Below are 72,089 nucleotides of genomic sequence, written 5' to 3'. Positions count from 1 at the left end.
AAGACGGATTTTAGCCCGCATTAGAGTATTTGGTCAAAACATATTGAGATTGACCTTAACTGGTCCAGGTGGATGATGTTTTTCAAATTTAGTGAATTTCACTGCGTCTAGTCCTATGAGGCAATTTTGCCTTTAATTTGGTTTCTTTCCCTTGAAGATAAACCTACCACCTTCACTGGAGTTCTAAAGTGGGGGATGAACATCGGTCTCATTATGAAGAAGGCAGTCGAGTCCATCATTACCTCTTCCATCAGGTGTGGTACTCTGCTGGATCAGTTAAAGATCAGAACAGACTGCAGCGGATTATCTGTTCTGCGGAGAAGGTGATTGGCTGCCCTCTTCCATATCTGCAGGACATCGTCACCAGGCCATCGAGTCGTGCAGGCAGGATCGTAGCTAACCCCTCTAACCGGACGGACCAGAAAATCCCGGTTCAAGAACTCTGATGTCCAGATCATGAATATATTTTTATTCATTTATATGTATTATTATGTTGCCACCACTAAACATTCCAGTGTTACCGGCAATAAACGTTTTCGATTCTGATTCCGAGGATTTTTACAGGGCTTGAGATATTGGCATCAATATTGAGCGAGAGCAGGGTTTGAACATGTGAGGGCTGGTTATTTCGATCACTGTAAAACGTCTGTAGCCACATATTTGTTACTTTGTTACTAATAAAGATACGGGAGGCATTTAAGACATGCTGGATGGGAACTTAAATGCACATTTTAATGTCAAAATGTGACTAAAATCTTAAACTATAAACTATGAATTTGTTAGCTTTAATAAGATGGACAGCTGATTTGAAATCTGGAGATCAGGACACGAGTGATAAACTACCAAAACCAGCAGGAAGATTATCAAGGAGGTTCATGCATGTGATAAATGACAGCAGTCATACTATTAAGGATGACCAAATAGGTTCAGACGGAGGCAATGACTGATGGGAAATGACCAACGAAGAAGTAGCTAAGGTTATCTTGACACAGGAGGACACAATGCACAACAAGCAAATATTATATTTGTTAACAACATCCGGAAAAAGGTATAAATCAGTGATCTCAGCCTTTTTTTGGCCAACAGAAGCAAATTCTTGTTGATAAAACTAGTCTACCTCAGGGGTCATTCAACAGTTTTTTCTGCATGTCTGATTCACATTTGATTTATTTTTTGTTTCATTTATTAAACAGCTAACATTGTAGAAAGAGAACCTTGCTTGGCCCAGACTCAAATACATACCCGAAATTGAGGGCCAAAAATATAATCTCACAGGCCACAAATGGCTCCAGACGGCAAGTTTGAGACCACTGGTCTTAAGCAATTGTCTAAGGCAGGGGTGCCCTACCAGTCGATTGCTGTTAACTGGTATATAGTAGAATTATTCACAGTATCGTGAGTATGGCAGTAACGATTAATTTACTTATTTTTTGAGTGGAGTGAGGCATCTCACCTCATTACAATCTCTGCTGAGAGTCCCGGATGCAAAATAGCGTCTCTGACCTCGATTGAGTTGCATCAGGTCCTCCATCCCCTGCTTCGGCATTCGCCTGCCAGCTCAGCTGGACCACTTGCCTCGTTGTTTCAGACACCAGGACTGTGTCTGGCAGCTTGTGGTAACCTCAATGTTCTCTGGGAACTTGAGCTGGGTCAACCTTTAGCTGCCATTCCCGGGCTTTTGCCAGCAGCCCCCCTGCTCGAGTCCTGCATGGCTGTGCCTTCTCCCCAGCTCTAACAAAGGCAATGGATTGCCTTTTTGGTTGTTGGTGTTTTCTGGTGGAGATCCCTGTGCCTAAGACCTCTGCAATGACCCGCACTTGGTCATGGCGCCAGCGGTAACGACCGTCTCCAAGTGCCTGCGGGCAGCAGCTCAAGATGTGCTCCAGCTTTCAGGCAGAGAGAGCACAGTGGAGTCTCGGCTAAGACCCAGCGGAAGAAATTGGAGGGGCTTGGGAGTACATCATACACACCGACTGTATTTGGAACTTGATCCGGTGTTGCTCGGATCGCCATAGATCTGTCCATGAGATCTTCTGGTCAAAGTCACAATGAAGCAAACATTTACATTAACGGTTGTTTTTGTGTTAAAAAATAGAATATTTATATGCAATCATTCCTGGTAATGCTGCAAATAGATTAATAAAAACCATAAAGGGCATTCAGCTTCAAAGAGTTTTAGCTTCAGTGTGTACTTTATGTCTTTATCATGTACTACACATGATATAAGTACTCTAAAAGCAAGGTTTTGAGTCTTATATCCAGGTAGAGCTGGTAGTTTTTTAATCCCTCTTTGTTCTTTCTTTACCCATTTTCCATTCTTATTTACATACAAGCACAGGCAAACACACAACTCAACGTATTTACTCACACAAAGCTTTCAAACTCAATAAAACTCAAAATGAAAAAAATTGTGCTTCTCATTTCTTTTCTTTATTACCCAACCCAAAACCTTTGTTAGACGGAATAGTTGTGGCATCCACTCACGGAAATCTGAATACAACTCTTAAATAATCTTTTCAAGATGAATCTAGACATGTGTCTACCATAAGAATCCCTGAAGAGAACAACAAAATGCCCTCATTCAAACCTAGCTAGAGCAAATTGTATATGTCTGGCAGAAAAAGAGAAGCTTCTTGAGAGGAGCTGGGATTAATTTATTGTTCTTCAACTTCTTTAATTGTTTAAATTTAGAGACAGAATCTTACCAACTCGAACATTTGTTATATATGAAGAGGGCAGTTGTACCACACTAGACACAGACTAACAGTACTTTTTAACTGATGCAAATGCACCAACAATGGATCTTCACAAACATTGCTTCATGTAGTGTCAAAGTTATATTCACGGAAGTAAATAACAAAGTTAAAGGACAGTGGACGAAATATATATATATATACATAATATTTGATGAAAACAAATGGATTTAGTGAGGACAGGGCCTTCGGGTCAACTTGACCCTGAGATAACACAAGGGTTACACACTTTTCGATTCTATTAAGTGACTTTAAATAATAGAAAGTCAACAGTGACTTCTTTTGCTTCAAGTTGTGAGAGTTTAGCACACAAACAATAAAAACCATCAGAACGACATCAAGAAACCATTGATAAGCACTTGAGTAGAATTATACATTGATGAGGCTTTGCTTCCCATCCCCCATCACTCTCCACTATTTGTCTTTGCGTTGTCCTCCGGCTTCATCCCTCTCCCAACCCCTCCAAGAATCTCTCGACTCTCGGAACGGCTGAACAATCTGACCTAAACTCTGGTCTCCCTTTGATGTGAGCAATCTGACCCCTTTGTACCAGATGCCCAACACCGCCAGCATTATCCCCTCTCAGAGCCAGGGCAGCCCCAGCAAGGACTGGTCATTAACCCTGCACAACCTCGGCCTCCCCTCCTCTGCTTAAACACATGATGTATTACAACTCCCACCCTGCAATTCACCCAAACATGCTTGTGTGGGTGAGCAACGATGATGCAATACACTCTTTAAACAGGTCATCTTTTCAAAGGGAGGAGCTGGAACCTTTGGCCACTGCTTCAGTTATCATGGTCACTGGTTGAAAGTCTGGCGATAAGTCAAAGGGAAAACAAATGACTGTGCAATGAATTGAAAGCCTGGATGATGGATGAAACCTCACATTGGCGCAGCGGTGGTTTATTTGGATTATGAGCGTATATCTTTGCAAAACCTGAAGAGATAGTTTGGGGTGAGAAATCACAGTTGGCTGTAATGTCAAAACAAAAGAGGATTTTCTTATGGTGAGGTGGAAAAAGCATGCCAAGCTCTGGGGCAGCCATTTGGTCTGAATGAGTAAAAGATCACATGAGGAAAGCAAATGATCATCTACCTTTAGCACTATATCTGGTGAAGATCAAAAGAGCAGATACGTTCAGACATTCCGTTAAACAGATAGGCAGACAACAAACACATTTTTCTTTTAAGGAAAGTAGTTTTGCTTGAAGAATGCTGAAGTCGCTATCTCTACATATTGCTCACTGGTGATGAGACAATGGAATGTAAGATTGTCCAATAGACTAAGACAGCCAAACCTATCTTGGATTGATTATTAATTCATTGTGACTAAAGACATAAACAAAACTTTGCTATTTAAGCCATTAAGCCATTCATTAAAATCTGATTTCCAAAACAGGCGATCTTTAAGAGTAAATAAGAGTTAAGACAAAATGCAGCATCATTCCTTTATCATTCCTTCTTTCTTTTTTTTACCGTTTAATCCTTTATTGGGGGGGCTGGAGCTTATCCCAGATTCTACGGACGAGAGGTGGGGGACACCCTGGAGAGGATGACTGTCTGTCGAAGGGTACACAAAGACAGACACACAGCCATTCACACACACTCACACACCTACAGACAATTTCCCCAAGCTCTGTAATTTTTGGACTGTGGAAGGAAACTGTAGCGCATGGAGTTAACCCACGCAACACAGGGAGAACATACAAACTCCACACAGAAAGGTCACAGCCTGGAGGCCAACTGGCAACCTTTTTGCTGTGAGGCGATAGTGCTTACTACTGCACCACCGTGCGCCCTCATTCCTTTATGATCATTGAAAATAAACACAGTGATATGATAAAGAAAGCTTGATTTTATCACACAGAACACAAAACATACCACCTTTTTACAGTGAAAATATAGTGATGCGTTAGAGGGATTTCGGCAAAACCATTTATAGTTCTGGATGTTGATGTTCCTGGAATTGATCTGCTTTTGTTGCGGTTATCTCTAAAATGTGGAGTTAAGCTACAAGGTATTTTACGCCTTACTCCTCTGTTTAGAATAAAACACCTAAATAAAACTGTTGTGAAAATAGTCATTAGCAATTGTTCCCTCACAGAACGACTAAATGTCTTTCAACAAGATGATACTGTGGTCTTCAGGTGGTTTCATATCATTTGATGATTTTTCACTTGAAGAGTTTAAAGGAACTAAAGTGGAAACACAAGTAATGATGAGTAATGGCTTCAGTCAACCTTACATTTTAAACCCAAACAAATCACAGCGCTAGTGCCAGGCATGACAACGGAGACGAAAGCAAGAACAAGAGCATTCCTCCGTCAGAGGAAGAAAAAAAGAGGGAGGGGATTACTTTATTAAGATGTACTGAAAAACAAATCACCAAAGATGGATGACGGTCTCACAAAAAAGAGAATTTCAAAGAAGCAAATCAATCCCGTGCAGGAGTCGCACACATGTGCCTGAATAATAATAAACTGTCGCAACTTTTATTTCAAACAGGGATTCCTTTCCATAGTTGTTGGACCAATGTCAATGATGCTATGAAGAAATTAAATATTGTGATCAATTTAGTCAACATCAGAGCCACCTACAAATAGGGAAATCATAATCATGAAAGTTGATTTTGCTTGTTTTCAGAAAAATAATTTGAGGACTGTGGTCAGATGGCATAGAGCTCTGTCAGAAACCAAGCCACCATCAGATAACACATTTTCTGGGTCATGTAAAGACAGCCAGCATATCAACAGAAACATGCGTCAATGTGTGTTTTTGCCTCCACTGCTGGTTGACACATACCTTAAGACTGGAGTGCTGAAATGGGAGTGAGGATAATTGTGACTCCCCCCGTCATAGTCTTTCAGCACCACTTCTGGCCAGAGCTACAGAGAAAGAATGGATCTGAGGGACATGGATAGCGGGTTGCTTTGAAGGCCAGAACTACAGTCTTTTACAGACTCTTTGAGTAGACACAAAGGCATTTTCATGAATAAAAGAAGACCTGATTAAAAAATGTTTTAACCACAAAGAGTAATTAATCCCAATCATTTTTCAAGCAATGATATCTAGTTTATGATCAATTGACAACATTTGTTTACGTGAACACTGCAGCCATTGAACTATTCAACTTTAAACTGAAAAAAAAGAATCTAAACTTATATAAATAGTACATTTTAATCAATTTCATTTTCATTTTCATCATTTTATCAAACCAGTAAAAAACCTATTTATAATAAACTGTTAAATATGTGTGTCTAGAACTAAGAGTGTGTGCGCAAAGAAAGGGTGCGTGAAAATGTGTTTAAAGACATTGTGCGTACATGTTTAATGCTCAGATCCACGTCGACACTCACTTGTCATGTTGAGATGTGCACATCAGAGACAAATGTACGATCAAATCATAAGCGAGATGATAAATGCAACACTATATCATCTTGTGAGTTTAGTGGTGAAAGGATGACGCGTGTATTTTGTAACCTCATTTTATCAAACATTCTCAATGTCTAGAAATAAGATTCAGGGCTTATACTATGTTCCCTCTCATGGAAATAACTTCACACCATCTATCTTTTTGTCTTCCAATTCACTTCTTAAGATAACATGTCTTTGAGTGACAGATAAAGGTTAAATGGTCATGACCAGCGTACAAAAGAAAGACATAGCTGAAATAACTTTTGCTCTCGACTGCAGATGAAATTAATATAGTTGACATTACATAATGAAGTAGAATGGTCTTCTTAGCCATAGGGTCGAATCATTTATCTTACCCTGTGCTTTCTCTTAGATTACAAGACGGTGGGGTCATACAATAGCAGAGTGTAATTTGTCATTTAATCTCTGTTATAAAGATGTTGTCACTGTATCAACATTTACATCTTGAACAGGGGTTCCCCAGCTCCTAGTGTCTGTGGTCATTTTAGACCTCAACGATATTCAGAGCCATGATCATCTGTGGCTTCTTTTTAATCTCTAAAAAACATATTTGCAGGCCGGTCATTATGCAATGTTGTCTTTTCACTTGATTTGTTTAAAAGGTTTTTCATTTTCTTTCAGTTATACTTTTATGACATCTGTAAATCTGTTAGTGTGTGTGTGTGCGTGCATGCTGGGGTGTGCTTGTGTCTGTGTCCTGTTTAACTGTATCATGCATATTTTGTGAACACTTTGTGACTGATATGGAATGTTCACTGAATTATTGAAGAGGTTATGTGCTGGACCACCTAAAAGGTTTGAAAATCCACTAAGAGGGGTCACTACATTTATTTTGTAATGTACAAACATTTTAATCTTCATAAATTAATTAATACAGTTTTTGTACTGACCATTGAAGATTGCGATTTATCTTCAATAAAGATCAATTTAACATGTATTAATGATGGGTGGTATGCGATGCTCCAAGTTGTACATAGTGCAATCTGCAATATCTGCAATATTCTTAGACGCACATGGTAAAAAAAAATCCACAGTGTATGAGGGAACACTGAATATATATTAAGACTGTTGTCATACAAAGGTTTGCCTGGATTATTTTTCAAATAAAGAACAATGTAAATAAAATCTCCCCGGCTTCCAGAAATACATATGCAGTGGTGGAGGTCGATCATCTGGACCCAGAGAAACACAAGGGGTACCTCAAACACATTTGAAATAATACGAGTATTACAAACTACTTTGGTTCAAAGTAATGTTTAACATAATTGTCGCTGGATTTGTAAATATACTTAAAATTCAAATTTTGGTGAATTTATTTTTCTTTTGTGAATGTGTTTTTCAGCTCATTTGGCTGTTCTGGTTATGTGTGATGTCACCCGGTAAAGTGGCAAGCGCGATGAACAAATAATATAGAATGAAACATCGGCGGACTTAAATGTCTTTAACTTCTTATATCCTTACAGTTGCAGCGAAGGCATCTTTCACAACATTCACGAGCAACGAGTGAATCATCTTGATAAACAAATCAAACGATCATTTTTACGTCAAATGAATATTTCATAATCATGATTCCAGATGTCAGATCTAGCATTCTCCATTTCAAGAACATTCAAACAGTGATGTTACTACTCAGTTCATATTGTAAAGGTGTGGGACCAAACACCTACGAGGCACTTTGTCGAAGTTGAGTGATTTTGTAAGCTGTATATAATTGTGAGCGTCGGATTGAAAATGATTGCAGAACAGCTTTTTTTTAGAGGTGTAAATTAGTTTATTAAACTTCTGCTTCCAGTCCAAATCGAGCTGAATCATGAGAGGTGCGGCTTAAAAAAGGGATTTAACATTATTATTTGATATACGTTGTATTTACCACTCCACCCGCACACATAACTACCACCCAGACATAGCAGTCAACATCTTGACGCATTTATCATCATCTCTGGAGATTTTAATCATGCCAACATGGACTCTACACTGCCTACTTTCCACCAGGCGGTTGATTGTCCCACCAGGAATAACGACAATTGATCTTCTTTATACCAACTTGAAGGATGCAAGTCCGCCCAATGCCTCCGCCAACTCCCCGACCACAGCACATGCCACACAGGGCGGGTAGAGGACCGCAGCCACCGCTGCAGCAGACACCCACCCCAAGACAGGCCCCCCACCACAGACCAGGTGAAGCCATCGGGGCCGGAAGGTCATCCAGAACACCCGGCCAGCCCCAGCCCCACCCCTAACGGTTCACCCGCCAACCTCGTCAGCGGGATCAGCAACCCCCCAGCCCCAGCACCGCCCCCAGCGCAACCCCCCATCTACCACCCCAACCACCCCCGCCAGCACCAGCCCCCACGCACCACCAAAGACCCCCCGGAAGCGGGCCACCCCCCCGCCGGCACACGGGGCCATCGCGGCACCAGCGGTCACCACCACCAGGCCCAAGGCACCCACAGGCCCCACCCGCCGGGCCCCTTACACCCGAATCGGCCAAGCCAGAACAGCCCCGGCGAGAAAAGAAGGATATACAGAGCTCGGTGTCTAAAACTAAAACTAAAACTCCTCCAGCATTCTCAGCCTATAGCAGCTAAGATAAACAGTTTTGTTAGTTATGACAGCTGGAGATAAACAGTCAAGTTAATTATAGGCTTTATCGAAAAGTAAGGTTTTAAGATTATTTTTAAACATAGAGAGGGTGTCTGCCCTCCGGACTGAAGCCGGTAGTTTGTTCCACAGCATAGGGGCTTGAAAACTGAAGGCCCTGGCTCCGAATCTACATTTAGAGATTTGTGGTATAACTAGAAGATCAGAGTTTAGGGATCGTAAGGTCCTTGAGGGTTGGTAAGTTTGGATTAAATCTTTAATGTATGTTGGTGCTAGACCATGTAAGGCTTTATAGGTTAGGAGAAGGATTTTAAATTGTATTCTAAATTCTACAGGAAGCCAATGTAGGGAAGACAGTACAGGGGAAATGTGTTCGCGCCTCTTAGTCTTAGTCAGGACACGAGCTGCAGAGTTCTGAATGAGCTGAAGAGTTCTGAGAGACTTTTTAGAACAGCCTGACAGAAGAGAGTTACAATAGTCCAGCCTGGAGGTAACAAAAGCATGGTTGAGCTTCTCAGCAGCATCTAAAGGAAGGAAGTGCCTAATTTTTGAAATGTTACGAAGGTGGAAGTAAGCAGTCCGTGAGATTTGTTTTATGTGTCAGTTAAATGATAAGTCCTCGTCAAAGCATACACCCAGATTCTTTACAGTGGTGCTAGTAGCAGGAGCAAGTCCATTTTGTAAAGCTAGATCATTAGTTAATGATTGTCTGAGATGTTGCGGACCAACTAGTAAAACCTCAGTCTTTTCCGAGTTCAGTAGGAGGAAGTTTTTGGTCATCCATGACTTGATATCTGTGATACAGGACTGTAATTGTGTTAGCTGATTTCTTTCATCTGGCTTCATGGACAAGTAAAGTTGGGTGTCATCAGCATAACAGTGAAAATGTATAGAGTGTCTTCTAATCAAGTCCCCTAGTGGGAGCATATAGATTGTGAATAGTATTGGACCAAGAACAGAACGTTGTGGGACACCATAGCTGACCTTAGTGTGTGTCGATGAGAGGTGGTTGACATGTACATAGTGCGTTCTATCCGTCAGGTAAGATTTAAACCAGTTAAGAGCAGTTCCACGAATGCCTAAATGGTTTTCTAGCTTCTGTAGAAGGATTTGGTGGTCGACAGTGTCAAATGCAGCACTGAGATCTAGAAGAACAAGAACTGAAACATGGCCCTGATCAGAGGCCATCAGTAGGTCGTTACTTACTTTTACAAGGGTGGTCTCTGTGCTGTGGTGTTCCCTAAAACCAGACTGAAACACCTCAAATTGATCATTGTCCTGGAGATAATCACAGAGCTGACATCGTTACCACTTTCTCCAGAAGTTTTGAAATGAATACTAGATTAGAGATAGGCCTGTAGTTAGTGAGGACCTCTGGATCGAGAGTGGGTTTTTTGAGCAGAGGTTTAATTACTGCAACTTTAAAAATCTGAGGCACATAGCCGGATGTTATTGACAAGTTAATAATGTCAAGTATGAAAGTGCTAAGTAAGGGGAGCAGTTCTTTAAGTAGCCATGTGGGAATAGGATCGAGAAGACATGTTGTGGACTTTGAGGAGGAAACAACCTGGGACAGCTGTCGAGGACTCACTGGTAGAAAGGAGTCAAAGTATGTATCAGTCATAGTGTCTGTGACCGGTGAGGCTGCACTGGTTGTATTAGACGAATCTAGGAGGTCTTGAATCTTTCCTCTAATAGTTACAATTTTTTCATTAAAAAAGTTCATAAAGTCATTGCTACTAAGATGAGGAGGGATGGACTGCTCAATGGACTGATGGCTCCGTGTCAGCCTGGCAACAGTACTGAATAAGAACTTGGGGTTATTCTTATTTGCTTCTATAAGTGATGAGTAGTAGCTGGCTCTGGCTTTCCGAAGAGATGCCTTGTATATTTTTAACTTATCCTGCCAGTCCTGGTAGAATTCATTATGTTTTGATGAACGCCATTTCTTCTCTAGTCGTCTAGAATCCTGTTTTAATTTACGTGTTTCCTGAGTATACCAGGGAGCAAGACTACTTCTGTTAACAGTCTTTTTAGTTAGTGGTGCGATTAAGTCAAGCGTATTGTGCAACGAGTCTGTAAAACTGCCCACAAAGTTATCAATGTCTGGGTGACTATGGGTAGAGTTTCTTGACACACTGAGGCTAGGCGTTTTACTGAGCACAGAGGGAATTATTTCCATAAACTTGGTAACGACACTTTCAGACAGACATCTTTTGAGAGTGCTCCTGCTCTGTAGACTTGGCTCATTTAAAATTAAGTCAAAGGTTATTAATTGATGGTCGGAAAGAACTGAATTCTGAGGAGAGACAATAACATTTTTAATTTCAAGTCTGTATGCTAGGACAAGGTCTAATGTGTGCTTAAAGCAGTGAGTCGGTTCATGTACATACTGAGAGAAACCAAATGACTCCAGGATAGAGTTAAACCTGTTAGCTAAGCTATCATGGACCATATCAACATGGATGTTAAAGTCACCAACAGTAATCACTTTATCTGATTTAAGCACCAGGCTGGTCAAGAACTCAGGGAACTCAGACAAGAATTCAGAATAAGGTCCAGGGGGACGATAGACTCCAACAAAGAGAAGTGACTGACCTGATCTCAAGGTTGTATTAGATACGCTAAGTATAATACTTTCAAAAGAGTTGAAATCACATTGTGGTCTAGTAAAGGTTGACAGACATGAGTTGATGATGGCTGCCACTCCACCTCCTCGACCAGAGCGTCGAGGGGCGTTAAAGTTAGTGTGGCTGGGTGGTGTTGATTCATTTAAAGATACGTAATCATCTATAGACAGCCAAGTTTCGGTTAAGAATAATAAGTCAATGGTTTTATCTGATATAAGTTCATTAATTAGTGCAGCTTTTGAGGACAGGGATCGGATATTCAACAATCCACACTTAATTCTCCTGTCCTCTACAATGGTAGTATTAATTTGATTTAGATTTATTTGAATTAGATTTTCTTTAATAGCTCTTCTACTGACATTTTTACTTGGTTTTATTAAGCGGGTCAGATTGACCCTCTCTATGTGGTTAGAGGTGGGTGGCTGTTGTGGGAGAAGGGCAGAAGAGTGTGGAAGACTGCAGTTCTGCCTTCTGATCTGTGCTCTGAGTCACGTTACACTAAAACTGTCAACACTGCTAGACAAGAGAGATGCTCCTTCCAACGTGGGATGGATGCAGTCTCTCCTAAGCAGACCAGGTTTTCCCCAGAAGGTTTTCCAGTTGTTAACAAAGCCAACCCCGTTTGCGGGGCACCACTCCGACAACCAGCGATTAAATGATGAATAGCGAGTAAACATATCATCATTGGCCATATTGGGAAGGGGTCCAGAGAACACTACGGAGTCCGACATTGTTCGTGCAAATGCACACACCGACTGAACGTTTACCTTGGTGACCTCCGAGCAACGTAATCGGATGTCGTTGCTGCCGACATGAATAATTATCTTACTGTATTTACGTTTAGCTTTAGCCAGCAGCTTTAAATTTGATTCAATGTCGCCCGCTCTGGCCCCAGGAATGCAGACTACTCTCGCTGGCTTCGCTAGTTTAACGTTCCGAAGAATGGAATCGCCTATGAACAGAGCAGGTTCCTCGACCGGTGACTTGTCGAGTGGAGAAAATCTGTTCGAAACGCTAAGGGGTTGGTGGTGCTCCGTTGACTTTGGCCGGGAACTATTCCTCCCACGAACAGTCACCCACCGACCCTGGTTTCCCGGCTGCTCGGGAATTGCTGGAGGACTACCTGCTAGGCTATGTGGCTGCGCACTGTCTACCTGACACTGGCTAGCTAGCGGTTTAGCTTCGACAGCGCACAACCGACTCTCTAGTTCAACGAGCTTCACCTCCAGTCTAGCTAACAGGCTACACTTTACACAACTAATGCTATCTCTAAAGGAGGTCGAAGCGTAACTAAACATCTGACACACCGAGCAGGAAAGAACAGAAGAGGGAGAGGGAGAGGGAGACATAGTGAGGGGAAAGTTTGACGAATGCGCTCACCGGGAAGTTTTCCAGACTTGTCCTCGGCCCGATTCGACTACGAAGGATGTTGGTCCAAAAATAAATGTAGATGTTCACGGATGCTCCAGAAATAAGGCGAACAAAAAGAAAAAAAAAGATTGTTCTGCTTGGAGCGAGAGAGACGCTGCACGGTGCTGCACTACGATACGACATTTAGTAGAAGTTAAACTAACTTCTTCGTACAAGAAGCCCCTGGTTTGTAGTAAGTCCATTTGGAAAAGATGAAGATGTGTGTCAGTTCTCTGTGATATAAAGAATGCTGGTTTGTTTTTAAGGCCTGGGATAATCTTCAGCTTGAATCCATAGTAACAACTTAACTGCACTGAAATTATTTCTCAGAAAGAATTGCTGGACCCATACAATTACATTCTAATCTTCTGCACACATAAAGGTCTAGCATTCAGACATCTTTCTAAAGATTAAACTTAAAATGTGAGTGACGTGGTAAATGTAACTTTTAACCAAATCATTGGGGGAAATGTGTCCAACAAGAGGGTGTATTATCCTAAATCTTTAATAATTATTTAAATAACACTGTTTTTGTGCGTGTTCTAAGCCCTACCTCTCTGTCTACAGAGAGGAACATTTAGACTGATGGATGAAGAAAAGAGTGAAGGAGGATACAATGAGAGAAAAGAGGAGAGTATAGAGTAAAGCAGAAGAATCCATGAATCCTGGAGAGAAATCTGGATCTCTTGACACGATGGAGATCCTGGATCAAGCAGCAGCTTTGGAGGTGGAGCCCTGCAGCTCTAGGAGAGAAGAAGAGGGGGTTTAAACTACACAGGATGATGAATATTATGCAGAAAAGATGGCTATACAGAGAGAGCTCTGTGTCTTAAACGCCTCCAACAATCTAAGCCTATAGCAGCTAAGAAAGAACAAGAAGGGCTGGTTCAGGCAGAGCCTGAGTAAGTCCTAACTATAGGCTTTAGCGTCAAACTATAGGTTTGACAATTGAAGGCCCTGGCTCCAAATCTACATTTATAGACTTGTGATCTAACTAATAGATCTGAGTTTAAGGATCGTAAGGTCCTAGAGGGTTGATAAGTTTGGATTAGATCTTTAATGTATGTTGGTGCTAGACCATGTAAGGCTTTATTGGTTAAGAGAAGGATTTTAAATTGTGTTCTAAATTCTACTGGAAGCCAATGTAAAGAGGACAGCACAGGGGAAATGTGTTCGCGCCTCTTAGTCTTAGTCAGGATACAAGCTGCAGAGTTCTGAATGAGCTGAAGAGTTCTGAGAGACTTCTTAGAACATCCTGCCAGAAGAGAGTTACAGTAGTCCATTCTGGAGGTAACAAAAGCATGGATATGCAGACCATGAGATTTGTTTTATGTGTGAGTTAAATGATAAGTCAAAGCAAACACCAAGAAGTCCATTCTTGGAAAGCTAGATCATTAGTTAACGATTGTCTGAGATGTTGTGGACCAACTAGTAGAACCTTAGTTTTGTCTGAGTTTAGTAAAAGGAAGTTTTTGGTCATCCAGGACTTGATATCTGTAAAACAGGACTGTAGTTTTATTAGCTGATTCCTTTCATCTTGCTTCATTGACAAATACATAAATAGAGTAATTGATAAAGTAGTTCATTCTTTAAACCTGTTTCCTGCTTCTGCATTTGGGTTTCTTGCCGAGAGTCCTGACAATGATTGTGCTCTTGAATTTAGTAGCAGTACCTTACCTGTTATCATGATAAAAAAAAAAGTTGTTCCTGCTCCAGGTCGCCAGTTGATCCACCGCTTATCTGTAGATCAGTGGTTCTTAACCTTGTTGGAGGTACCGAACCCCACCAGTTTCATATGCGCATTCACCGAACCCCTCTTTAATGAAAAATAAAATAGGATTTCTTGTATTCCCCGTCTCCATGCAGCTTCAAGAAGTGTTCCTTTAGTTTTGCCAGTGCAAGACTAGAGTTGCTCAACTTGGCTTTGAAAATCATGCAGATTCACTCCAATACCTGAATCCATGATGTACATATTTGTCCGACCACTTTCTTCTTTTGCCCAACATATTTAGTATGGATTAAAATACTAACAAAGGAATAACACAACGTACTACCACGACAGTCGCACTAAATTCCCCTCAGCACTGATTGGCCAAGCAGTGTAGCATGATTGTCTGTAGCCAGTGATGGCCAAGCGGGTTCTGTCATCACAAATTTACACGATAATTCGGGTGTGTCCGAACCTCCGCGGCGGAGGCTCTTACGAACCCCTGAGACGGACTCACCGAACCCAATCGATCGAACCCAGGTTAAGAACCACTGCTGTAGATGGACTCGTCTCCGTCTGAGATAAGTCTGATCAGAGTGGTATCGTCTGCAAACTTGAGATGCTTGACAGAGTTTATTCTGGAGGAGGCAAGGGATGACTGTGTTGAATGCCAAAGAATAGTCTACATACAGATCCTGGCGTAGGATCTTGCTTTGTCCAGGAGTTGCAGGAAGGTGTGGCAATGGATCCATGAGGCACTCCGTAATACTTTTTAGGTGGGACAGCTCAAGACGCTCAAAATCATGTCCAGAGAAGTGAGGGCGACAGGTCTGTAGCCCTTTAGTTGGTCTTGTGCTTTCGGCAGCATGCCGTCACATGACATGTCTCAAATGAGGTTTTGAAGATGTCTGTGAACACAGGGGACGGATGATCAGCACAGTGCTTCAAGGCTGGGATAAAACACAGTTGGGTCCTGGTCAATGTTCCCTCTAAGCTGCGCGCCTGTGCAATCGTGCACTGCTCGAACAAACTCAGCGCACAAGAACATCGCTGCAGCGCACCTCAGTGTGACAGGTGTCCAGCCAATGATACGATACGGTTTACTTACGCTATAATTTGATTGAAATGCATAGCAGCCAATCTGAGCTCCCGCCTCTTCCAGTGTACGCACGGAAAAGTTAATATGAATCGAGAATAAAAAGAGCAAAACGTGCAGACTTCCCGACAGTCATTTTACGCAGTTCAGAAAAACGACATAGAATTATAATCTTTGTTTTTTTTAAATAATATATCAAACAAAATAATGCGTGTTTTATTAAAATGTAAATAATCCACTGCTCGCCTCTGTAAATGCAGTATTCTTGTTAATAACCATGTATGTAAAATATAAACATTTACACCGAAGCACATCTGAACTCATTTACAATAGTGTGATTCATGTCAGACATGTTTAAAATTAGCAATTGTAAACTGTTAGTTTAAATTCATGTTTTCATTTGTTTTTGTTTTTTCATGATCACAGAAATGGAGAAATTTAATTCTTGTGCTTCATTTAAACATGATGGACATATTGAAATGGAGGCATGGAAAGGGTTGAACCCTTCTGAATTCTTTGTTGTTTTTCGACATGGAAAAAGGCTCGAATTTGTGTCACGCACAGATTCTTACATCTGAATATTTTTTGTGCATTTTCGAATGAACGACCATTTTTAGTTGGAAATCAATGCAATTCTTAGTATATACGAGTCCTGAACTTGTCTGCAGTGGAGGATGAGATTTAACACAGGCTGACACTGAGCTTAAGACCAGGTCTCATGGACATTTTTGGAAGTTACTCTCAGAGGAAAAGTATCTTCTTATGAGGAAATATGCTCCTCACGGACTGCACTGAATCACTGCATTTGAATCTAGTTATTTATGTAGGTCAGAATTTATATGAAGATGATTAAATCCACACATCTTTCCATCATGACTGATTATCAGTGCATTCATTTCATTCAGTGCAAGTCATCTGAGTACTGTATGTACTTACTTATGTTAGGCAAATTTGATGAAGGTAGATCTTGTGGACTTGATCATAATATAAGTAGCTCGCAAAACGAAAAAAGTGTGGCCGCCCCTGTTTTAGATCATTTAAATGGAAAATGTAAGATTATGATAAATAAATACTTTCCATGGTTAACAATCATGGACTGACATTGATCTATTCTTGAAGATGTGGACTATTCCATAAAATATTATATCATTTGAATGTAAAACTAAGAGAAATTGATAATTAAATCATAATATTGTAGCTAGGAAGCATAATATTAATTGTCAAAGATGACATGGTTATTACATAAATCAATTATATTATCCCAAGTTAATATTGAATGGATGCGATACTGGCCTGATGACAGTACGTCTGATGTTGCTCACAGTGGTACAAGGGACCTCTCAGGGAGATAGTGTGTTTGCTCAGACGCGAAAAAAAATTGGAGGGAACATTGGTCCTGGTGCCTTCCTGATCTTCTGCCTTTTAAATATTCTCTGCACATCCTCCTCTTTGATGTTGACAACTGTTGTGATGGTAGATGGTGTTCCTTCTGAGACAAATGGGGTAAGTTGCAGAATGTGGTAGGCTGAAGATTGTTTTCATTCTACTGCTAGTCGGAGTGGCAATAGAAGTCAATGAGTCTACGCTTGGGTCGTAAGTGGTGGAGAAGGGCCGGGCATGCAGATTGTAATGTTACTCAAGCCCCTCCATTCAGATGTTAGCGGTTCGCTATAAGAGCTCTTCAGAGTACAAGTGTCGCACCTCCCTGCTAAATCTATTCTTTGCAGCCTTGAACTATTCCCTGTGTCCACTCCTGAAAACAACCTCCTTCTCAGGCCTTACTTGTCCCAGCTTAAAAGTGAACAAGGGCTTGTCATTATTATATCTCACCTTGGTGTGAGCTGTCCTCACAGAAGCTGGTGTATGACGTCCTTACTTGACTGTCGTCGAAGCTCTAAACACGTCCTAGTCTGTACAATTCAAACAGGCTTGAAATTTCTCTACAGCATCATTACTGTGTGGATCATGTCGTGATCAGTCTCTCCGAAGCGGGGCTGCCTGGTATGCGCCGCCTCAGTCAGAAATGGAATGTATTAGTGGTATTGACAGTTCATAGGTGAGTTTTTTCTTTTTTTAGATTAAAGTCACCAATAACAAGTGAGTCTGGGTATAATATAAGAATAATTCCAGAACAGGGGAACATTGCTGTATTATCACAGTCACGTCTTTGCACCAAGAATTGCTGACATAGGGACAGTTGCCTTTTCGCCTTAGCTTTTTACGGAAAGCTTCGCGTCACTGTACAATCCGTTTAGCTCCAGCACTGTGTCCGGGTTTTCACACATCCAGGTTTCGGTGAAGCATAGCGCAAAATATGTCCTACAGTCTCTGTTCCTTTTCAAATTAGTTTGAGATTATTGACCTTGTTCGCCAGGGCCACATGTTTGAGGGAAAAATCCCAGGCACCACAACTGAAAGCTGCGGCGCCGGAGCCTGACCAGTGACCCTGCTCGCTTGCTGCTCTTAGTTCTTTACTCCCTTTGCTTTACTAAAATAGCACACTTCTGACGAAAATGTACAAAATTCCTACCATTAAAGTGGAAATAATTCCTAGGTAGTTGTAGACCAGATATTCATAAGCTCTTCTCTTGAATACTACTTACAAGAAAGAGTGTTAATACACAAAATAAGCAATAAAAAAAGAAACGGAACTAAGCACCAAGGCACCCATCTGTGGCTCCATCTTGAATTCCAATATTTTCTAATGACTTGATGGATGACAGCTTTATGCTATTTAACTCAGGTAAGACCAATATCTGACTCTACATTTTTGTGATTTCATTTTTGTTATTGACATATATCTGTAAATTAGTCCTCTAGATGTAAATAATATCAATTGATTATTCAAAGAGTTTAAGGCAGAGCAAATAAAAATGTTTCACAGCACCTAAACAACAAACCTTACTTTGTTGGAATAAATCTATGAGGACTGACGATCGTACCTTTCTGCTTCAGAATCCATCAGACTCTCATCAAGATTCTCTTATATGGTTCATTTTAGTTGAGCTAAAAATCTCTCTGATCATCTTAACATTTTATTTCATCATCCTCAACTAAATGAAGTGAAAAATCCCTCAGATTTCCCCCCCCCCTTTTTTTTTTTTTACAATGGAAGTTAATCAGGTGGAGGTGGCAACTTCACTCATTGTCGTAACATCATTTTTCTGTCAGACCAGAGGGGGGAAATGAATAATTTTTCTAAATTTAAAGTATATTAAAACAATTTATTTCAACTCATAAAGAAGCTGAGAAGTAGGTTAAAAAATCACTTCACTTCTGCACTTTAGGAATCCCTCAACTATAAGAATGTACTAAGTCAGGGAAAAGTATACCCCGCTATTGTGAGGAATTTCAAATTGAATGACAAAAATAGAACAAACAAATTAATGACGAAAACAAATATAAGTTATTGTGCCCCAATTTTACATACGGATTAATGTGTTCAAAGTTGCCAATGGGCTCCTCAAAATGTATTCGATATCAATCAAGTTCATGCCTGATATGGCCTTTCAAAGATAAGTCAACTAAGCACAATTGGGAAAAGCGGGTAGAACACCGCAGTGCAAAGTATGCAAAACCTTAGCTGTGACCTCAACCTGGGCTCTGTAGGAAAACTCAGTGGGGAGCTTTGTAGCTGTCAGGGATCAATAATTCTCCTACAGAGTAACTGAACCCAAGAGAAGCATGACAACATGCCTGCCTACTTTGCCAGTGCCGTCAGACACAACGTGTCACCATGGCGGGTCAATATGTCTCGAGGTATCAGTATGGGGCCATCACATTTTGCAAATGTAAGTTGATTTATCAAGCGTGACACTGACAGTTTTTCTCTGACCCCAGTCTGTGTCTTTGTATTGTCAAGCATTACAATACATTCGCTTGTGGCCCCATTTATCGGATTGATAATAGAAAGCCACTTGGTGACACCTTTTTTTATATTGTACTTGCCCTCCTGCCCCCATCTGTTAGCTGACGTAAAGAGGACAGCGCAGAAGAAATGTGAACATGCTTCTTAGTCTTGGTCAAAAAAAAAGCTGCTCTGGAGTTATTCTATAAATGTAGGTTGGTGTCAACAGCATTACAGTGAAGATGTATAGATATTTTCTGATTTAATTGCTTCTTGGAAGCATATAGATTGTAAACAGGATCGACCAAAGAATATAACCTTTAGGGGCACTGTAGTGTGAATCGATGAGAGGTGGTTCACATGTACCTAATGCTGTCTGTCTGATAAGTACAATTTAAAACATTTAAGAGCATTTCTACTCACTCTCAACAAAAATATTCCTGCCAATATCCAGCAACTTCCAAAGGGCACAATCAACAACCTGATCAACTCTATGCGAAAGAGAGTTGTTGCACTGCATGAGGCAATCTGTACTGGTTTTCTGAGACTGAAATGTTTTAAAATTTGTTTATCGTGAAATCGCGGCATTGACTAGCTGTCACTTCTTTAAGCAGACATGTGCAAATAGGATCTATGAGATTGGATTTAGAGAAGGAAAAAGTATAAAAGAGTTGAGTAATTAGTAAAAATTACTATGAATCAGGTTAGTGTCTATGTCCAGTAAAGATTCAACATTTGTAATATGGTATACCAGGAGGCCTTGAAGCCTTTCTTCTAAGCGTTATACATTTTTAATGTAAGAAATGAATGCAATAACTGCTGCTGAGATGTGGACTGCTTGATAATTCTTATTGCTGTGTGTCAGCCTGGCCACAGTGCTGAATAATTATTTTCTTGTATAAGTGATGAGTCATAGCTGACTCTGGCTGTGTCAGTGCTCCTCTGTATAATTTAAAACGATCTTGGCATGATAGAATTCATCTTCTTTTGTTTAATACCATTTGTTCTCTAGTTGTCATGAATTCTGCTTAAGCTTGTGTGCGTCTTTTGAGTTAGTGCAATTTAGTTGAGCATGTTATGCAGACTGTTCTGCTTTCAACAAAGTTATCAATGTCATTGGCTACTATTAGCAGTGTTTTGCAAGATACTTTAAAATAGTACAAAAAATAGGAAATAGTGACCGGTTTGATGCTGTTTTTAAACAATTCAGACAAAAGAAAAGAGCAATGAATAAAATAACCAAATTAAATTCAAATAAAATTAGGGGTGTACTGATTAAAATGTTTGTTGCCAATACAGATTGCCGATTGTCTCAACAGGCTGATACAGATTTTTGCACATTTTATTTCCACTAGGAACTTAAACACACAAGTCATTTTATTGGTATGATTGATCACAACAAACCTATGAAATAACAACAACACAACTGACTATAAATAAAAAACAGAAACGCCTGTAAAAGAAAAACAAACATTATAAAACTGAAAGTTTTATTGTATGAAAGTTTTATCTAAAATCATCTTGAATATAAACAGCATCTTTAAAAAAAAAACACACACAACTCAAATAATCCAAGTCTCAAAGAATCAGCCTTTTTTTTTTTTTGCATGTTATTCCGTTGATCTGAAAGGTTGACTTTAGGAAGCATGAAGTAACAATTAACAAACCTGTTAAAATCCCACTTATGACAACCACAATACGTGTTTTGATAACATATTTAATCACAGAACTCTTTACCACAAAAAAAAAACAAGTTACTGTAATGCAAAAAAGTCTATCAAAATCGTGTTTTGATTATTATTTTTATATTCGACTAAGCTAACAACCAAAGACCCTACACAACAAGCTCGATCATGCCAGATCTTACCAAATTTTGATCTTCTCTTTGTTCAAATCCCTTCAAATGACCAAGATATATGCTACAACAAAAAGACGGGATCTTATATGCCAACACCATGCATATGATTTTATGAATGTTATCCTAGATGGGCTCTATTTTATTTTTTAATTCTAAGTTCCAAAATATGTGCTAGTGATTTGAATTATTGTTCTAAAATAATCTCCAGCTTTTACTGATACTTTTTATTTAAGGAGTTAAAAACTATCTATGTTTGATTTGTCCATATAAATTCCCTCCACTCAATCGAGTAAGTTGTTGTTAGATGTATTTCCACATTTAATGCCACGTCTCTACTGGAATCACTTCACCAATTTATTTATCCCACTTATTTCTTTTTTGATCGCATCAGACAACGATAAAGGACAGAAACGATCTTTGGAAGGAACATCTTATGCTTACATCATGATTTACAATGGGCTGTATTCCTTCTGCATTTGCATTAAATGTATTTATTATTAAATTTCATATCATAACAATCTCTTAATTGGAGATATCAGAATAAATCTTGATTTGTTAAATTGAATGCATTTTTAATTTCTTCAAATTTTTGAATATTCCTATTTTTGTAATAATAAATATTGTTCTTAAAGTTTGTTTTCCATTGTCTATGACAGATTTTGTTGTATATAGCATCTGTTTATCCCGAATTAGTGTCTGTATTGGAAACATTCTTTGTATTTCTATCTCCTTCAATCGCGCTATATATTCATCGCAACATTAATATACTGTAATAATAGACGTAGTTGGGCTGTGTGGCAATATTCTTTCAAGTTTGGAAACGCCATTCCACAGCTTTCTCTTGGGAGCTGGAGAGTGTAGTATCTTATCTTTGCCAAGACGTTATCCTCGCCATATAGACCATAAAATAATATTGTCCTATTTAACAAACTGAATTTGAGGAATATGAATTGACAGTGATTGAAATAAGTATAATAGACATGGCAGTATATTCATTTTGATTCTTCTGATTCTGTTTCTCATTGGATATGTGAGACATTGTTCTATCTCTTTTCTAATTATGTCATCGACAATATTATAAACCATTTCTTATATTGTGGACAGATTCTTGGGAATAATTATTCCCTCAATAGTTATATATAGACTCCTAATTTACTCTGATTTCTCTTAATTCTCTCTGGATCCTTTTTTAATACATTTGATGGGCTCATGAAGTTTTGTAACCATGGTTCTATGTTAGGTCCTGCTACATAGTAGTTTTGTTTAACATTTCTCTCTTTAACCTGTGCTTTGTCTTGGAGAATGCCACTGATTTATTTGTCTTGCTTTTATTTTGAATATGCCCTTCCATGTATTGTTTATGACTTTGTTGTATTGTTTTTATTTTTTCTCTTCTTAGGTTACTTGTAATGGGATTATTTTCAATACTACCACAATTATGCTGGATTGCTATCATCATCAATATCTTCCATGTTCTATGTATAGAGCGTTTGTGTCTTTTCTTGCTAGCTGTGTCCATGTTTAGTTTTAAAATTACATTCAGATCACCACCACATATACACACTCCCTAATGATGCGAAGAACTGCTTACTGCTTTCTGATGACGCAAATATGTTTAGCAATGTTATTTTTGTCTGATCAATTGTCCTTTTCAATATAATATCTGCCATCACAGTCTTTCACTTCTTTTGACAGTCTAATCTAGTTTGATTGGATTTTACTCCCGTTTTTCTTGTATTAGAATGAAAGCTATAATATATTTGCCTCAATCCTTTGTATTTATTTTTTCATGTTCTATTACTGACAGGTGTGTAGCTTGCAAAATGTGTTCTTTGTTTAATAGTGTATGGACTGTAGAACTTGGATTTGAATGGGTTTTCCCAGCCCATTCCCATTTAAAAATAGTTTTATGGCTTGATTTTCACACATTAAGATTTAAGTTTTGTTTTAAAGTGACCTAACCACATGCAAGCAATAAAACAGTTAAGAAACTAAATGAAGGAACAATAGAAAAAGATACTAGATTATTGGAGATGAATTCCAAAAAGAGTTATCAACCATTTTTCCTATGTTGCGCCTCTTTTATATTTGGGGAGGGGATGTCCTTTTGAAAAATAAGGGCCCCCTGCTACAGATAAGGTTAATCTCCCTCATACCAGTCCCATTTCATCTGAAGTCAATCTTCCTAAAAAACAACATTTACTAGTATCACAGAACCCACTTGAACAAGATATAGGACTATAACTAAATATGAATAGTATATGTTTGGTTATTGATTAATATAAGTTAATTTTCTGCTGTACTTTTTTAGACAACGTTGTTATTTTTCTTGAAAACTTGCAATTGCCCTCTTGCTTTTCTGCCTGTCTTGTTGACTCCAAATCCTGAATGTTTTCAGTCATTTAGTTTTGTCTTTTTATTTTTTTTTCTCACCTCGTAGCCTCAATGCCCCATGTCCTCTATAAGCGTCAGTGCAGCTTAAATCTTTTCATTATGTTCGGCTTGGATTTTGGTAAGTCATCCTAGATTTCTACCAGTTGACTCTTCGCTTGCTTCGTAATGTCCTCTTTAAACATATTTAAATCAGTTTTAAGGTTGTCTTGCATGCTTTGAATCTGTTGCTGATCATGACCATGCTATTGATGTTGCTAGCTTCTCACGTTGGCACGTAAGCTTCATCAGTTTGTCAATTTTTTAAACCTTGTGTCCTGGTCTGTGTGGGTTTCTTTTGTTATTTGCTTTGATTAGGGCTCCATCCATATCTTGATATCACTCTTTATATCAATTATTTCGAGTAGCAACAGAGTTTTTCAGCTGGTTCTCGTGGAGTGCGACACTTGGATGTCCATACTCGACACAGAACAACTGGACCGACAGGTCCAACAATTGCATTTTTTAAGCCTGTATTCTCGTTCAAGGTCTTGTGGTTGTTGAACAAGTGAGAGGTATATCCAAATGGATGTTAAAGTCACCTACAATTATAACCTTATCGTCCAGCTGAGTCAGCCGCCAAGTGAACATTCATAAAAGAATGGGGAATGGTTCTTTGCATAGGATTAACAGCAACATGTAAATGTCCTATGGAACATTCAAGCAGTAATCCAGATTAACAATGCAAGATGCTTGCTTCTTTTATTTTATTTATAAATGTTGCTTAAAAAATAGCAGGAATTATGTTCGTAGCATGCTAATGTCAGAGAGCCTATGTGCCTTGTCTGCATGCCAGCTTAGTCCCCTTACCCTCCATCAGCATCCCCTTGTGCCCTTACTTTCAGTCACTGTCTCGCTTTCTCACCACCCAGGCTGAGCCGGTCACGGTTGCACCTCCACAGAGGCCGATGTGTGACTTGATGCCATCAATAAAACCATCATCTCCAATGGACTTCCATCACGCCCCACATAGTCAGTGAGGCCCTGTGCGATGAATCACCTTGATGAAATCAGACCCATGAGGAGATGAGCGCTCAATAACCCACCAGTAGGTTTGCTTAAATCCATACTCGACCACAATTATTCCCTTTTCTTGCCATTTGGCTGACTTTGGTACTTCAAAAGTGTTGTAGGTTAACCTGCACTCATGGTTGCTTTCTGAATTATTAGACACAAACAATCTGCCTTAATTGATGCACAGATCTATGAAATATATTCCCTATTTTGTTTCAGAAGGTGACAAAGTAATTATAAATGTGACATACATGCAGGCCGAAAGTTTGAACGTTCATCACACTTTCATTCAATGTGTTTTCTTAAATTTCATTACTATTTAGATTGTTGATTATCACTAAAGGAATAAAAACTATGAGTTGCACACAACTCACACACATGCCATATACAAAAGTATTCTGGTGATACTGCTGTTGTGGCATGTGTGAAGGGAGGGGATGAAGCAGAGCCCTGGAACCTGGTTGCTGCTTTGTCGGACTGTCACAGTAAACGGATAGGTCATTGATGTGGTCGAGTCGTACAAGTACCTGGTTGTCCCCCTGGATCACAGACTGAACTGGTCAGCACAGGTGAATGCAGTGTACAGGAAGGGTCAGAGCAGACTCTTCTTCTTGAGGAAGCTATGGTCTTTTGATGTGAGCAGTCAAATGTTGCACCTTGGGGAAAAGTGTGGACTTTGTGGAAGTAGTGCTGGATAAAGTGTTATAGTGCTCATCAAGGCATCTGGAGTAACCCTTGACACCCTCTGCATGACACTATGGCAGCTCAGAAGAGTAACTGCAGCAACAGGCTCCTCTCCATGCACTGTAGAATTAAATGTTTTTAGAAATCCATTGTTCCTTCTGCCTTAAGATGCTTTTTTGGTAACTTTGAAATATTTATTTATGTATGTATGTATGTTTTGTGTGTGTTTATAAATGTATTGTATTGATGTATTTATTTGATCATCTTTACATATATTTAAAGATGTTGGTATGGATGGATGTTTAATGGCTGGTGGACAAAATAAATTCTCCTTCGGGGACCAATAAAGCTTTAATCCATCCACCCATCCATCCACTCATCCATCCATCTGGAATTATGTAGTCAACAAACACATTTGAAATAACTGAAAATGTGCTGAAAACAGCATTATAAAGATATTTTCTAATTACTGCTTTGCAGACTTTTCCTTGATGAATTCATGAATTCAAGAGGTAGTCACCTGACATGCTTTTCACTTCACATGTGTATCTTGTCTGGGTTACTTTGTGGAATTTAATGACTTTTTAATGGAGTTGATGCAATAAGCTGTGTTGTTCAGAAATCAGGTTTAAACACAGCCTATTGGACATGAACTGTTAGAATTAATATCAGTCAAGAACCAATCAGCTGAATTGAGAGAAACAAGTGACCCTCATTAGACAGCCAGACTTGGAAAGGGCAAAAACAACAACAACAATATACATTTTTTCTCTCAGTTGGTACATTAATCTTTTAATATATAGCTGTACTGTTTTTTTGTGGACTTGATACATTGTAGTACATCAACCCCCACCTGGGTAAGCGGGTTGGCCAATCATTTAGTGAAATTAGCATGTTTTTTAACATGTACTTTACTGCACCACTGTTTTCTCTATCCTGTTGGTCATTGGCCAGTGCTGGAAATTGAATGCTGATAGGCAACACCATGTAACCACCACACTGTTCTATATCACAACAGAGGTTCCTATCACGATGGATAGGACTACAAGGACACCAAATGGTTAGCTAGCTGATAAGACAGCACAAAGACAACAGACATGTTGGATCCAGATTATTGCAGATAATGTAATCTGGTCTAGCAGTCCACTGTGGAGGAACAACAACACAATATAGCTTGTTTTTTTAATGTCATGTCACATTTTTCCAAAGTTATTAATACTTATTTTTATCCATTCAGCTTTTTTTCTAGCTTAATGGTTGCTTGCCAGGGTTAAGGTATACACCATATAATGTTTTTCCCTTCTAGAAATATGATTGCCCACCTCTGCTGTGGGCTCTATATGGTTTGGTCTAAAATCAAAGTATATTTACATGTTTGTGTATACATTTCATAATGTAGGTCATACATTCTTCTCTTGCTTGAATCAAGAATGGAGCTAACCTATGTCTGCACTGTTTGGGTCCTCAGCAAAAGAACTTCCACGACTGGCTTTGTTCCAGAGTATAGCTGAGATGAATGTGTGACAGCACTCTCCCTCCACTGTGCAGTGCCTTCATAAGCCCAGGCTGAGGGAGCTCAGGCCTCTGAGTGATAAAGACCTTTCATGATTTGTAAACAGTCTCTGAAGTGGTGAGCTGGGCAGCTGTGGTTGCACATACACACACGTTTGGAGAAACACAGACGGGACGGTCAAGGTCAACTGGTGAACTTATTCAAGACTGACTTTCTCTCTTGACCCTCCACCTTGCATTTGCATGGGCTGAGAATTTAGCAGGATGACAGCTCTTGGTCCCACAACCTATAAGAGAGACAAATTGAAAAATGTTTGATAACTCAGTCCATGAGGATGAAAATAACATTAGTCTGATTAGTTTTTGTGACGGACAAATTATTGTGACATAGAGACAGCACACTTTGAAGAAATAAAAGTACTAAAATAGTTTCTTGTTTGTATAACTGTAGAAAAAATTGAATTATTAAATACAGTTTTGCAATTTTCCCTTTCAGCTGCAGTTCTTGTACCTTGTGGATGACTGAGCTCTGGCTTTTATTGAACTAACAGCGACGTAAGTTGGTGCTCGGAGAAGCTTATAATGTGATTCTGCACGCAGGATTCATCTTTTCACAATAACTATAAAAATACAGTAGGTGTGGGTGTGCTACTTTAATAGTGTGTGCTACTTTCACAGTTTATTTCCATACCACATTTTACCATATTTTCATTAATAAAAACGAATTAACCATTTTATTTGAATATTAATATACACATATTTGCAGATGTGCAGGTGCCATTAACTTGGTGATGTTTGTGGGTGCAGAAAGAAATAAAAACACACTAAGTGCTAAACAAAGTACCTTCTGCTCAGTGAGTGTGAAAGGGGGACAGCTACGATGGTTGCTAATCTTTACTCGAGTCCATCTTTACTATCTCGGTCAACGGACAAAAGTGGATCCTGAGGTAAAAATACCCGAGCCTGCTTCCCATCAGTCCCTGTTGTCTTATCTGTCTTTGGAACAACAACCAGCAAGATGCAAGCAATGTTCAGCAGCAGAGATTTCTGTTTTAGAAAGTTGTTTGAAAGGATATTAAAAGATTTATGCATCTTTGTTAAGAGCATTACAACTACTGTATGACAACAAAGATGGGGTCAAGGTTATATTTTTTTCTGGCAGCAAAGGTGAAAAGGTTAAAAGGAATAAAAATGCTACAGATATCAATCCAAGAGGACGAGCAAGTTGTTCGCTGAGTTTCTGAGCGACAAGGTGAGAAATTGACGCGTGTGTCAGTTCTAGTAGTTCCACTCCGGTGAGCTATTGATTCCAGTTTCTCTAAGTCTTTGGACAACAAGCTGCCAGTGATGCTTTCCTTCTCCTCTGGGAGGCAGGATAGAAGAATGCCGTCACTGGACAAGTTACTGAAATATGTGACCAATCGTTCAGGGAGACACCTACACAAATGGCTTGCCTTGTTTTTAAACTGAGACAATAGCTTTTCGTCTTCACGCTCACTTGAGTCGGTAAAGTGCAAGGCAAAGTCTTAAACAAACATCCAGGCAAAGTGAGAAGAGCCATGATGAAAAAGTCACACAAGATATCTAAATATGTGTCTTTAACTACAGCTCTAATACCAACTTAGTCACAGTTCAAACTTAATGTGGAAATGAAGTTGTAAATACAACTTTCTTAGGGAAAATTGGACAGATCGCTCAAATAATGTCAGCAAGTTAAGACCAATGCAAACACAGATGTTCAGTATGAAAATTACGTATATTTTACTGGAGAAAATGAAAGCAATTTGACAACGTGACCATTTTCTTTGGCTAAATTTAATTTTGTCAAGTCACTCTATGACTGTTTGCTTGGATCCCTCATTTGTTCGAGTTTATTTGTTATTTCCTGGCTCTTCTAGTTACTCAGTTACTCTGTCGCCATCTTGTGAACATTGTTAGTCTTGTGTTTTCAGTTGTCTGAACTTCCTAAAATTGTAAAATAAATTATTTATTTGATTGTTTGAATAATATTAGCGCATTATGTTCTGCTCCTGGGTCTCCTTTGTTAAGGTTCCATGACAGTAGGTTTGTAGCCTGTTTAGATGTTCTTAAATATATAATAATAATTAATATCAAGGTTCTGTTTTGGGTCCTTTTTTGCTGTACTTGATTCCCCTGGGTCAAATAACTCAGAGATTTCCTGATGTTTCTTACCACACTTTTGCTGATGACATCCAGCTCTACTGCTCTTTTGATCCAACTGAGCCCCAAAGTCAATTGTTTACTAGAAATCAAACAATGATTGAGTGAAAACACTTTGCAGCTAAATGTGGAAAAAACTGAAACTCTGGATATTGCTCCTGATGATAAGGTTCCAGGGTTGAATCAGTACTTGGGTGACTTAGGTCTGTGAAACTGAGCCTGAGAAACCTGGGTGTTGTATTTAACAAAGACATGTCTCTATTTCAACAATGTAGAAAACTGACCAGAAACTTTTTTCCGTTTCCTTCAACTGAAAAAATCTCTAAACTCAGTAGAAACAAAGCAAGCTGGATATTCATCCTTTCACTTGATAACACAAGGACATGAACCTTGGACAATACTTTAAAGAGACTTATGAAACAAATGTTTTGATCATCCTTCTCGCTTTAGCGATGTGCGAAGCATACGTCAGTGCCACTGCATCAATGTCATGATATTACAAGGGATGATGCAAGTCTTAAAATATCATATGCTCATATCTCATCAGCTTTTAATGTTGTTGTCTGTGTGACAGGTATGCTTTAATACCACACTGAAGTTTATTAAAACCTCTGTGCACTACAACAAGTGTTAGCTAGGCTTCAATACATATAAAGGCATGTTTGGTGGTTATGAAGTGAAAAAGATGTAGGCTGATTAACTAATAAACTGAGTTATTTGGATTTAATTTCATTAACAGTATATGCTTCTATAATAGTCCTCTACCTGTAATAATATGAATGGAGTATAAAATAGTAAGACCGGAACTAAACCAAAGTACTTTGCAGCACTTGGAAAACCACACTAAATTTCACTCTGTATGAAAACAGATCATAATGTGTCGTCATCCCCTGAGTGTGTGTTTAGTATTACAAAACTATAATTATGATTATTTAAAAATATATATTTTGAAGTACATTTCTTCTTCAGAGTCAGAAGTGTGCCCTTAAAATGAAAGATTCAACCTGGGATTTTGGTTTGTCTTTATTTTAAATCATTTACTTCATTTGTTCCTTAAAACACGGACATCTGAGTATGGCTGTGAAGCAGCATTTGTGGAAAGCGTGACATTTTGAGCAGGCAACAATCGGGGCATCTGATGTGCGGGCGTCCTGTTGGGCAGCTTTATTGGCGTCCTAGTCAAAATAACCAGCGCGAGTCGTCAACTGTTTTGTTTACAGTTGACTGAGTGTGTGGCAGCAGGATGACTGCAATGAGAATGGAAGTGAGAGCCGTTGATTGTATTAGCGAAATGAATGTATGTAGTTGAAAGTATTTCAAAGACATGTAGATACTGAAATGTATCATTCTTGAATAAACCGTGTAATTGGAATGCTGTTCTGACTACTTGTGTCATTGTTTAAGCATTTGGACACATGAAATGGAGAGTGTAGGCTGGTCATCTTCTTCAGAAACATGTATAAAATAAGTATTTCACGTAAATATCATTGAATTAACACTTTAACCTCCTTTAATGACGACACAACAGTACGTTTAAACGTGTTAGGTGTTGTGTTCGAACTTGTTTAAACAACGAGAAGCACAGTAAAAAAAATAGTAGGGGACAAACACCGGTCTGATTGTGAAGAAGGCTCAGAAGCGTATGTACTACTTACAGAAGCTGAGGAAAATTACATAGAAGATACTATTCTGGAGTCCATCATTAATAATAATAATCTCTATTTATATAGCGCCTTTCTAGACCAGGGTCACAAAGCGCTTTGACAGCCATTCACACATACTGATGGGAGTAGGCTGCACCACATGGCGCCGAATCTGCCATCAGGAGCAATCAGGGTAAAGTGTCTTGCTCAGGGACACAACGACACAAACTTGTCTGGAGCTGGGATTGAACCTGCAACCTTTTGGACTGCAGGCAACCACTCTACCATATGACGCCTCAATTAATTAATCAACTCCATCACTGTGTGGTACTCTGCTGCAGCAGCTACAGACAGGAACAGACTTCAGTGGATTATCCGTTCTGCTGAGAAGGTGATTGCCTGCCCTCTTCCATCTCTGTAGAAACTGTACATCTCTACAAATGAAGGTGACCCTTTCACCCCTGTTCCAATTTCCCCCCTCAAGAAGGAGACTAAGATAGATACGGACCAGAACATCCTGGTTCAAGAACTCATCCTACTCATGTGCTGCCTGGATCATGTATATTGTTTAATTGAATGCACATTATTTTAATTTTTACTAATTCATTATTCATGTGCTGTTAATGTCTGTTAACATTTTATTTTAATGTATTGTATTTTATGAATCTATTTTTATTCATTACAGCAAACACTCTTGGTGCAACTTGGACACATCATCAGTGTTTTATCCAGTGTTCGTAGGGTGTTTCGGGTCTCACAACAGACACCCTCGCCCAGGTGACCCAGCCAGGGTTGATCAGGCCCGGAGAAGCTACTAGGCCATCAGAATACATATTGTGCAATGTGTTGAATGACAAAATACTTATAGTTGGAGCATCGATCTTGGAGTTTCCACGACAAACTAAAAATGTGTTGATACATTCTATTGACGCGACAGTATCCATATCACTGAGTGTTGCCGATATAATACTCACAGATACGTTTTATTGATTTTCCACAGTCTGTCTAATGTCTATAACCATGTAAGTTTAATGTTTGTCCAAGTGCTATAGAAAATACGGGAATTATTTTATACACCACACCACAAGAAGAACGACGGCAAAAAAATGAACAAAAAGAGAATGAAGAAGCAGACAAGAAGGCCTCAAAACGTACTGCCTCCACATCTTGATCACTTGACATAGACACCAATGAACCCTCGACCCTTTGTGGGGGCCAGTCAGTGTACGAGTGCCCCAGTTGGGAATTATTTGGATATAAGTAAACTGGTCCTGCAACACAGACCAAGTTTATAAGAAAGTTCAGAGTAGACTGTACTTTCTGAGGAGGCTTCGATCATTTAACATCTGCAAGAAGCTACTCTGCATGTTCTACCAATCTGTGATGGCCAGTGTCCTGTTTTATGCTGTGGTGTGTTGGGGTGAGAATGTTTGAAAGAGGAGTGTCAACAGGTTGGACAGGTTCATCAGGAGGGCTGGCTCTGTGGTTGGCATGAAGCTGGACTCACTGGTGACAGTTGCTGAGAGGAGATCACTGGACAAACTACTGTCCATCATGGATGATGACAGTCATCCTCTGAACACTGTCATCAGTGAGAAGCAGAATGAGTGCACGAATGCTCCTTCCCAGATGCAAAACTAACAGACTCGAAGACTCATTCATTCCTCGGGCTATTAGATTGTACAATTCTGAGTTTGGGGGCAGGAGTGAAAAGATGATTCTATTCCATGTTAATCTTTGTATCCTTTGTCTTTGTTATTTGTCTTTGGACTTAGATTGTGTCATCTTGTTCTTTCTTTTTATTCTCTTTGTTCTTATTTTTATTTTTTATTTTTATGAATAATCGTCTGTATTGCTGTGTCTAATTGTAAAAAAAACAATTTCAATAAAGTTCTACCTACCTACCTACCTATTCCTACAACAGAATCTGAAATAGTTTGGAAAAACAATGTTCCTGCTCCTGAAGTAGCAGCTCGGACATTAAGGCAGCAGGCCAGAAGGCAGACGGGCAGCATGCAGATAAAGAGGACTCTATTAGTCTCGGATCATTGTGCCACTTTGATTTCTATTTACTTCCTAATTGGCTGGCTTCTGTCTGGCTTGGCAACCATATTTCAGTTTAAAGGTGAAGGTTCCATGGGTCACGGGAATAAAGGGGCCCATTTGACAGGTCAGCAGGCTGATGTCTACAGCGTTTTCTTGGAGCAAAGGTCAAACTAACATCAAGATAGGCCGATGAGGAGAGGGTCAGTGCAGACACCGGACAGATCAGTAAGTACATTGGCAGACTGGAAGGAATGTTGACCATTACGTAGAGCCATTAATATTGTCAAATCAAAGAGATTAATTCACAAACAAGAAAACTGTTTATGTGGCAAGTCTTTCAGCGTGAGGTGCTGTCCATGCTTCTTTTCTACATCAATGGAGCAGAGCAAGACAAAAATAACTAAAGTAATCCAATTATAAGTAATCCATGAATTGCAGCTAGTTTGGGTGGGGGCTTTGGAAACTGACAGGGGTCTGTTGGTTGGATTTGGTTTGTTCCAGAGATTACATTGTAATCAGCATCCTCGTAATTCAATTATCAGTCACCTCTTAGGATGAGTTGACCTGAAATATGTAATTCACACACACACACACCTAGCATGCAAACACACACACACACACACACACACACACACACAGACACACAGAGGACAGTCTGCCTGGCACCAGACAGCAGAGCTCTGCCAAATGAGATGTGTGAGAGCCCCCTGCTGCCAAGAGGCGGACAGGAAGAAGAAACAAACCCTCTCTAATGGAGACATGACATGCTCGCCAGGGCGGAAACTCAAACAAACGATTAATGGGCCATGGAGACTTGAGTACAGCAGTGAAAATACCCCCTGACACCCCCTTTTTTTTACTCCCTCACTCACGATGCCTCTAATGTTGGCAGAGGGGCTTCAACATTTACACACCAGCCTTGACCACAGACTTTTTTGCAGCCCTCGTGAAGTAAGATGAATTGGAATAGTTTTTGACAGCCTTCCAGAAGCCCTGCTAATAATCATCCAAAGTTTATTTTATTTTGTTTTTTTGCCAACGTTGACAACTGAAAGTTGGACTGTTAAATAAAAATACCTTAAAATAAGAATACAAAATATATTCTATAATAAAAAGGTGTATTTCCATGAATCATTTATAACCCTTTATGATATTTCCGCTAAAGTATTACTTAGTATAAAATCGATTGATCTCACTTTTTATATCCTTATTTACATCACAATATTTAATTTATTAATGAATGTCATTCAATTAAGACTTCTTCATACTTAAGGATTCTTCTTAATTTTGCTGTGATGACACAAGGCCTAAGATAGAGGACATTTTAACTGCTCTATAAGGTGGTGACACCCACTCTTTTAGGCCCGTCCCACACAGCTTCACTGCCATTTCAATGCTCTGGTGAGATAACATCACTGAAAATGAAACTCCGACATGGGGACGTTTTGATAATAAAAAATACTTTTTATCAAAGCAGAATGTAATAGTTAATCTAGCTCACCCTCAAGTCACCCACAAAGAGCAATTTAATTATGAGCTGAAAATGTTTTAAAGGTTTTGTTTGAAAAAAAAAAGATAACTATTATGGTTAGAATATTTCACAGTTGATGAAAAAGAAAATGAAAACTATAATAAACATAAGTAACATTTTCAATTTTCGTTGATCTGATTAAATATGTTTGGATCCAAGATTCATTCTCTGTTCAGACAACAAAAAAGGCATATTTCAGTTTAGATGAACTCATCTATCGAGCCTTTCATCAGGATGGAATGCAAACCCAAACGACAATATGTGAAATCTAGCCCTCTCGATCCAATGAAATGTCTTTCCAAGCGCACTGGATCAATTATTTTAATTCCTGAAGCAATTTTCCGATTATTGTTGTTTCTGTGAATACATGTATTGACACATATTTTCAAAGCCACTTCATTTCTGGGAACATAAATGTTTGTGTAGAAAGAATATTGTCCAATTTGTATTAAACAAGTTGTCAGAAATGTGTTTATTTTTTAACTACCTACTGCAGTTGCAAGGCAATAGCCAAACGTGACATATAAATTGCTACATGATCCTCGACAAAAGCAAGGAGGTTGTAAAGGTGTTGGAATGGATTGCTGTGCAGACATTATGGTTGAATGAAATACTTAAGCAACAGCACAGGCTCCTGTAAAACGATGTACAACTCTATATATGCTAATTTATCTTGTAAATTAGGATGCACTGTTATGTTTCCTTGACAAGATACAGCTCTACATAGCTATCAAGATACTATCCTATTATCATGTACTTAGCCCTGTTCAGACCCCACTGGGTTGATGACCTAATAATGATGACACAAAAGAGACATGAGACAACAGGCTGTGGGAAAAGATGGAAAAGGAGAGTCCACCCAGAGATACACAAGCCTGAAAGATATTTTGATGGTTTGAAGTGTTTTTTTTGTTATCATGTGGTTTTATTTAATTGTCAATAAATAATACAAGAAAGAAAATTCCTTTTTGTGCATTATTAATAAGTAAAAGCAGAAGTCAGCTCTTCTCAGTGCAGCGAGAGGATCGGGGAGTGAAGAAGAGGGATAAGAAGAAGGGAAGCCCCTTATATTCATGTGTTTTGATTAGCAGGTAATGATCTTTGATCTAATGCGCTGACTGGGAAACTGCGGCTCCCATTGAAATCCAGTGTATGCTTGGCCGACCTGGAGCCAGTGTCACATCTCGTTAGGACCTGCGGCTCCATGACCTGATAGTTGCTGGTTCCAGCCCCCTCCGCGCAGCATGCGCACCCCGCGTAATGATATCAATAGCAGCAGGGGTGCAATGAATACAAATCTGCAGAATGTTTGGACAAAAATCCACTCCCATCCCTCCCCCGCAATCCACCCCTCCTCACCTCCATCCAGAAACAAAAGTGAATAGTCTTGATGGTTGTTTTCACACAAAAGAAACGGCCCATGTTGGATGAAGAACCATTTTTTTATTGAGCAAGGACTTTATAAATACACATTTTTAAACAGAGAAATGTATTTATCTGCAACACAATGATTGGTTGATTTATTATTGTATCCAAGTTTCTGCAAGTGAAGGAAACGACCAGAGAACTTAAAGCTGCCTGTCAACTCCTATCAAACACTCCGTCCTGTGTTCTACTCCACATAGCGCCTGTCGGATTTCCGTCTCTGGTGTTGACACAGCAGTGTAAGGCAGTGGCCGCTTACAAAAGGTATGTTCATAGAACACACCATCCAAGGCCTCGTTTAAATCAAGGAGGAAAGAACTAATACCTTTTTTTAAATTAACAAGACTGGAAAAACTATTTAAAAAAAAGACCTGCTATGCGACCTGTTTATCATTAATTACTGCGGCACAATGCAGCTGCACTGTGCAACATGCATGTGCTGTCACCATGTGTGTGATTGCGAAGTTCATATGCATGCATACATAGGCCTCTTCTTTGCCCACCAACTACATAACACAACTGAGCTCTTTCAAAGGTTCCAATAATATACATAAATACATTATTTTAAGTAGTATAAAAGAACAATATACAAGCAGCTCATTAACCGATTATTAGGGTATTAATTCCTTGAAAAAACATATCATGTGCAACTATTACTTATCAATATTATATGTATTTATATTTACATCACAAACCATTGTACTTATCATACTGTTAGAGGTGAAGTTCCACACCAAACCCTGGTGTATTTATGTATCTTTTTCTTAACTGAATTGAGTAATTGAAAGATCTGATACACTTGAATGCAACACTTTTCCCGGTATGCTATGTTTAGTGCTGCAGTTTGATGGAGTTTGGATGACAGAAATTTGGTTTCTGAATCAAAGTATTGGTCATTAAATAAGTATGGACAGAGTTGGAAGCGAATTGCAAGAATTTCCAGTAAATGGTCTATCCAGAACTTATAATCAAGATTACAGGAACAAATAAAAAAAACTATAAGTTGTGCATTTAAAAGGATAGATCAGCGTTTTGGGGAAAAATAATCTGAGAAATTGAGTTGGTGTACAGTATCACAAGGAAACTCCTCTGCATGTACTACCAGTCTGTGGTGGCCAGTGTCCTGTTCTATACTGTGGTGTGTTGGGGTGGGAATGTGTCCAAGAGGAGTGTCAACAGGTTGGACAGTTGATCAGAAAGGCTGGCTCTGTGGTTGGAATGAAGCTGGACTCACTGGTGACAGTTGCAGAGAGGAGATCACTGGACAAACTAAAAAAAAACAATTTGTTGAAGGAGACCTCCAGAGGGATCAATAAAGTTCTATCTATCTATCTAACCAATGGAAATTTGTAAAGTTGTGTTGTGTTGACGTATGACTGCTGAGGTTCACTTTAGAAAAATACCAATGCAATTTTTAATTAAATATGATAAATTACATTTTGTCTGCAAAATCTTTTTCCTTAAGACCAAAGGTAGCATTATGATGGAGAATCACAGTTAATAAGCAGGTTATTTTAATAAAATAATCATTTAGGCTATGTAGTTGTAAAGAAATAACTTAAGTTAAAATATTTCTAAATGATCTTGCTTGTAATGGTTAAGTCAGCGGTCAGAAGTTTGATAGGTCTGTACTTGAACATTATGTGCCAATTCTTCCAGGAAGTCAGGATATTAAGATAAGGAAGAATGATGAGTAATAGCAGAAAATAAATGTAAACATTTTCTTACATCACCATTAACCATAAGTATAAATAGAAGTGTAGTTTTGACAGATTGTATATAATCTATCCCTTCAATAAATAATAGGTCAACCAACCATGACGTTGTGCAGACCAGTAATATCGCTTTAAATTCACATAACATTCGGTTTATAAAGTTTCAAGAAATGTCTTATTGTTCTTTGTGTATAATGAACCAATGTAACAAACCATTTTTTTTCACCATTTAAAGGTCCACAGCTCTAACAAGCCGTATCCGTGTTTTCCCTATCTTCCCCATGACTATGACAGGGTCATTTTTTAGGGCTGTGTAATAGCACTAAGTAGGGCCATTTAAATTATATACATGAAGATTTATGACATCTTCACGGATTCTTAAAATTATTAAAACAACAAAAAAAATCATGGAGGATGATTTCAGAGTACACATTTCTTGGGATACAAGGACTGAGGTTTTATAGCTACATTATTCATCCATATGTGCAAGACATTGTTTAATTCAGTATAAGATTGTTAATCAAAGTCACTACACTAAAATAATCCTGGCACAAATGTATGATTACATATCTCTGAATGTGGTAGATGTCAATATGTTCTAAAAAAAAAAAGTTTAAAAAAAGTTGGTCTGACATTTTTTATACGTGGTATCATTGGGTTCCTCCTTTTCTACCAACTGTCTGACCATGTTATTTGGTGTTGTTTCTGCCCATGGACCCTCAGTTAAGAAAGATGCGGTAGCATTAGTTATATACTTACTTTGCTTGACTGAAAATCCTTGAAGCTACCAACTTACACATGCTGGATCAAGGACATTTAATTTTCTTTGACTTCTGCTGTTGTCCCTTATACATTTCACAACATTTGGAACACTTGTTTCTTATGTAAAGAAGAATACTTCATTTAACGTTTTCATTAATTGAAGAAGGTGTTTTTTCTTTCATTTAGTTGTCTTCCCCAAGTTGTATTTCGTTTAATGCACCATGTTAGTTTTGCATGGTTTTATATGAGTAATTGAAGCATATGCAGGATCAAGTCTTGAAGTGTTGATAGACATGTGAGACGGGTGGGTTTTGCCAAATTTGCAGAAAAATTGCAAAACTGTAAAACTGTGTGCTACTCCAAGGGCGTCATGTTTGGTCCACACTTCTGAAATGACTTATTAATACATATTATAGGTGATAAATGATATTCTTCTAATTCACTAGACACATTATTGATCCCCCATTAATTACCGACAGGGCAACAAGAAAAGGAAACACAAAATCAAACATAATGAGATGTATGAGATGTACGGGCACCATGTTGGTAATCCCTGCTCTAGGAGTTAATGGAGCATTCAAGAAGCAGTGGCCATCTTGAGAGAAGCATTTAATGCAAAGTTCTGGTCACTCTTAAAACTGTCACTGAAGTCAAACTTGTCAAAGTGTAGTTAGAACATTTTCAGTGCACTAGCTAACTTACAGTTTGACCCAGAGTCCTCAATGGTTATGTACACCAGACAAGGGAAAATAAGGGTTCTTGTCTGCTAATTTACTCTCTATATACATTATATTTAAACTTCTATTTTGCCCTCTAAATTTCATTCATTAGCTCTCTTTCAGACATATGTTGTTTAGCAGGACCTCCCTGCTCGAAGGATAGCTTTTTCTGCTGTTAATGAGCATTAAATATGTTGATACTAATTACTAATAATATAATAATACTATTACTAATTAAATAATAATACGCTATATAAATACAAATTACTAACTTAACTTACTTAATTTCCTTGGACATCCATGCTTTGTGCTTAGGGTAGACCTTGATCGTTTTAGTTGGAATAATCATATTCTCACAGAAGGACACAAATTACATCTGTGAGTTTGTCCATGTCTGTGCTAGAGTCTTTTTAATATATATTTACCATTAGCTCATTCAGCTCGATCTGCAGGGACTAAGCATACCCCAGGATTAGGGGGATAGGGAGACAGATCCAGCCTGGACCCTCCTCTTTCAAAGCGCTTTGTGACCCTGGTCTAGAAAGGCCTATAAATAGACATTATTATTATTATTATTCTCTGATGGGTTAAAGTCTGGAGCCAATACGCCAATTTCGACATGTGTACCCAGCCACAGCAATATAAACAGTTTCATTACAGCCGAACTCAGGGAAAAAGTACGGCAGTACTAGTCCATGACAATCACAACATACAAACACACGCACCGATCATACAACTTGACCACATGAAAAACAGGACACCTGAGAAAATCCTTCTTCCTGGTCGTAGGATGCACATGTGCCCAAAAAAATGTTTGTCAGATATGTCTACCAGGCAGCAGTACTCAGTATCAGAACAGGTTTATTGCCAGTTTTTTAAATCGAACACAGATTTTTGTGGTAATGACAGTGAAGAATAAAAGAATGTAAAAAATAAAAAAATAAATAAAAGGAGATTAATAAAATACAATAAGCGAAGAAATTACATAAAGTGGAATATTTAATTAAGTAATTAGTACAATAAAATACTTATATATATATAATAAAAAGTTAGACTGGTGCAGGACATGTATGCCAACTGTGAGACAGCGGTGAGGTGTGCTGTAGGTGTGACAGAGAAGTTCAAGGTGGAGGTGGGACTACGTCAGTGTTCGGCTCTGAGTCCCTTCTTGTTTGCGGTGGTGATGGACAGACTGACAGATGATATTAGACAGGAATGGGATTATTATGGACTAGGATGTTTGCAGATGAGATTGTGATCTGTGGTGAGAGCATAGACCAGGTGGAGGAAAAGCTGGAGAGATGGAGATATGCTCTAGAAAGGAGAGGAATGAAGGTAAGTCACTGCAAGACAGAATATATGTGCGCGAATGAGAGGAACCCAAGTGGAACAATGAGGCTACAGGGAGTTGAGATGAAGAGGGTGGAGGATTTTAAGTAATAAGGGTCAGCATTGGAGAAGATCTGTAGAGACGTGTAGCGGGGTGGAATAGGTGGAGAAAAGTGTCAGGAGTAATGTGTGATAAAAGAGTACCAGCCAGAATGAAAGGAAAGATACAAGACAGTGGTGAGACCAGCGATGATGTATGGTCTAGACTCTAGAGACAGTGGCACTGAGGAAAAGGCAGGAAGCAGAGCTGGAGGTAGAAGAGATGAAGATGTTGAGGTTCTCTTTGGGAGTGACAAAGATGGATTGGATCAGGAATGAGTCAATCAGAGGAAAGGCATATGTTAGATGGTTTGGAGATAAGGTCAGAGAGGCCAGAATGAGATGGTTTGTAAGTAAGTAAGTCATTTATATTTGTAAAGCGCTTTACCAAGGGTCACAAAGTGCTTAAACAATCAAAACAATACCCGATAAAATATATATACTTAAAAGGTCAAGACATGATCTAGAGCTTGTAATCCATGCGTTTGTTTCTTCTCGTCTGGACTATTGTAACAGTTTGTTTTCATGTCTTAACAAGAAGGAGCTGTCTCGTCTGCAGTTGATTCAGAACTCTGCAGCGAGAATTCTGACCCGCTCAAGTAGAAGAACTCACATTTCTCCGGTCCTTAAAACTCTTCACTGGCTTCCAGTTTCTTTCAGGATCAACTTTAAAATTCTGGTTCTTACTTTCAGAGCTATTCATGGTCAGGCTCCTCCTTACATCACTGATCTGATCCAGCCTTACACCCCAGCTCGGGCTCTGAGGTCTGTGGATCAGAATCTACTTATGATTCCACGCACACGACTCAGGACCAGAGGAGAGAAATCTTTTCAGGCTGTTGCTCCTAAGCTTTGGAACGATCTTCCTCTCTCTTTGCGCTTGATGGAGTCTACTGACTCCTTTAAGAAACATCTTAAGACGTTTCTATTTGTTCAGGCTTTTCCTTGAATTTCTCGAACTCCTGTGTTGTTCTCAGTATTATCTTGATCTTTAAAGTATGTACTTTTTTGAGTATTGTTTTGATTGTTTAAGCGCTTTGTGACCCTGGTCTCGAAAAGCGCTATATAAAAAAATATTACTTACTTACTTACTTACTGCTGAAGGAAACAGTTTCTGGTCAGTTTTCTGAAGTGTTGAACTAGAGACATGTCTTTGTCAAATACAACACCCAGGTTTCTCAGGCTCAGTTTGACAGACTGACTTCAGTCAGTAAGCTAAGTAAGTTTGGTCATGTACAGAGGAAGGATAGTGAGTATATTGGTAGAAGGATGCTGGGGTTGGAGCTGCCAGGCAGGAGGTCTAGAGGAAGACCAAAGAGAAGGTTGATTGATGTAAGGAAAGAGGACAATAAGTTGGTTGGTGTGAGAGAGGGGGATACAGAGAACAGGTTTAGATGGAGGATGTTTATTCACTGTGGCGACTCCTGAAGGGAGCAGCCGAAAGGAAAAGAAGAAAAGAAGAATTAATACGATAAAATACATTAGATTAATTAAATAATATTAGATGGATATGCAGATGGGTAGAAAGAGTTATTTTTCTTGTCTATATTTTGAGTTTTCCGTCTGATTTCATTAAAATAAGGAAAAATCTCAAAGGTAGACAAAATCTTAATAAAACATCTAAATAGACATGACAATATAATATTTATACAATATTAATACAAAACCAAAAATTTGGAGTGGTACAACAATCTCTGTTCAAGTTCAAATTACTTGTGTATAGTTATTCCATATAGTTCTTTTTTATCTTTTTTTTTTCCAGCTTTCATCCTTTGGAAAGACATCTTCCATTCTGTCAAATGCACTATAGTATTACAATCCATAAGTTTAGATTGGGTGCATCAACATTTAGCTAGTTCCTTGTGATTGCTTTTTAATCACCCACAGCCAAAACTTACACAACTTTCACTGCTTAGTTGTTGTAGAAAAATCATCCGCAAACTTGAGGAGCTAGATAGAGGGACGACTTGAAGTCCAGCTGTTGTACAGGGAAAAGAGTAGGGGTGAGAGAACACAGCCTTGAGGGGTGCCAGTGCTGATGGTCCGGGAGTCTGGGTGGTGCTTTCCCAGCTTTCTCTTAGTTATGTGACCAATTCCTTGGACATACTAAGTAGTACAGTATGTTTATGTAACCCAGACATGTGTGGTACGATATTCAAAAGCCAGGTTCAATTTAAGTTTCCCAGTATTAAAAATGTGCCGCTAACTCAAACACTTAAAAAATAAATTATCATTTGATTTACAACAAAATCTATTTTTATCATGGGTTTTTAATAATAATTGGTCAATTTCTACTCATGCAGTGACCACCACATTAGTTAAACAATACACCTCCGTGCTTTCTGCCTGGTTTTGAAAAAGTGTGCGTTACCAGACAGATTAGTACATGTGGTGTTATTACTTTCATGGTGGGTCGCCTCTTTAATTGAACATCTCCCTTCCTGCCAAGCTTTAGGATTGCAGTCAAACTCATGTGGTTGGAGGTGACACACCACACGCAAGTGGTTTGTGCAACCACTATTTAATGAAATTCTTCCTATAACAGTGAGGAGAGTTAAGCAGACCTTTTTATCTTAGACATGATCGCTGCCACAATTTGACAACAGTGGATTTAAATCAGTCATCGCGAAAAAATCATTGTGTCTCTCTGGCCCACAAAAGTTTGATTGTGGTTAAAAAGTGAAGATTAACTGTCATCGTGCATACGAATTATTGATCTCTTCTGAAAAGTGCAAAAGTTTTCTTTAAGTATTATTTGGGGCTAAATTGTGCAAAGATGAAAAAAACATTAAAATCAAACATGCATAGATTGCAAAATAAATAAAGGATTTAAAGGATAAGTTTACCCAAAATTCATATTTTTGTCATTTTCTACTCATCCTCATGTCGACTTGAGTTGGGATTATTTTCACAGTAGTCCATTCCTTTAAAGAGTTATAGACAAATATACATTTTCATGTAGTGACTGGAGCTCAGTTGTCTTCATCTGAGGATAATCCAAACTCTTAGTTGACATGATGGTGAATATAAAATATAAAATAAATAAAATCACTTTTATACCACTTGAATAAGAGTTTGAGCAATTATGGTACCTATTGAATAAATTTAAGTAATCCTGAATTATCCTTAAAATCCTCTATGGTGAATATTTCACTGTGTATTGTCACACATTAAAAAACACCTCTGACATTTACACCGGTGTAAGAAGTTCCATCTCCAGCAACGTGACACCCAAGCAAGTTTCGTTTTTAAAGCTTTTTATTCAGGACATCTAGAATGCATTAGCATCAATATGAATATGAGAAATCAAATATTTATGTGAACATGCAGGGTACTGAATAGGTCACATGTCTTTTGCGATACAGTCTCGACTATTACAGCTCATCTGGTGGTTATACTATATTTGAGACTCTGTCATCAAGATGATTGTTCAGTTTTCAGACATATAATGTTGACGCCTCTTATTACTGCTTTGACAGAGGTCTCTGTGCGGTTTTATATGTGCGCATGACAACACACTCAACACATCCAGATTATTGGACTGGATGAAACTGAACTTTTGATAGGCCAAAAGAAAGTGAAACTACATCTTGACTTAATGAGAGGAAAGATGAAGATGAATGACCGCTCCTGGCTCTCACTTAAAACGTTCAAGGAAGTAGAGATAACCAGCATAGGTCTGGTTGTTTATCATCAATCCAGACATGTGTTGGTACGACTGCAGACTTTAGAAAACAGACAGAAGGAACAAGGCAGACGCTTGATGCCCCAGTTCAGCACCTGTCCAAGATTTGTCTAAGCCTCAAGGTTGAATGTAAAGAAGCTGAACAGTGGATTGACCAGCCATGCACCTGGTTAGTGTCACTGACCATCCAGATTCCATTTGCCCCACTCTTCCCATGTTCCTTCTCCTTCTAGTCTTTCTCTCAAGGGATCAACTTTCCTCCAGACCCAGGCTCTCGGAATTACAAAAAACCCACAATCTGCCGCCAACCCCAGTTGGCTTTCTCCTCCATCCATCTCTCTCTCACTCCCATACGCTTCACTTTCGCTGCCTTTGTTCTCTCTATCCATCGATGCGCCATAACTCAACTGGCCTATGTGTTTGAAGTCTGAGCTCTGGGTATCATTTCAACCATTTATGTTCAGCAAGTCAAAACCACTGACAAAATGTGTAAACACACACAAAAAAAAGAAAAACAAGTCAATGTTTAAGAAAACTGTAAATCATACAGAAGCAGCTTGATAATTAACCTCGGCATCTTGTGAGTACATTTCAGGTTTGAACAAGACTTGTGAAGCTGGGGTGACGCATCCTTAGAAACATTTATGGAGAGAATTTAGTTAACCAACTTGATTTACCCATGTAACTAAACCCCTTCTCTAAAATCAGTCTGGATCAGGACACATTTGTATGTCTACTCAACCACTTTTTTGAAAACCCTTCAAACGTGTTCCGCTTAAAATAACAATAATGAATGTGCAACTGAGAAAAAACACAAAATACATTCACCAGCACATGTTTTATATGATACAATGTGTTAAAGACACAATACATAAGATTAAACTGGTTACAAATGGCTCCCCCAAATTTCAGAACTATGGTTGTGAGAAAATATTGATACACTTTTTTTTCCCGGTACTGTATTGATAATCAAATCATACTGTATTTTTAAAAATAGGTCTTTTTTGGTTTATATTTCAATAAAATGTGTGTTATCCTGAAGCTGAAGGAACAATGCAATCCTTCGAGATCCCGGCAATTTCCCAGGATGAGAGGATACAGCCGACTCTAGTGGCTTTTAAAGCTGATGTTTTGGCAAATTATGGTTTTAAAAATAAATTAAAGCTGTAACAACTTTGTCAAGCGCCACGGGGTCTGTAAATTTTGCAACACCGAAGTCAAGTACTTTACAAATAATCATTGTTCCGACAGTATCGCAAAATGTTGCAATGTCTCATATGGTTGCCGCTGTATCGTGATACGTATTGTAACGCCAGATTCTTGCCAATACACACCCCTGGTCAAAATAGTGTAACCTATGATACATGTTGCATGTGCATTTGTTGTGCAAAAGAAAGAGAGAGAGAAAGTCTCATGTTTGGTTGATCTCCCACCATGTCTCTTGGAAACACAGCAACTATAGAACAGTCTAGTTTTCATTTTTTAAATCATTATTTTTATTTTGTAAAACACCAATAAAGTCTGTACGGCATTAATTTATTGTTGAATAGCAGTTTGGGACCACACAAGTAGTCCCTGTATAAAAAAAAAAAAACTGCAGCCAAGCAGCGATATATGTTCCAATATCACATTTTCTAGATCTTTGATCTTCAAGTACTTTTACCATCTTATAACAACACCCAATCAATCGTTTTTATACCCACCAATCAAGGCCACTGCATTCTGACCTTGCAGAAACAAGTTTGATCCCTTCTATGATCACTTTTTTACCAGCACTGAAATCACTCAGGCTTGTCCAGTTCTCTTTGCAGAAGTTTAGTTACAGCTCCTGAAATGGCCAATTGACTATTATTGGATGAGTCTGTGACACGCCTAATGATGCAACCTGAGGACATCCTTAGTGATTCTTTCATGATCATTATGTGTGTCTTAACAACACACCCTAACCAAACCAACCCAGTCAGGGGTTATCAGTACCCCGACTTGTGTCCGCGTAACATCTCCCCCATCTTTAACCAGAGCCATCACCATGCCTTTTTTTTCGCCGCTTCCAGGACGTCCTTGATGGGTCTTCGCCTTTGCAGTCCACAAATCCCTTCGAGCACCACGACCAGGTGTAAGGACTTGCCTGCGAACGAGGGATGTGCGATCAGGGTAGGAAGGTGCCTCACCTCTCAATGCGCAATCCATCACAAACTGCTGCAATTGATGTGCGCCTGTTGACGTATCTCTGAATGTCACCAATAAAATGCTAACAGATCGTTTGTCTGGCTGATGCCTTTAACCATTAAAGTTTAATGTTTGTAAGGTTTTTATTTAGTTTCACTGATCGAAAATACAACTGCAGTTAAAAGGCAAAGTTTGAGGCACACACTAATGAGCCTCCACCAACTATGCCACATCTCCATTGAGGCGGAGAGACTTTTTCAACTAAAGGAAATAAGGTGGACTTTTACAACAAAGTAACAGAGGTGTGTGTGGTGAAGGAAAGGTGCATGGACTTTATTTACAGATAAAGGTAAGAGCAGAAATGGTTTTAATCTCAATCGTATAAAAAAGAGATACGACTAAGAAAAATGCAATAGAATATTTATATTCTACATTTTGTCCTTAAATAAAATATTCTTTGTTTATGTCACGCTTATATTGACCACAGAAGGCCCACGACACATTAACCAATCAAAAGAAACAAAAGGCGGGTCTACCATGGAAGCAACCGCGCAATATTAACCAATCAGGAGCAACATAAGGTGGGTCCGTCTTTACTGACAGCAATGAGTCTACAACGACAAACAATGTGTGATCGGATCATCGTAACTTTTTTTATACAAATACAGACATTATGACATAAAATTCTCTCAATTTATCACTCGGGATTCTTCACTCTAAAGCCAAATTTAAATCAGGAGAGTTCCCGCTGAACATTCCTTGTAATCCTTTATTATCACGGTCATATTCTATACTCTCTAAAATCCAAGTTTGCTAATCTTTTTCAAAATTATTTATCAGTTCATTCATTTCATCTATTTATTATTTAAAACAAATTTAGATTGGGATTTTCAGCCAATTGAAAGGTCTCAGATCATTAAATTTGGGAGGTTCAAGATTTTGAATATAGAATTTTAAATAAATTGATAATTAAAACTAATATATTTCAGCTTTAACTCTTACGTCAATGTCAAATATGACAGGTTTAGGATGCTATAAATCAATATTTATCCACAATCAATGATCTATGTAGATTAATACCCCACAAAAAAATCGTATTTTTTCCAAACTATCTTTAGTCATATAATATTTTCAAAGATGACAGATGTATGCTATAACTGGCATGGAGGTAAGGTCATCAGTCTTTTAAAAATTTCACCCAAGACCATGTGTGTGTATGAGTGCGTGCATTTATGTGTGAATAATTCTGTTTAGATATGAAATAACCAGTAGGAAAGTGAATAAGTTACTCTTTTGGATTTATATACTTCATTTATATACGTAAGACTGACACTAAAAGAGTCAGGGCCTCACCAACCATGAACCTCACCACACGTCACTGCTGCAAACCCACTGCAGCACCACCTCAATAGGCTCCTTCCACCCATACCTCTGGCACTCAAGGAACACCACCTACTTGCTGGAAGAGTTCTTCAATACCATGTTTGGTAGTAGTGTTATAGCTGAGACATGATCTCTCCTCATTGAAATAGGCTACAAGCAGGTTCCTTAAGTTTCCTGAACAATCCTGCCACAACACATAACTCTAGCCATATCTCGCCCGATGAAGAGGATGCGTGTATTATTATTTTCATTCTCGCTCTAAGTCATCAAGCCTGGCAAGTCGGGGACGATATGTGATCATGTCACGAGAAAGAGAAATGTGCTCAGGTGCACGGGGCTGGAAGGGAGTGCAGTTGTCATGTTTTTCAACGTGTAGCAGGATGTATTGCTGGCAGAAGCAGCAGAGGAGATCCAGCGTCTCTCCTGAACACTCACAGCCTCATGAAAGAATGATGCTTGATCACCTGCACGAGATGAGCTACTCCATCCTGCAGCGCATTAGCTGCTGTTCAAGAGAAAAAGAAATTCAGTTGTAGACCTTGAATCATTGCAAGCAGAAAGTATTTCAGAGAAACCAATTTTACGCTTTAAAAGTAAAAAACAGTTTACTTTAGTTTTTTTCAATTGCATAATCTTAATTTTGAGTAGAGGGCACAGTTTTTTAAAACACTACACACAATTAGTACAAGCATACCCACAATTAGCAGAACACCTCAGATCCTTTGCAAAATTAAACACTACTACACTGTAAAAACTATATACTACTTTAAAAAATATATATATTTTGTTACCCATATGAAAATGCAATAGTTTCATGTGACTTAATTCGGTCTGAACCAGTTACACATTGCTGCGCTTAACCTAAAACACTAGCAATTCTACTGCTCAGTTAATTGAGTAATGTAAATGAAGTACACAGAGAAAGTGCAACTATACAATACTAAAATACAAAACAAGACCAATGCTGAAGAGTGATGAAAATATAATGTATTTATCTAAATCAGTCAAAATTTCAACAAAAGATGTCCATGCTACAACAGTACTGTGCATAGCACCAAAAAAATAAAAATACACACTCAATCAAATAAAAAAAGATACTATTACTTACTCCTTCCATTGTGGTAGAAGAAAAAGAAAACTCACCTGCTGCCTTTTTGTAGTGCTTGAACCTGATTTTGTTAAATGTGTGTGTGTGTGTGTGTGTGTGTGTGTGTGTGTGTGTGTGTGTGTGTGTGTGTGTGTGTGTGTGTGTGTGTGTGTGTGTGTGTGTGTGTGTGTGTGTGTGTGTGTGTGTGTGTGTGTGTGCGTGCGTGCGTGCGTGCGTGCGTGCGTGCGTGTGTGTGTGTGTGTGTGTGTGTGTGCACAATACAATTATATTCTTGATTGATTACTTAAAGAAACTAGATTCATTTTGGTTATTTTAATCTGTTGGACTTCTGCAAACATATTTAGGTACGCTCTTTAGGAGAACAAGGTCCAGATGGCAGATGACCAGTAACTCTGCTTATCGGCAAGTTCACTTCACTTCAAGGAAGCACTGACAGCTCTGTTAATTTGCACCTTCAGTCCTGTTTCTCCCCAAAGATGTGGGGGAACTACTGACATTTGTCCGTAACTACTCATCCTCTGTTGTGGGTCCTTCCGGTGAAAGTTTTTCCACACACGTAATTAAATGAAGACCATAGTTAATGAAGCAAATAGCTCAGTGGCAGGGCTGGGTCACATCCGGGCCTTGGTCTTTACCCTCAGCTGAACTGCATGCTGACCTGTTGGTCATGTGTTCGTCCGCAGCGCAGGTTTGACTGAAGACAGTCTGCAGGGGAGTAAAGTGAGCTTGCAGCTTTGATCTGAAGTGGATGCTGATGAAAATGTTTCATTGTAGTTTGTAATACTTCTAAAGGACTGACATTACATAAGACAAACTATTTGATTTTTATGAGAGGATTGAAAAGGAAAGGTACCCAATGTACGTATAGTCATAGCTTTCATGTGCATGAAAACTACCTTGACCAATGAAAGCAGTTTGTATTTATTATTATACATCTAATTTGACATAGATACAAACAACTAGTTAGATGTAGTTTAGATTGTTACGTTTTAAATACACATGATAATAAATGCGACAGAATCAACTGCATTTTTTATTTTAGTTTGAAGGCTCAGTGATACGCTTTTCATAAAACTGATAACAAAAGTAGATGCCAACACACATATTTTAGGTATAAATTACGGCCTTTAATAAATATAATTCATTACGTTAAATATTATTACATATCTAGGTGTTAATAATGTTTTTTTTGCAACAAACAATAAATAATGAAATCATAATTTTGATTTTATTGTTGTATTATTTCATTATTATTGTAAACATTTTTTGTAGAATTTACGTCTACTTTTTTATTTACAAATACATTAACTTTCTTAATGCACTAATCAAAATAGTTGGGGGTTTTTTTTACTGTAGTTATCCACAATTAACCTTTTTGTTCGTTTCACATACAGACCACTCGGCGTTAACACTGGAAAAATGTATTTGACTCTTTCCTTCTTGACTCTTACTGACATGCACACAATGAAATCATGAATAATTTAGATCCATTCATAAAAGTGGGAGAGAGGTTATGAAAGTTCACTAGTACTCTTGTGTTTGAAGTAGTAAAGTTTTCAGGGGTGGGACAATAGGTGTTGATTGATAGCTACTTGGCCTATTGGGTTGGCCAGGCTTCCTCCTGGAGGTCACGTCCTGTCTGGGCCCTGTCCACTGCACACTTACAGAACATTTCCGGGGTATTCGCCCCCCCCCTCAAAGAGCCAAAACACTCACACACACAAACAGTATACTATTGGCGCCATGCGTGGATTGGTGGTCAGGAACTTTGCGTGCCATCCCAAGGTCTGGCGTGATGGGGGAGGAAGAAAACAGGAGGGAGAGAAAGATGGGGGAAGTTTCTTTGACCAATCACAGCAGTTAGTTCTACTTGTGGAAAAGGTTACAACACGTCTGTTCCCCTTGTTGTCGTCATGGAAGCCTATTCTTAATTCTACATCACTTGAAATGTGAAGGTAATGAGCTCAGCATCTGGGTAGAGGCTTATTAGTAGTCGGCAGGTACTATTGGCCGTTTTTATATCACTCAAGACGGGGATCAATGAGCAAATATAAACGACTTACTTACTTACATCAATAACTAGTCACTTCATTACCCAAGATCCCAGTGAGTTTCTGAATGACTGCCCTTGAGAAATGTCTCTACCTCCATCTTGTGGTAAAAAACCTCGATGCAGATGAGAAACAGATGCGTCTTATTTCCACAAAGAAAATGGAGAGAAAAGTAGACTTATTGATCCACTTTTCTCTTGGGCTGGGTGAACGAAAATGTCCACTCCAAGCTTAGAAAATGATAAATAAATACCTTCTATGCAAAAGAACGTATGCAAACAAGTAACAAAACAAAATCTGAAACAGCTGGATGGATATGAACCAATGATACAAAATAAATCTTAATATAATAATAATATCATGAGATAAGCGGAGTCAGTCGGTGCGTCCAAAAATTTCATACGTTATAAGTATCGTCGACTTTTTTTCCTCATGTTATCCAGTGAAAGGATAAATATCCAGCTCTTACATTTTCTGGTGGAGATTGTAACTATTCTTGGTCTTTGACAGTTTATTGTATATTCCATGCAATAAGCCAATTGTTATCCTTTCTTTTTTGGAGGGTTTCAATTAGAAAAAATAACATTTTAAATCATTTGGATAAATGAATATTTCTTATCATGAATACATTAAAACCATCTCAGTGCTAGCATTGTGAAATCAGACTCAACTGAACTCCACCGTGTATTCTTCATTTTTAGAACATCTAAACAGTGATATTTTTGGTCTGTTCATGTTGAAAAGCTCCGCAGCCACACAACTATGAAGTTGAGTGGTTTTTAAGCAGTATATAACTGTGTGCTTGAGTATGTTCTCAATTGTTTGCAGAATTTTCGCTAGAATTCCAGATCAAGCTTTTTTTATGAATTATTACTAAAGATTGAGGATGTTAAAAATTAAAAAAAAGATTTCAAAGAATAAATTGGTTAAACAAACATTGTCATCTTGTTATCCGAAGTTTGTCTTTGGAGTCCTCCCACTTTAATGTGATTATTTTCGGAGACAAATGAGGTGTGTGACCGAGGAAGAGGAAAGTGAGATTTGTTTATTATTATTTTCATGCGTGTCATTTTATATCTTTAAAGAAATAACCGTTAAAAGATAGAATGCATTGTCTGCTAAAGGTCACTTCAGGGAGCTGCAGTCTGATCCGTCCCAGAGAGGAGTGGGAAGGTGTTGACTGGATGTAAATGAGTGGGCTCCGTCCAGGAGTGACGGTGATAACCCACTTTCCGCCTGCCCAAAGAGAAGCACTTTATAAGGGCTTTCTGACTCGCGGTACGAGCTCATGAACATCCCCAAAAATAACTCTCTTTCAATCCAGATCTAGTGTCCAGTGGCACCATACTAGAATGTGAACACTTAAATGGACAGAATTTCAAGGTGTTTGCAAGCATTGGCAAACACCTAAAAACGACGTGACCATACCTTCCCCGTCCAAAAATTGCTGTTTCATTTAGTGAGTGGGTTAGCATTTCAATTCGGTGAATGGTATTTGTATTTTTATATAAAATATTAAAGCCCTCAATTCTCCCACTTCTGAAACCAAATATACATTCTAGTGGTCTTTGACAGTATAACAGACGTTGATAACGGATTTGTGATTGAAAAACAGGACATTCACTCTTAAGCTAAAGCTATTTGTAACAGCCCGTCTACGATGGTCAAGAAATGGTTCAGAAACTTGCTGTCTCATGCTTCTTGTGGGTATAAAGCTCTTTTGTTCGATTTATCAGACACCCTTTGAAATTGATACCTTCATTAAACTGATCCCTGACACAAAAAAAGGTTTTTGTTAAATCAGATTCACTCGTAATATGCACATCTGGGTACATTCTGTGTCTTTGTGGATGCCAGTCCTTTAAAACATACAACCCAACACAGACTATTTTAGAGCCTGTGGTTCCAGCATCTTAAAATATGTAATGTGTGTGGAGCTGAGGCCAATAAAAAGCAAAAAGAGGTGCAAAACTGAAAAAAGAGGGGGCCATCAATGTGCAGACTGTATTTCACTTTATAGCACAGAGGAAATACTTGCTAGCAACCCCTTTGAATGTCTTTACATTCTGAATGAGTGTGTCCAGATTTACAGCATGACAGGACTAACAGATTCCAGGGCAGACACGGCTCTTTTGGGGGGACGTCACAATATAAATGGCAGTCGTCGGTTTAATCTGGAAACTCACTTCATTATCAAAGGAAAGGATTATAATAGGGCACATAGATGTATGTGCTATACGTAATTAAGTCCCAACAACAGTGACCGTCACTTTGCTGAACGATTGATTGTCCGGCCATTTAAGCCTTCAGTAACGTCTACAAATGAGAAGGATGATGGACAGCACAGTGAGGGGGCACATGTCAAAAGAAGCACATGGAGCTGGTTTCAGATGGATTAGGCATTAAGTGTCCGCTAAATCGAAAGTGAACCAGATTAAAGAAGAACAGAGATTTAAGAGAGTTTGTTTTTATTTTTTTGACGGTAGACTTATTTTCCATTTGTTCGAGCAGCATTTGAAAGAATGCCTTGATGTCTGCTTCCCATTCAGTTTTCCTGAGGTGGTCTGGAGCCAATAAAGCCCCAGTACAGATTTTCTTCACTAATTAGGCCCCGAGACATCCTGCTTTGGGATCAAGCTAATTTCAGGACTGGTCCAAGTATCTGTGGGCTTGGTTCTTCCAAACAACTTCAACAGATTCCAAGACAAGTGCTTGAGAAGTGGAATCATTTGCAGCAAAAACTGTGCTGATCCGGCCAGTGACTTTGTGACATCATGGCTCCGCCCACTGACACGCGGCATAGAGGAAACCTTCACGAGTTGTCAGCAGTTTTTGTTTCTCCTTACGCTGGAGAAATTAAAATTGTTGAGACAAGAGCAACTAAATGTCAGTCATGTTGGCCTTGTCATTCCTCAAGTGCCCTTATGACTGGTGAGTGATAGCCTGAGAAAAGGCAGCGGCTTTATCATCAGAGGACACAAGGTACCAGACTGCACGCATTTCCACGAGCAGATAATAGTCTGATAGCTAACAGAGATACACGGTCCACAGAAAATAGTTATTCAAAGCATTTAAAGAAACACACAACTTTAATTGGCAAGTATGTATAGCAGTCATATAAAAAAAAGGAAATTTAGAATCTGATGTCGACATAAACGCTGAAAACATTTTACACGCTAAATTATTACCTTTTTTTAAATTCCGTTGTTGTTTCACGTTATCATTTCATTGATAACCTTTTAATTTGTTTTCCTATCTTTATTTTTTTTATTACTGTTTTTTTAATGTTTGATTCTGAATTACTTAAAGGACATTGCATCTTATGTTTTCTATCAACTAATTTAAATTTCAGGTTTGAATTATAAAGAGTTAATCTAGAGTTAGTTTTGGAATTACTTATATTTTTTATAAATAGCTACATATAAAATCAGCAGAAAAAGGTTAGAGTTACCAATTTCAATCAGAAAGCCAGAAATCAATGTAGCTGTGTGGGTGAGACAACAGTGAGCAGGGTCCTGCTATAAGTGCCAGCTATTGCTTCTATTCCACTTTCATCAAGTAGGAAGGCTCTTGGCGATATCTCGAGTGGACGCTGTGGCAATCCTGGGAACCTAAATAAAGATAAAGCTCTGGAGACAGTTGTGGGAGGGAAAGAGTCACGGGGCAAGTTAGCATTTGTTTTCAGATGACAGGATATGAGGCGACCGCTGGACTCTATCTGCTGGAGAATGAACTCATATCTGAGACATCTATGCATTGGAGACAGACATTTTGCCGTTGTATTAAGTGGGAATATTTGGTCTGATGACTGTTAGATGACACAAGCCTCAATATTTTGCTAGATAGGATGAAGAAGCATTAAACTTATTCCTCTTTGCCATCTCTGACTAGTGAAAAAGTACGTCTCTTCACCTGATGCTAGGCCCATGACATCCTCCACTCAGAAAAAGATTGCTTGAACTCCTACCTTATCTAGTCAATTAACAAAAATCTACCTAATAATAGGTGCTAAAAACAAATTTTGGGAAAAAATATTTCCCATCATCGTTGCACTAATATATTTGTGATTAAAGATTAGATTAAAGATCAAAATTATTAGTTTGACATCATAGACAAATATTTATTTCCATCCATTTTAATGTTTCATTAGTTATTGACACTATCGACTTACTTTTGCCACTTTGTAAGAATCATTTTTGTCTTATTTCTGTGAATTGATGATGTCTTGAATTAAAAAAGAAAGCATGATGACATGTCATTTCAATCATCATTATGAGAGGAATAGACGTCCTAGATCTTAAACAAATCTTTTGTAGGCACACTAAAGGAGCTAAAGAAATACTGTTTTTGAAGGTCAAGAGGTGAGGGTCTACAAAATAGTCAGGAGTTGGGTTACATTTCTAATGGTGTGTGTTCTACTGTAGAGCTGTGCAATATATACTGTAAATGTTCAAAATGTATGCAGCTATAAAATTAGTAATGTAATCGTATTGACAAAACTACATAGTACGACATACATAAATGAATTAAAAAAAAGGAAAATTAGTGACGTAATGTTTTTCTAGCTGGACACAAACATGTGTGAGTCAGTGTGAACACTGAAGGCCTGTCAAAAGAGGAAAAAATGGTTGAAAAAACAACACATGGGGAAACGTCCACGTTTGGACCGACATCACAAGTAAATCAGCCAGTAAAGGCTCATGTGGCAGCCTCACTTCACTAAAGCAGGAAGTGTTTTACACTGAACAATGTAAAAAAAAAGAAAGCCAGTGAAATAGTGATTGTTTTTATTGATGCTGTTCAAAGCATCCAGCACTAGACTCAACTAATGATAGTGACTCTTTTTCACATCAACAACACAGACCATATGGAGAGAAAGTCTGCAGTAAACTATTGGACAAGGTCCCAACCAGTGATAAGTAACTGACAACAAATACTCTCCACACAATTTCTTTTACCGGCACAATTATTTTCACTTAGTTTCAAATTCAAATTAAAAAATATCAAGATATATATTCTATATTGTGACATGACCTTAACATTTTGGGATGGAAGTAAAGGGCCATGTCATCCAAAAATCTGATAGCATCTTGGGGCCAGTGGCGGCTGCTGGGATAGCCATCAACAGTAATGATATAATCTTGGTTTGGGTGGTCATTCGTCATTTCAGGTCTATCTGGGAGCTCTTGTTTGCTGAGCCTATCAGTGACGACACGTTTCAGTGACTCAGACAATCATACACGCCGCAGCATTATTGGAGAAGCGTCTTCTCTGATTATGATCTTGGGGTCTCGACATTTTAATTTAACTTTAATTGTTCTTTTTCATTTGCACTCATTTGACAGTTTCTTTCAAAGATATAATCAGATGGATGTACTGGCACAAACATTGAATATGTTTTACCAGCGAGCCCTGGTTAGTGTAGTCATTAACCCTGTAGACAGAATAGTAAAATGGGCCGAGTCCATGTCCTAAAAGGCTCAATACAAGACGTACAAACTTTTCCTTGGATCTGGAGATGTAGTAGATGTTGTCGTCATCATTTTTTTGTCCAAGCGTTCAAATCCACAGAGGAAATCATTTAAATTTCTGATTTAAATGATGTTCTCTCAAGCATTATCTGTGACGACCCTCCATCTCATGCATCTGGCGAGGTTGTTCTGTTTGGGCCAAATACTTGACATCGCCAGTCACCTACCACCATTTTCTTCTTCATACAAAGCAGCCCTATGGGTGCTGCAGATTTGTGCATAAGGGCGACAGCAGGTTGAAAAACCTATGATAGCATATATGTGTATCATCAGGAAACAGCTCAACTTTAACTGCAACCAGATGGAGGAAGCACCGTGTTTCCTCCTTTCTTATTGGCCGACTGCAATTCTGAGACTTGAGCTGCAGGACGATTGACTGTTGTTGGCAAGAAATGAATTAGCAGATAATAAGACATGTGGATCGCTACGTTTAATGGTGGATGAAGATTGAGAAAATGAAATGTATGAAAGACTTCAATACATTGGTATCCCTTTCAAATCTGAGGTCATGAATTTAAAAAATATATAAAAGTACGTATTAAGATTATCAAAGTTGACTTTCACTAAAATAAACAACATGACACAATACTATAATTAAAAACTATACAATACTATAATTAAATATATAAGTCATTTTAAATTAGTATAATTTATATGATGCAAAGGTTAATATTAATAAATACATGATTGGCCTGTTGTGAGGAACTATCAAATCATAGGACAGATAGAATTGAAAATAAACCGTTGCTATGATAGGAAAAGATGTTTCCACAAAGAAAAATGTTAAAGTAAACAAGGATAAATTAAAATATAAATATATATAAAAGTCAAATGTGTGCTATAAAGGAATAGTTGCGCTTTTGGGGGGAAATAATAATAATGCTGATAATTGCTAGACATCTACTGTGAATAAAGGACTAGTTCAGAAATGTAAAATATCTTAGAATGATTGTTGAAACCTCATACGCTATTGTGAAAAAATACTGATTGTTTAAAAGATAGTCTTTGTGTGCTGCTAAACTGCAAATCCCGTTCTACTGTTATTGTTTTGATGGTTCTAAAACAATGTACAACTACAGCAAACGTATATTTCACGATGGAGGTGCCTGATTTCATACACCTTAACTTAAATTATAAGTACCTTTATTTTTTACATTTTACATCTCAGAAATAAAAAACATTTTGGAATGGTTCTCAATCAATTGACCGATGATGTTCAGAAAACAGATGTATTCTCACTGAAATCCAACAATGTGCTTTTATTGAAGTTGTAAATGCAGACCGGAGTCGATTGATATCATGTGTTTTGATCACTTTGAAAATAATAACACTTGCCTTGAAGACAAGAAAGTATGGAAAACACGTTTCAAATGGTATATTAACATTCATTGTTTTTAATAGTTTTTATAACAAAATTGATCGCAATAAACAACTAACGTAGATGTTAAGAGCACCATCTTGTGGGTAAATTATATAACTACATATCCAATATACTTTACCAATGTCTGTTTTAAAATACATATTTGCTTTTAGCAACTTCTTCATGAGTGCAATTGAATATTTTATAATAGTTATAAACAGATATTCGTGTAATGTTATTAGTGTATACAACCAAACAAAGGGCACAGAATAAAGTAAAAAACACAAGAACACAGACAAAATATAACACATGTCGAACACACTACGGAGGGAAACTGGTGACTACCTACTCCAAGTCACTCAGAAAAACCCTTTTGAAATAAACAACAGTAATAATAAAATAGATACAATAAAAGTTTTACATTGTTAAAAATGTCAAATAATACAAATATTTGCCTTGTTGTGCATTAACACTTTCTGGTTCCATGTTCATCTTCTAACTGTGCAGCAGAATGACTGCCTTGGTGCTCAGTTCTGTTTTTCTATTGTTTCTTTTTTGTGTTATTATTTCATTCTTTTTATTCTGAACTGACAATCACAAAAAAAAACCTATGTTGTTTTCAACACTGGTAATAAAAGCTTTTGATTCTGATATTTATAATCAATATCAACAATAATATCAATGCTTCCTGAAATACATTTAAATTTATATAGTTAAGTATATTACATAAAATAATTTTATATTGATGAAAAGAATGTTCCAATGAATTCCTTTTAAAAGTCACAAGTATTCGCTTGAATTCAATCGACAATTATTATTATTCCAATACAAGTTGTTCACAACTGGTAAGCAAAAGTTATAGTATTTTACCATCAAAACAAACTTCACATTTGTTGGAAATGCCTGTGGCATGAGTTACACTTTTGATTGACTGGAACAATAATAATAATAGAATAGTTAATAAAGCATTCTAACCTTGTCATCTCCACCATGCATCTTCCATTTACCGGCAAAAACTTTAAATCCGCCCAGAAGGTGTGTCCAAATGTTAGGCCTCTACTGTAATATTATGGAAAGAAAATACAAATCAACAAACAGATACTTACATGTGAGCCTCACTGCAGAAGGTCCTTCATGGGATTTTTTAACACATTAATTGCATCTTTATATTATTTATATTTTACGGTATATAATAATACACTTACGTAAGTTGATTTCGTTTTTTAAATAGTTCCCATTAAGCTCAATTTTTGTTAAAAACTGTTTACTAACGTTCTTCAGAACAGGATGCAAAATAATGCACTATTTAAAACCCGGTGGGCGGCAGGGCCCCATTTATATAAGTGGGCGCTGAGCAGGAAACTTTACGGTACTTCCCGGAACACGTTCAGAAGGAGGAAATAAACTTCCGGATTTCAAATTAAGAGCGCATCAGCACAACGTTCTTGTCTTAAAATCCTTCATTATTAGTCATACAGCCATGCACTGTTTAAAATCCATGTTTGTTCATCTTTTTTATTATTAGTTAATTAATTTATGCCAGAACTATTGATTAAAACGAATTTAGATTGTTATCCAGATAATGGCTGGTGGTGGTAAAGAAGGACACAGACACAGGAATGAGTTGAAAGGAAAATATGCAAAAGTCAGAACAACTTACATGATTCATTGGCCTCGGCAAACCAAAGAACTATCGCAGACACTCTTCAAGTGCCAAGCGCAAACTTCTAAACAAATGGCTCATCTTTTATCCTATGAATATTCAGGGGAACGCCTCTAGTACAGTAATGTCCACTTGTATGATTGTTCAGTAACTCTAAACAATTGTCTTCTAAGATGCTGTGCCACGTGGTGGCTGTGGAAAGTTACCTTAGTTTATTTCATCGAGAGAATCATAGAGAATCTGTTTATCAATCGACTGACACAGATGTCTGGCCTTGGGACCAGAGACTAGCTGGCACCATCGAGATGGTTCTGTCTTTCTCAGTGCGAGTGTAGGCTTGACTTGACTTGAAGAAGCCGATCACGTGAATTTTAATGAAAGGCAAGGATTATTTAATATGAAAGATGATCAGTTAATCAAGCGATTATCTGAAATGTCGGTTCTAAATGATTTATTAAAGTAAAATTGTAATTTCTCCACAGAATGGGGATGAATAAAGCCTTTCTATTCTCTTAACATCTGAAATAAATAAATTTCACATTTGGGTGTAATGATAATTAAAACCGCTATGAAGCTTATACGTCATTGTGATGACAGGTTTATAATGCTATAAATCAATAATTACCCCAAGTTACTTTTCTATTCCAGAAAACCCAGTGCATGTTTGTAGTGGTATATGGTTACACAATAAAGATCAGCAGCATATAAAATGTGTATAGCTTTGACCTTCTTCTTATGGAGGTTTTCAAATAAAGTACATAAAAACAGTAAGGTTAAAGTCAATGCCTGCATTACTTGTTATGTCCATTAATACATAGATGCATAAATTAACTAACGATACAATGAATTATATTTTAATAAACAAAAGAAAATTTAAATCAGCTCCTTCACAAGCTTTAAGTTCTCATCCCTCATCCTGATGCCAGAATCAACAAGAATTGTTCCTAGTGTAAATATACGTTTTATCAAACCTCTTCTTCCTCTTGAGGTTTGTGAGAAGATAAAAAAAATGTTGATTTAGTATCGTCTGTATGAAGCATATTGACGCCAACTAAGATTGTTCACAGGTATTATTGACAATTTTGTGGTTAAAGATGAAGAGCTGACACTTTTGAAACTACTACACCAGTAATGGAAGACAAATAAGACCTTTACACCCTTTACTTAATGTGTATTTTCCAGCAGGTACATGTACTTAAAAAAAAAAAAAGAAACAATACTGAGAAAATGGTCATTTAAAAGTTGAAGGTCTGGTCTCATGAAGCACATCAACTCACAGTTTCTTCCTCATTTTTCCTTTCTTCTGACCGCCCCGCCCAAAGCCTGACTTATTCATTTCACCCAGAAACCTTTTGTTCTTTGAACGGAGCTTTTTGATGCCGCCGCTCTGGACAAAATGCTGCTTCTGGTTTTGCTTGCGAGCTTTCAATATCTGCTCGCCAGTCTTCAGCTCCGACTTTATCCTGTTACCATCAGGTGTTTTCTTGGGTCCTGAGTGAACAGGGGGACCACCTCGACTTCTACCACGACCTACAAATACATCTTCATTGTAAGTTCCCTGTATCCATTCAATGACTTTGCATTGTAAAAAGATTAAAAGCACATAGCATGTGACACTGACCTCCACCAGGCCTTCCTCCACCAGGCCTTCCTCCACCTCTTCTTCCTCTTCCTGCTGGTCCCGTTTCCTCATCCGAGCCACCATCTGCATCGTCCACCTTGTACTTTTTCTTCCACTCCTCGTAACTGACATGTAGTTAAGCATCACAAGACCAGGCATGTTTGGACGTTGACAACTGACATGTAATGATACTCAATACTAAAAGATACAAGTTCTTCCTGTTCTTTTTGTTCTGGATGATTTGGCCACCATCAGTTTTTATCCTCTTCTTCTGATCCTTTCCTGCGTCTCTGACAAAGCGTTTCCTCTTCCGATCCCTAGAAACACAAAATGTGCATTTAAACACAACTGGGGCCCACGTGCAGGACTCATGAAGTAACTATAAATACATTTTAAATGATCATGCAGATTTCCATGTCAAAAACAAAGCCCCATTAGAACTCGAGGGATTGCCTAAATATCTCGTCACAAAATAAAAGTTTTTCAAAGAAAATATGTGAGACGCACTCTGAAGAGGATTATTAACCCTCAAAACCCATTTTAAGGCTGCTCATCACCACTGTTTGGAAGTATATTGGTTGATTTTCCCATTTGTACATTTATAAGACAAATGTTTGAAAGTTTGTCATTATACTAGAAGGCTGTTCAACACTTTAAATGTATAGTAGCAGGTTTTGTTTATTTTTGCATCACCACTCTTTGAATGTGAATTATTGTCATTTTGCTTTATTAAATAAAGTTTTGTACTACAAAGTTAACCAGGGTATCAAATAGTATCAAACACCAAATTGAGCCAATACTTCCTAAACTCATCCAAGAGAACCAGATGGGTTTTGTTTGAAATGGACAAACGCCCGACAGCATCAAAAGAGCTTTACTTATGAGACTAGCTTGAGATCACAAACAACATTGAAACTGAGCCTGAATGTATAAAATGTATTTGCCAAAAACTTATTTGCAGATTATTTATTATTAGCTAATGTTATTGCATTTTATATTTAAATATGCATGACTTTCATCTAGATTGACCTTGGATTCAGGCGGCGTGATTGGATGAGTCCCTCAGAGCATTTTGGACACAAAGGTGAAAACTTCCTCGCAGCTCATGATAGTTCTCTAGACCTGATTAACCTGCAGCGAGTTTCCGAAGAACACCTACAAGGGATGCATCAATATGGGATGTAATTAAAATGAAAAATACTAAGTGTGTTTGTTCATTAGGGATGACATACATTTATGTTTATGTTAAGCGCAAAACGCTTCAACAGAATAATAGCTTCACGGCGAGTGAATTATATTCCATTAGAGCTAGAGAATAGGTTCAATGGGATACATTCAATAATGTCACAGCGTATTTAGACTAAATCACATAAAACTAAATTCTTTACCATTTCATCATGTGCTTGTGCTGGTTTAACCGCTCGCCTTCATCGCCCATCAAGTCCAGGACAGCTGAGGACGCCTGCTGCTCAAAGGCACTGCCATCTGCACCTACACTCAACCTGCCAGGAGAGAACATCAGGAGAGGAAGTAGCAAAGAACAGGTTTCACGTAGTTAATTCCTCACCCCATCTCAGAGTTGAAGTCTTTTGGTCTATATGGGATGTAGAACTCCTTGTCTTTCCCATTTATCCTGCTTTTCTTATGTTTTGGCCACTCTCTTTCATTGTCATGGTTTTTCCTTTTTCCACCAACAACCTCAGAGAACACAACCTGGAAATATAGAAAAGTTAAGCTACAACACCTTTATTTATTTTTGACTTCTGTTCCATTTTACTGTTGTAAACTGGTTCCAACTTAAGAGAAGCGATGCAAATACAAAAATCTCTAAGCAGCAAAAAAAAAGTGTTTGTTTTGTTAAACAGAGCTTTCGTATGAAAAATTAAATAAATTGTAGAAAAACAAATAAGACAAATGAGAATGTTATCTGAAACATTTACATAAACACACCAAAATTACAATGTTTAAAACTGTTAACATTTGAAAAAAATGTTAACATCCAGAGTTATTAGTGTAGTATAATTCTAAGATATTGACAGAAAAGCCATACCAATCATAAGTTGACTGGAAGAATTGATTTCAATAAGTTATCATTACCACAATGATCAAAAACCTTGGCATCACTGAGGACGCAGCTCTGTAATCATTCAACAGAAACAAGGGAGTGACCTGTATCGCATCGTCCTCCGCCGTGTGACCGCACTCCTCCTCGTTGGTGGAGCTGCTGACTGGCAGACGGAGGCGGTGATTGGCCGCCAGATCTTTTCTTTGTTTGTTGAATTTGTCCATCACTTGGGAGTCTTTGGAGCGTTTGGCCCGCATCACTTCACTGGCGTGAGTTTTACTGGTAGAGTTTATTTCAAAGATGGTCTATAGGAGAAAACCTGTCATCAGAGGCACAGACATGCTTAAGGTTTCAGGCGACTCACCGATTTGGACTTGTAGCCTTTTATAGCGTCAACGAGCTGAAGACGTTCCATCTCCGTTTTCTCCAAACCTGACCCTGCAAAACAAAGAATGTGCTTTAACAGGAGGCCAACTTGATGCTTTTTTCTTGTCACTGGGACTGACCCAGCAAAGGATGGACAGCAATGCAGGATAGGTCTGTGTTCTTCGCTCGTCTGATGGACTCTGGCGAGGGAGCTGGCCGAGACTTTAGATACTGCTTGTAGGCGTTCTCAGAAACTTGCTGCAGGTTCATCAGGTCTTGAGATTTTTCATGAGCTGCGATGAGGTTTTCACTTTCATCATCCAGAATGCTCTGAGGAACTCTGCCTAACACGCCGTCTGAATCTGAGTAGGACAAAAGCACATTCAGAATTCGGTAAAAAAGACGTTAGTCAACAATGTCAAATAAACGCAATTATGTGCATAAAAGAGGGTACATGGGTAGTTTAAAGTCATGCATTTTTAAATAAAAAGCAATAACATTAGCTAACATTCTTTACGATTTCTGTGTGTAGTACCTTTTGTTGACTCAACTGTGGCCATTCGAACAGGCCTGCCAAGGAAGAGGTGGAGGTCATACACAAAAGGCATCTCATCCGGACAGATCATACTGTAGGACATGCCGCTTCGACCCGCTCGTCCAACACGTCCTGAGAGAGGAAGAAAACAATTTCAGAACAGTACAATGCATTCACTCTTCAACTTCCACTTTTGCACAATATGTGATTGACTCACCGACTCTGTGCAAGAAAAGCTTTGGTTTGGAGGGGAAATTGTAGTTGATGACGTTGTCTAGCAGGGGAATGTCAATACCACGAGCAGCCACGTCAGTCACCAGAAGCACCATGGCTTTACGGTGCACAAACTTTCCGATGTTGATCTTTCTGGCCGTTTGGTCAAGAGCACTGTAGATGTAGGCGCACTCTATACCTTCAGACATCAGCAGCTGTTGAAATTTAACAAAAATTATTCATTTATTATTCAACAGGATTGGTAGGTTCTGGAGTTTTACCTCTTTAAGATATTCCACATGATGCTTGGTAGCTGCAAAGACGACTGTCTGCTCTTGAGGCTTCACAACGTTCCGCAGAAGGTGAAGCAGCAGTTCTGGTTTGTCGTCCATTCGTAAGTAGAAGATTGAGAGCTGGTGAAAGGAGCAGAAATGAATGTGTCAAACCACTTTGAAGAGTCAAAGCCCTAATTCTATTTCTTTGCACATCCAAGTTAAAAAAAAAATAGAGAAAGCTTTACGACTGAAAATCCCAAACATCAGGCTTGATAAGCTTTCATACTACCGCAGCCTGAATGATAAAATAATGTTTTTTTTTATTATTTGTGGCACTTAAACACTGTCAGCCTAAAAATTGAACTTTGAAAAAAACAGACTCAAGAACTTCTGTTGTCATTACAATATCTCCATGATGGAACCAAACAAAAAGAGAATTTTTCAGGGTCATAATTAATGGACCCCAGTGCTGTTTTTGAATAGTGGAGAAAACCAGAAGACAGAGAGATAATCTATGCAGGAAAACATTTCGAACAGTGAAGCACAAGTAGATCAAATGTGTTTAAAGCGCGAGCAGAGAAAAATTTACAGGATTAATATTTAGTAGCTCCTACCTGTACTTTGCCTGTACCCGTCACAACTTCACTTCTTACACCAGTAATTAATATTCTTAACTCTGGGATTTATCCTAATAACTGTTTACCATGGGCTGCCATCACTTTACAATCGATTGGGATTTATCATGACACACATTTTTATAACCTAATGTGAGTTGTCAGCTTTTTTCATTATTCCGGAGGTTTTTGTGGAAATATGCATAGATTTACTCACGTTTCATAAACGTGACTCATTATGAGAAAAATCAGAATATCCTTTACTCACTTTAATTAGCTCGCTGAGCTTCGAGTCTACATCCAATCGAATCAGCACTGGCTCTGTCAGCCCTGGGAACAAAGACATACGCTGGTGAATCAGTGTGTCAAGGTAATGAACTTGTATACATGTACTTGTGGGTCTGGCTGGACCCCAGGCGGTGGTTTTGACACAGCCGATATAGTTTAGAGTCTAAAGAATCACAGCTAGAAGTGCTGCAATTTTAAAAAGGACAGCTCATGTACAGATGTTTGGAGAACAAAGTAAAGTACGACACGTTGAGAGGACAAACAAGAATGTTGGGAGATAAAGAAGCATGCCGACAGGTCTGGTGTGAAGCATCACCTGCTCTCGCAAACTCTACAAGTAGTTTGGGCAAGGTAGCTGAGAACAGCAGCGTCTGTCTGCTGTCAGGAAACCGTCTTATGATCTCCTGAAGCTGCTCAGCAAAGCCCATCTCAAACAACCTGCAACATAAAATGTATCATTATCCAACAAAGAAGAGCAAATCATTTATTGTTCAATGACCTCCTCACCTGTCAGCTTCATCAAACACCACATACTCCACGCTCTGCAGCTTCAGGTTCATTTCCTGGATCACGTGCATGAGACGACCAGGTGTACCGATGATTCTAACATAGAGTAAGACCCAGTTAGATTCTTTATAACACTTTGTAGTGAGCAAACTTTTTCGTACATGTCTGGGTTTTCGTGCAAGGCAGCAAACTGATCATCCATCCTGAAAAGAAAATATAAAAAATGTTAAAATCATGACAAATGATTCTGTTTAAAGTTAAAATGGTTCACAAACCGGTCTCCTCCCAAAATCAAAGCCGTCTTCAGACCCGTGAATCTCCCCAACTACAGAACACACGTCCCAAGAATGTTTTAACAGCAGGTTCAATCATGACGTGGAATACTACAAACACAACCTCTTTGGTGAACTTCATAGTCTGCAGGGCCAGCTCTCTGGTGGGGGTCAGGATTAAGGCTCTGGCTCCCGTTTGGGCCCGTGGAGCCTTGAGCTTCTCAAACATCGGTATGAGGAAAGCAGCCGTCTTGCCGCTTCCAGTCCTCGCCATGGCAACAATATCCTTGCCATCCAGAATCACTGGAATGGTCTAAGGTAGAAAGAGATGTTTGTGACTATGTCATGACAATGTCCATCCTCTCTGGCAAATGAATATCCTTGCTCTGTTGCGTGAGCATGTATGCCTTTACTTTTAATCACGTAGGACTGTTTTTTTAACGTTTTGTATGTTCAGCTCATTATTAACCACCAAAGGTTATACATTTATAAAAAGACACTTAAACAGTAAATCTTTGGGGGGGGGGGGGGGGGGGCGAGGCCTCACGATGCTGTATCATCAACCTATCACTAGTGATGGGTGATATGACGATATACATCTTAAAGATGATGTAATTTTGGTACCAACTTGAGATGAGTGCGTTTGGGAAATAATAAAAAAATTCCCTTTGTGATTACAAAGTAATATGCGATTCATTTTTCAATGTCTCCTTTCATGCATTTCTTCTCCAACACAAGAAATAATCCCCGTTACAATAAAATCAAGTTGTTTAGTTTAAGACAAAGTAAGGGAAAGGCTTGTTGTTTTAAGTTGCAGTCATCCAGAGCTTTCAAGGCCGGGGCTCGGCTTCGGTGAAGTTGAGCAGTAGTAGCAGCCAAAATAATTCTAAACAACTGGCATGCTGCTCCTCTTTGGCATTAAACATTCTGCAGTGTCGAGCTAATTTTATAGTTGTAGGTTTCGTTATTTATGTGTGCATTCATTAAATAAAATGTTGGTTTTTAAGGCTGCTCATTACGGCTTTCAATATAATGTATATTAGGTGTTGGTATTGTCCAATTTCAAATTAAGATTGCAAAAAAGTACCATTAACACTCTACAAATGTAAAATTATTTGATTGTTTATTTTGATATTTAATAAAGTTGTGTGATTAAAATTACTTCTTTTTTTTAATCAAAGTATCAAAAAAATGTACTTCATACTATTGGTATCAACTACTGAAGACTGACATTTTGAAATGGTGACAATATAAATCTATCTTTAAACGGAGACACAAAGTAAGTGGTTTCTTTGTTATGTTGGTTAGTGCGTTCAAGTTATTCTATGAAAGACTATATTGTGGGGAGATAATTCCAGATGATCTGACCTTTCTCTGGATGGGAGTCGGGACTTTATAGCCCTTCTTCATCACACCCTTGTACACAGGGTAGCTGAGACCTATAGCGAGATGAATCCAAGTAAACATTTAAGCAGAAATATCAAAACTACGAGGCCAATCTCGGATCATACCCATGGACTGAAATCCTCCCGACTTTTTCTTTTTCTTGTTCTGAGCTCGAACCAGCTCCCTGGTGTCGGGCTCCACATCCGAGAGGCATTCAGACGTGTCCATGAAACTTGGTAGTCCCACCTGAGAAGCCGTGAAGAAAAGAGATTGTTTTAGCACCACATGCGTGTGTCATAGTGACTCTTTCATGCACATCTACTGCCATTTCGAAGGGCCATGCTTTTATACTTTAATGTATTTATACTATTCCCGCTAACAGTCGTACGAACGTATCGATGTGGTGTATAAATACAATATTATAATAACGTGTTTATCAATAATATGTTTGTCTCACCGAATCATCGTCTTCAACTTTAGCTGCTAGCCCAACATCTCCCGAGTCCGAGTCAGCCTCTGTGTCTTTATCGCGAATCTTCTTCTTGGTCAGCCTTTTCTTTCTCCGAACCATCCTAGTGTTTGCCTTCTCCTCCAGGAAGGGTTCAGCATAAAATTCTTGTTTACGTTACTTTTATATGTTATTTAGTTCCGACCACAACAGTAGAGTGCTGCCGTGTCATAAACACGTGGGAACCTTCTTCTACGGATTGTACGCAGCGATCGGAACTCACTGCTGCCACCAACCGACTGGAATGTCACTTCTACTGAACTGAAATATCGATCATTGTTATTTGTGTTATAGTTATATGGCTTGGATACGATTAAATTAATCTTAAATACCCAGTAGAAACATGCATTCCATTCCATTTAATGTAAACACAATGTTTGGAAAACAATAAATATTGTCATAAAAATCTTACCCCCTTGGTTCAGAAAATAATACAATTAAAAAGGTTTGTTATTTAATTTGAGATTTATATAATTTAGTTTAAATGTGACCACTGTACAGTGGAATACTGGCTAAGATGTTAAAAAATGATCACGCTTGTACCGTGATCATTCTACATTTGAGTAAACGTGTATTAACATTCTTAAGTAACCATAAAACCACAACAGTGTTCCCAAGGGATATATAAAGTAATATCTATCTATATACTCAGGCATCTACTCTTATAATGAGAAGAGAGGTTTCAAATATGTTTGTGGAAGTGCAGCCTGTGATAAGTAAATGGCTCTTGTGTTGCATAAGGTATTTTGAAGCAACTAGAAAGGACATCTCGAGGAGACAAAACGTAGCCAGCCATGCAAAGACTGTCACACTTTTGCTACTTCGGAAAGCAAAGACATTACCTGATTCCTCCACAGTTTCCAGTCTGCTGCACAAACACAAGCTTAGAACACCCAAATGTCCAATCCAATACACTCATGCCACAGAGCACAACATTTCTCCCTGTTAAACTAAGTCCCTAAGTTCAAGGGTTAAGATTTGTTTAAAGTTGAGCTTCCTTCTATTGACATCTTCTTATTAAAGCTCAGGTCATGGGGGCAGCACCCAAATTAAAGAGGGCCAGACATACCTCTCCAAAAGCTTCCTCCAGCTTTTCTGTTTTGACACAGAAAGTGTCAATCTAAAATAACCCTGCTCTCAATGCAGATATACTTTGTTAGCATAGCATTTTAAGATTATCAGGTACCTCTCTTGGCAGCAAGTGGTATCCCAAAATACCTTGTGCATGAAGACTGACAAAACACAGGAAAAGACAAGTAAGTACGTAAGTAAGGAAATGTTATTTGTAATTTAGCGCCTTTCTAGACCAGGGTCACAAAGCACTTTAACAATTAAAAAACAGTATACAGCTAAAAAACATGCTTTAAAAGGCCAAGACACATAAGACAAACACAGGAGTCCCAGAAAACCAGGGAAAAGCCTGCACAAACTCCACAGAGAGAAAGGAAGATCATTCCAAAGCTTAGGAGCAAAAGCCTGGAAGGATTTCTCTCCTCTGGTCTTGAACTGTGTGCAAAGAACCATCAGTAGATTCTGATCCACAGACCTCAGAGCCCGAGCTGGGGTGTAAGGCTGGATCAGATCACTGATGCAAGGAGGAGCCTGACCATGAATAGCTCTGAAAGTAAGAACCAACATTTAGAAATGGTTCCTGAAAGAAACTGGCAGCCAGTGAAGAGTTTAAGGATTTGGGAAATGTGAGTTCTTCTACTTGAGCGGGTCAGAATTCTCGCTGCAGAGTTTTGTATTAACTGCAGGCGAGACAGCTCCTTCTTGTTTAGACACGAAAATAAACTGTTACAATAGTCTAAAAATTCATCACAAACGCATGGATTATAAGCTTTAGATCGTGTTGTGACAACATTTTTTTACAAGTCATTTTGACTGAAAATAACCCAACCCTTAGTCGTAGTTACAAGTTCAAAATGAGTGCAATTTGAATTTCGGGTGAACCATCACTTTAACATTTCATTTGTTTATATATAGTATGAAGATAAACAGTAAACGTTTACAGTTCTCTTTCCTAAGTGGAAATGCCATGTGGATGGTGAGGAGTTACATTTGACGTCAGTGGTCTGATGTACAGTAAAGAAGTTCATACTCAGCCGTTGCCCGCAGCCTGCTCCACTGGAGAGGAAGTGATGCTCAGAAACGAGCCTGAAGTGCAGCCACACAGACGGTGGAAGACATAATGCTGGTAAACTGGAGCGGCATTCCAAATCTCCCAGCAGGGTCTTTACCCGCCACGGCAAGCTTCTCTACATTGCATTAGATTATTGGCATAGCTTTGAAGCACATGACTAGCTCTATTTAAATGAAAGTCAGCAAGCGCTGTACAAATCTCCTTCAAAATTGTATGTGGGTCGTTATTGTGATGTTATTGTGGCTCTATAAATGAACAAACATGTATTATAAGCACGTAATCCATTATGCTTCACTTAGAAAGTCCTCATGAACGCATGTCCATGTGATTCTGGAGGAAAAGGCCTGTCTGCGTGTGTTTGTGATTGTGCGCTTGTGTCGGTGGTTGTGTCCTCATGTGCCTCGGTTTGTGTCTTTATATGTACCTGTGTGTGTGATTGTGTCTGTTTGTACACGTGTGTGAGAGAGAGTGTTTTGTTTGTGTCTGTTTGAGTGTGTATCAGTGTGTGTGGGTGCTTAATCGTGTTTGATTGTGCAATTGTGTCTTTGTTTGTGTGTTGGTGTTTGTGCGTGTGTGTCTGTGTGCGGATGATAGATAGAGCATGTGTGTTTGCACTTTGCAGAAGAAAAGCAAAAGTATTAATGAATAAAGTGATGTTTATTCATTAATACTTATTTGTTGTTTCAAGGCTAAGAAGAAATAAAGAATATTTACTCAGATAAATACACATAGTGTTGTTGTTTTCCTGCAGATTGAGAAAGTACAATGCTCATCACAAACTATAGCCTAACGGTTTTTTTCACCATTATTATTTAGATATTTGTTAGTCGGAAGAAAGGATCATGTTAAATTATCTCAGTCAGAATGAGTTTCATTAAAGTGCGTGTGCGTGTGCGTGTGCGTGTGCGTGTGCGTGTCCGTGTGCGTGTGCGTGTGCGTGTGCGTGTGCGTGTGCGTGTGCGTACCAGCTGCTGCATAAGAAAGGTCAGAGATTGACTGGAATGTCTAAATGAGAGATTATTGAGTGGGTGATTTGTCCTACTAAGCTCCTAAATTGGGGAAGTGTTTAATAAAACCAGCTGTGGGATCAGTGGACCTTCACAATGTGAAAAAAGACGCCTTAATGTGCAATTATTTTGGGACATCATATCAGAGAGGCATGTCCCTGCAGCCAGACGCTGGTTTTAAAATTTCCATGCCATATGCTGAATATCCAGGAGGCAAATTAATCTGTGAAATCGGATAAGAGCTCCTGCAAAAGCTGGAAAAGGGTAAGAGACTAAACATAAGCATCTTCTTTATCATTCTAACACCATCACAGAGGAGAGGGAAATGATGGATGCACATAGACACACACAAACACACACATACATCCTTGTATTCTTTACTTGTTTACTAAATGCAAAACACACTCTGGATAATTTGAAATGATCAGACACAAAAAGACACTCTGGAAAAACACGAACCTACAGATGTTCAAACACTTGATCGTACCTAAAAGACACTAGCATGCAGAGACCCTTAACCCTGCACAATAACTGACAAGGATGAGCACACATACTTGGATGATTACACAATGGTTGATTAAGAACTGTAAATTGACAAAGGTGTGAGTGGTTTTGGTGTTAGCCTGTGCAAGCACATATGTCTGGACGCACAAAACACACACTCAAGAGTGTATTACAACACACAGATGATGACACATAGAGTTAACATAAATGTTAAGCTACAAAGATAATTGATTCACAACACTCCCATTTTTCTTAATCTGTACTCAGACATGGTTACAGAAATCCTAAAATATTCATGCAAGAAGACACAAACTGGCACATGATCATAATATATAAACACAATGATTCTTGTGTATTCAAGTATATTCAGTGTTCCAAGCCTCTGGGGCAGCTGAAGACTCGGT

At 38.5% G+C, this 72,089-nt stretch overlaps 1 protein-coding gene across 1 annotated transcript; it reads right to left on the bottom strand.

Moving 5' to 3' along the window:
- Positions 1–60,526: 60,526 nt before the first annotated feature.
- ddx54 (DEAD (Asp-Glu-Ala-Asp) box polypeptide 54) lies at positions 60,527–68,206 on the bottom strand. Its single transcript, XM_087792236.1, has 20 exons — positions 67,981–68,206; positions 67,649–67,769; positions 67,506–67,576; positions 66,262–66,450; positions 66,141–66,190; positions 66,027–66,068; positions 65,866–65,961; positions 65,675–65,796; positions 65,339–65,400; positions 64,463–64,594; positions 64,186–64,396; positions 63,969–64,100; positions 63,574–63,795; positions 63,432–63,505; positions 63,172–63,372; positions 62,570–62,715; positions 62,391–62,504; positions 61,212–61,319; positions 61,003–61,127; positions 60,527–60,911 (listed from the first exon to the last, which is right to left on the bottom strand). The coding sequence occupies exons 1-20, from the start codon at positions 68,092–68,094 to the stop codon at positions 60,655–60,657; spliced, it is 2,589 nt and encodes an 862-aa protein (XP_087648362.1). The 5' UTR covers positions 68,095–68,206; the 3' UTR covers positions 60,527–60,654.
- Between the last annotated feature and the right edge of the window lie 3,883 nt (positions 68,207–72,089).

The sequence above is a fragment of the Callionymus lyra genome, chromosome 5 (assembly GCF_982586985.1).
Source record: "Callionymus lyra chromosome 5, fCalLyr1.hap1.1, whole genome shotgun sequence".
In the NCBI taxonomy this organism is placed as follows: Eukaryota; Metazoa; Chordata; class Actinopteri; order Syngnathiformes; family Callionymidae; genus Callionymus; species Callionymus lyra.
This window is presented reverse-complemented; position numbering and strand designations above follow the sequence as displayed.

What these genes read in the sequence shown, in the direction of transcription:
- ddx54 (XM_087792236.1), bottom strand. Translation starts at nt 68,094, where the DNA reads ATGGTTCGGAGAAAGAAAAGGCTGACCAAGAAGAAGATTCGCGATAAA. An exon ending in AGCTCAGCGAGCTAATTAAA is followed by an intron (nt 64,595 to 65,338) that starts GTGAGTAAAGGA and finishes TCCTTTCACCAG; the next exon opens with CTCTCAATCTTCTACTTACG. An exon ending in GCTTTTCTTGCACAGAGTCG is followed by an intron (nt 64,101 to 64,185) that starts GTGAGTCAATCA and finishes TTCCTCTCTCAG; the next exon opens with GACGTGTTGGACGAGCGGGT.